This window comes from Salmo salar, chromosome 17 (genome assembly GCF_965601325.2).
Source record: "Salmo salar chromosome 17, fSalSal1, whole genome shotgun sequence".
Classification (NCBI taxonomy): Eukaryota; Metazoa; Chordata; class Actinopteri; order Salmoniformes; family Salmonidae; genus Salmo; species Salmo salar.
The window spans coordinates 17,962,193-18,034,281 of NC_138307.1; the positions used below are offsets into that span (position 1 = coordinate 17,962,193).

General features: G+C 41.6%; 1 protein-coding gene and 1 pseudogene across 2 annotated transcripts in view; both read left to right on the forward strand.

Moving 5' to 3' along the window:
- The first annotated feature begins 13,610 nt into the window (after positions 1 to 13,610).
- Positions 13,611 to 43,297, forward strand: LOC123728174 (uncharacterized; annotated as a pseudogene). The gene is made up of 11 exons (XR_014381055.1): positions 13,611 to 13,743; positions 27,712 to 27,996; positions 28,199 to 28,465; positions 29,802 to 30,088; positions 30,351 to 30,623; positions 31,052 to 31,129; positions 37,617 to 37,643; positions 37,794 to 37,850; positions 39,214 to 39,246; positions 40,099 to 40,157; positions 40,755 to 43,297. The product of XR_014381055.1 is annotated as an uncharacterized LOC123728174 (transcript).
- A 27,252-nt stretch (positions 43,298 to 70,549) lies between these two features.
- The window catches only part of si:ch211-132g1.3 (SLAM family member 7), a gene marked incomplete at its 3' end in the record, with an annotated part of 9,754 nt that continues 8,214 nt past the window's right edge, over positions 70,550 to 72,089 (forward strand). The window contains 2 exon segments of the mRNA NM_001141260.1: positions 70,550 to 70,651; positions 71,969 to 72,089. The exon segment at positions 71,969 to 72,089 is cut by the window's right edge and continues 170 nt beyond it. Coding sequence (NP_001134732.1) covers positions 70,594 to 70,651; positions 71,969 to 72,089 — 179 coding nt within the window. The 5' untranslated portion in view covers positions 70,550 to 70,593.

The following is a 72,089-nucleotide window of genomic DNA, read 5'->3' on the forward strand; positions in this document are numbered from 1 at the left end:
AATAAACATGTACTTTGTTTTCACTATGTTATATCCAAAAAATAGTTAATCTTAGTTGAGTTTACTGCATTTTGGGCAGGAAGCCTTGATAAAACCATGCGTATCCAGAATTATACTTCAGACACATCAGATGATACAGTTTCCCAGTAAGTGGAATAGAAACCTTCTGAAGTAAACAATCCCAGAGCCACTTTCCGGTAATCTTCTCATTTTGACCTGTTGCATTGATTTAGTGACAATATAAAACCTGCTGTTTAACAAATCTAGGACCTTCAAAAGTTGGTGCCGTCTTATCAGCTTAATATTCAATACTAAAACGTTTACTTCAATCTCAGACACTGTTCCACGTAATGGAAACCAATTGTCGTTTTACCTTCTTGCTTAAATCACTGGTGTTACCCAAACTATAAAATTGAGTAATAATAATTAGAAATTGTCAAAAACATTTCCCATTCAACTATTCATACCTCTGCTCCAAATATCCCACATGCATCCCTTACAGCCCGCTCGAGCCCAGCGACACTACTCTCTTTCACCCGTCAACTAAAACATTGAATTATTAGTCTATTCAAATACCACTAACATATTACCATCCACATACTGAAAACAATCATTAAATTGGAAGTTATCAATTGTGATCATGTTCACAGTTCTATCGCAATTGCCGATCAGCTGTTTTTAGAATGCATTAGATTTAGGGAACAATCCGTCAGATTAGGCTACATGTAACAAAACAAACAATGGCTGTTGTTGACAAGCATATATTCAGTTCATATCCATATTATTCATATTTGATTCAGTGATTGAAATTACGACACCGTTCTCAGTAGCCTATTCTAGCAGGCTATTAGGCAACACAAAAATTTATTCCCTCAATCGCCTTGCTATTCATGTTGAATAAATAAGTATTTCAATTTGAACTGAGCAAGGCGCTAAATCGTTCAGTTTACATCTTAAAACAAACACTAGCTGCTGTATCTAGCTAAGAAAACCATGTCAATATTTGAATTACAATCTGAAACACAGATTTGAGTCAATAACATAGACCCAATGCTATTGAAATGACGAGTAAATCCCGCAAATAAACCAATTTGGCTTTTTACGTCATTCCAAGTTACGTCGATATTCCAGCTTAATTCGCTCTAACTTTATAGAAAAAGGGTTTATTCGATAAATATGGAAACTCCCCTCTTGCTGCGAAAAAGAGAGTGAAAAATAATAATAATACGAATTTTCAGGCCTTATGGTCCCAGCACACCAAGACAGTCGTGAAGAGGGCACGACAAAACCTATTCCCACTCAGGAGACTGAAAATATTTGGCATTGGTCCTCAGATCCTCAAAAGGTTTTTCAGCTGCACCATCGAGAGCATCCTGACTGGTTGCTTCACTGCTTGGCATGGCAACTGCTCGGCCTCCGACCGCAAGGCACTACATAGGGTAGTGCGAACAGCCCAGTACATCACTGGGGCCAAGCTTCCTGCCATCCAGGACCTCTATACCAGGCGGTGTAAGAGGAAGGCCCTACAAATTGTCAAAGACTCCAGCCACCCTAGTCATAGACTATTCTCTCTGCTACTGCACAGCAAGCGGTACCGGAGAGCCAAGTCTAGGTTCAAGAGGCTTCTAAACAGCTTCTACCCCCAAGCCATAAGACTCCTGAACACCTAGTCAAATGGCTACCCAGACTATTTCCAGTGCCCCCCACCCCCTCTCACCCCCTCTTTACAACACTGCTACTCTCTGTTGTCATCTATGCATAGTCACTTTAATAACTCCACCTACATGTATATACTACCTCAACTAACCAGTGACCCTGCACATTAACTCTGTATTGGTACCCCCCTGTATATAGTCTCGCTATTGTTATTTTACTGCTGCTCTTTAATCTCTTATTCGTATTTTTTTGAAACTGCACTGTTGCTTAGGGGCTCATAAGTAAGCATTTCACTGTAGCTACCTGTTGTATTCGGCGCATGTGACAAATAAAATGGGATTTAATTGATTATGAGCAGTTTTTTTTATGTATTACCAGGATGGAGAAAATCCCATAAGCGTTTATAGTTTTATTGGTTAGAGGTAAGTCAAGTCCGATACCTTTACCAAAAGTGGATATATGCCAATCTTTTTCTGAGAATATTTCCAAGACCTTTTTAGACAGTCATACAATGCAAAACGTTATCTTCACAGAATACATATATAACGTTATAAATCTTACCTACTCACATCAACCAATCCATGTGCGTTTTCAATGACTCTCAGCTGCTACAAAGTTTCAGCTTTGCAACCATACTTCCCCAGAACCCAAAGACTTTTGGTTTGCCGGACGCTGCCCGGCGGGTCATGGAAATACTGTGCCACACGAATCCTCAACACCCTATTTAGCCTCCCAGAAACTATAGACTTGCCGCTAATTCCCATACATGTAAAATAACATCCTGTGATATTACTAGCAGTCCCAGACTATGATGGGCCGTGGAGGACAGAACCCCAAGATAATGTTATATATTGAAACTTATTATCCAAATTTCAATCAGTTTATTATGCACATTTCAGATTAACACTTATGTCCACACTCACACAGCTCTCATATCACATTTACACAGTACTATCCCCAAACACACTTAATCAATATTTTTATAACCTGCAGGAATATTTTCTTCTTTCAATAAGAGAGAACCGGGAAAAAAAGAATACATATATATATTTTTTTTATTACACGTGCATCTACTTCTCACTAGGTCATACCATGTCACTGCATATAACACCTATTCTCCATATTTCTAGGGTTCTGTCACATCCTGACCAGTAAAGGGGTCATTTTGTTATTGTAGTTTGGTCAGGATGTGGCAGGGGTGTGTTTGTTTTGTGTGTTTCGGGATTTTGTTGTATGTTCTATATTTTATATTTCTATGTTCCATTCTATGTTGTGTATTTCTTTGTGTTGGCCTGGTATGGCTCTCAATCAGGGAGCTGTCCCTGATTGAGAGCACATCGTTGTCGCATCGTTGTCGCTGATTGGGAGTCATACTTAGTTAGCCCTTTTTTCCACCTGTCTTTTGTGGGAAGTTGTTTTTGCATTGCTGTGTGTAGCCTGCAAAACTGTATAGCTGTTGTTCGGTTTCTTGTTTTTGTTTAACCTCTCTCGGGTATGTGGGACGAAATCGTCCCACCTAGTCAACAGCCAGTGGAATCGAGTGGCGCGAAATACAAAAACCTTAAAAATGCTATAACTTCAATTTCTCAAACATATGACTATTTTACACCATTTTAAAGACAAGACTCTGGTTAATCTAACCACATTGTCCGATTTCAAAAAGGCTTTATAGCGAAAGCAAAACATTAGATTATGTTAGGAGAGTACCCAGCCAGAAATAATCACACAGCCATTTTTTCAAGCTAGCATATAGGTCACAAAAACCAAAACCACAGCTAAATGCAGCACTAACCTTTGATGATCTTCATCAGATGACACTCCTAGGACATTATGTTATACAATACATGCATTTTTGGATCAATCAAGTTCATATTTATATCAAAAAACAGCTTTTTACATCAGCATGTGATGTTCAGAACTAGCATACCCACCGAAAACCTCCGGTGAGTGTTTTCTATCCAAATCTACCAATTATATGCATATTCTCGTTTCTGGAAAAGAGTGGTAACCAGTTTAAATCGGGTACGTTTTTTATCCGGCCGTGAAAATACTGCCCCCTACCCTAGAGAGGTTAAGTGTTAAATAAAACTTAAAGATGAGCACTCAACCCGCTGAGCCTTGGTCCATTCACTGCGACGGCCGTTACAGGTTCATAATAAGAGACCTTTTTCTATTTTCCAAACCTACTCCACGTCCCTCACAATTTTTTTGCCCGCTTCCTTCATAGGTAACATATGAGACCAAATTCTCTTCTCACCCTACTCCACAACCTAGTAATTAAAGGGTAAAAAAAAATTGCTGCCTGACATTTTTTACTTGCCCATTCAACATTTTCGCCTAAACTGCCCACAATGTTCAAATAGTACTATCATAGGTTTAATCCTGTGCACTTTCAAGTTTTAACTGTTGAAAGAAATCAGTCTCACCCTTAATTCTATCTGTTCAAAATGACGTATCCATTCCGCTGACGCTTCCAGCCAGGCGGGGATCCGATCTGCTCTGTCGAGTGGAGTATGGCTTCCCAGCTGCATCTAATGTAACTCCCGTGTACGGTTAACCTGGATTTCCCCTGAACAATCAGCAAAATGAAGATTATCATCCCATCATCGTTGCCAAATTGTCGTGGAATATTTCTAACGAAAGGAGAGAGACTGAGATTTCTTCAAAACAATCACACTTTATTATTAATTATTGCAATAAAGGAGCTGGTCAACAATCACCTAGAGGTGATCATATGAGAACCCGCAAGCAGATTTTCGTTTCAGCTCTTTATAGCAAAGTACATCCTCCTGAATGTTCATGACAAACAACAGATGTGTAGAATTATACAAAGGTACATTGTGCAATAAAGCAACAGACAGCAAGATTTACATTGCGCCAGGTTTCTGTCTCTAGCTCATTTACTTCTTGTTTATACAGGGTTGTCTTCTCAGTTTGACACTCCTTAACACACAGACACTAATGAAACGTGGGACACTGGGTCTTCATCAACATTTCTGAAGTCCGGTGTTCATCTGCATGTGGGAGAGAAACTGGAGGGAGGGTTCACCTGGCCCTGGCAGACAGGTCATCATTTCATGGACACTAATCATTCAATGGAATGCAGGCTGTAGGTTTAATCACTGTCACGGCTGTTTAAATGATCAGACCAAAATGCAGCGTCTGTTTCGTTCCACATATTTATTAGACTGTGAAACTTAATGCAATACCAAAATAAACTGAAGGACAAAACAACAAACCGTGATGCAGGAGGAACAAACACTACTCACAAAATATAATCACCCACAAAAAACAAGTGGGACAAACATCAACTTAAATATGACCTCCAATTAGAGACAACGACAACCGGGTGCCTCTAATTGGAGGTCATGCCAAACAAAAACCAACATAGAAATACAAAACTAGAAACTGAACATAGAAATACAAAATCGGACAAACACCCCCTGTCACGTCCTGACCTACTCTACCATAGAAAATAACAACTTACTATGGTCAGGACGTGACAATCACCAAGCCATCGTAAATCAATTGCCAGCGTTAAGCCCTAGAGGGCCAACTCAGTCACACAGACACAGATGAGAGAGTACTAATCAAAGCTATTCGATGCATAAACAGTATTAAAACAATCTTGTAATTTTCTACCATATGGCTTAGTGTCTGCGGGTTTTTGTTTTTTTCCTTTCAATGAAGACCTAGACAACCAGGTGAGGGGAGTTCTTTACTAATTAGTGACCTTAATTCATCAATCAAGTACAAGGGAGGAGTGAGGCTGCATTCCAAACACGTAAAAGACACACCCTCAGCCCTCAAATGAAGTGGACACTTCTGATGACGAGTTGACACTTGCAGGACGATGGAGGGAGGCGGTTGTGAGAGGGAGGGAGGGAGGGGGGGCGAGGGAGGGAGGGCGTGGGAGGAAGGAAGGAATGTTAAATGGATCACCCTTGCCCGGAAATACGTTACTCGTTTGTCCCACGGTTTTGTATTTAGTCATTTGCTTTATCTGCTCTACAGTCAATTATGATTGCATTTCCTGTCTTGGCTAGAAGACAATGCATCTGCAGACATCAAATTCTAGCCATCCAACGATATTGGGTAAATCCAAACTTATTATGTATAAGCGTGATGTCAGGGAAAGTTGTAAAAGCTAACCAAACAAAACCTTAATTATTTTTATGAGACGTGTTATTGCCGTCATGTGCATTAGTAGCACAATTTCTAACTTATTTACAGATTTTTTTACTTACACTTCTATGTTGACTTCTCCATATTGATGTTAGTTTTAAGTTTAGGCTGACTTTTCTTAGCAGACATACAATCATCGCAAATTGTATTATGGGCCATTTCAGGCCCGGGAGTGAACAGAATTGTACTCTCGCACAGTATCACAAACGAGGGTTGAGGGGCTTATGTTGCCACCTTCCCTTGCTTGGCTAATTGTTTGGACCGACGGCAAAGATGGCCGCGGGGATTCCCCCAAGGGCGTAAGGCAAGTGTAAGTGGAGGAGGGTGTGACTTTTGCGTGTTTGGAACGCAGCCTGAAAATTGGCAGACACTCGGCCCTCCGCGGAATGAGTTCGACACATGATCTAGACGGTTACTAGAAATTATCTAATTAGAAAGAGTCCGTCTGTTCGCTTTTGCAGATGAACCTAGCAGATCCAACAGTCCTAACGATGAGTCAAAGCCTGAGGGTAAGAAGACACAGTGGCATTCACCTGGAATTCTGTCACTTAGCATCCTTTTCATTGTCATCCAGAAGTGAACACAACAAATACTAATATGGTCTGTGTATGAGAATACTAAGCTCAACTTTTCTCTCTTCTCTCCACCTCAACTAAAGGCAGTGATGGAGTCCAGCCAGAACAAGGCAAGTCATCCAGTTCATTTAAGACCCTATAAACAGAAGTAATTTCTTTAAAGATGCACTATACAGAAATCACTCCTCCTTTTCCTGGTTGATACAATTCTAATAGTTGAATTTCAGTTTATGTGAAAAAACAAGCGGTCATTGTGTAGAGCAGTGGTTCCCAAACCTTTTACAGTCCCTTACCCCTTCAAACATTCAATCTCCAGCTGAGTACCCCCTCTAGCACCAGGCTCAGCACACTCTCAAATGTTGTTTTTTGCCATCATTGTAAGCCTGCCACACACACACTATACAACACTTTTATTAAACATAAGAATGAGTGTGAGTTTGTCCCAAACCGGCTCGTGGGAAGTGACAAAGAGCTCTTATAGGACCCGGGCACAAAAAATACTATAATAATAATCAATCATTTTTCTCTTTATTTAACAGTCTTACATATTAAACCTTATTTATTAATCAAATTGTGAATAACTCACCACAGGTTAGTGAGAAGCTGTGCTCGAAAGGATGCACATAACTACATTTACATTTACATCATTTAGCAGACGCTCTTATCCAGAGCGACTTACAAATTGGTGCATTCACCTTATGATATCCAGTGGAACAACCACTTTACAATAGTACATCTATATCTTTTTTTTTTTTGGGGGGGGGGGGGGGTAGAAGGATTACTTTATCCTAGCCCAGGTATTCCTTAAAGAGGTGGGGTTTCAGGTGTCTCCGGAAGGTGGTGATTGACTCCGCTGTCCTGGCATCGTGAGGGAGCTTGTTCCACCATTGGGGTGCCAGAGCAGTGAACAGTTTTGACTGGGCTGAGCGGGAACTGTGTTTCCGCAGAGGTAGGGAGACGAGCAGGCCAGAGGTGGATGAACGCAGTGCCCTTCTTTGGGTGTAGGGACTGATCAGAGCCTGAAGGTACGGAGGTGCCGTTCCCCTCACAGCTCCATAGGCAAGCACCATGGTCTTGTAGCAGATGCGAGCTTCAACTGGAAGCCAGTGGAGTGTGCGGAGGAGCGGGGTGACGTGCGAGAACTTGGGAAGGTTGAACACCAGACGGGCTGCGCCGTTCTGGATGAGTTGTAAGGGTTTAATGGCACAGGCAGGGAGCCCCGCCAGCAGCGAGTTGCAGTAATCCAGACGGGAGATGACAAGTGCCTGGATTAGGACATGCGCCGCTTCCTGTGTAAGGCAGGGTCGTACTCTGCGAATGTTGTAGAGCATGAACCTACAGGATCGGTTCACCGCCTTGATGTTAGCTGAGAACGACAGGGTGTTGTCCAGGGTCACGCCAAGGCTCTTAGCACTCTGGGAGGAGGACACAATGGAGTTGTCAACCGTGATGGCGAGATCATGGAACGGCAGTCCTTCCCCGGGAGGAAGAGCAGCTCCGTCTTGCCGAGGTTCAGCTTGAGGTGGTGATCCGTCATCCACACTGATATGTCTGCCAGACATGCAGAGATGCGATTCGCCACCTGGTTATCAGAAGGGGGAAAGGAGAAGATTAATTGTGTGTCGTCTGCGTAGCAATGATAGGAGAGGCCATGTGAGCATATGACAGAGCCAAGTGACTTGGTGTATAGCGAGAATAGGAGAGGGCCTAGAACTGAGCCCTGGGGGACACCAGTGGTGAGAGCACGTGGTGCGGAGACGGATTCTCACCACGCCACCTGGTAGGAGCGACCTGTCAGGTAGGACGCAATCCAAGAGTGAGCCGCGCCGGAGATGCCCAACTCGGAGAGGGTGGAGAGGAGGATCTGATGGTTCACAGTATCAAAGGCAGAAGATTGGTCTAGAAGGATGAGAGCAGAAGAGAGAGAGTTAGCTTTAGCAGTCCCGAGAGCCTCCGTGACACAGAGAAGAGCGGTCTCAGTTGAATGGCCAGTCTTGAAACCTGACTGATTTGGATCAAGAAGGTCATTCTGAGAGAGATAGCAAGAGAGCTGGCCAAGGACGGCACGCTCAAGAGTTTTGATGGTCTGTGTATGAGAATGCTAACCTAAACTTTTCTCTCTCCTCCTCAGCTAAAGTCAGTGATGTAGTCCAGCCAGAACAAGGCAAGTCATCCAGTTAATTTAAGACTGCATAAACAGAAGTAACTTCTTAAATAGAATTTGATGCAGTAGGAGAGAGGCTGTAGTTGATGTTTTCTTTCTGTGTGTGGTTCTGCAGAGATTACGGTTCTGCTAATGGTCAACCACAAAATATGGGAAGAGGATGCAGACAAAGAATGGAGGTGTGTATGAAACTTAAGCGGATAGTTTACCTGGCAGTTACAGTGAACTCCAACCATATTTGTCTTGATGATTTGATTCCTGTAACTGACTGATTCTTAAATGCTAAACGTCAATGGTCACAGCTCTTTCCTCTATTTCTTCCTTCCAGCTGGTTGGGTAACTGAGGACAAGAAAAATGGGGCTTTTATTGTCCCAAGCACAAGGTGCACCTGTGTAATGATCATGCTGTTTGATCAGTTCTTGATATGCCACACCTGTAATGTGGAATAATTATCTTGGCAAAGGAGAGGTGTTCACTAACAGGGATGTGCACAAAATTTGTCCGAAATGAGGTTTGTGTGCATTTGGAACATTTCTTGGATCTTTTATTTCAGCTCATGAAACATGGGACCAAGACTTTACATGTTGCGTTTATATTTTTGTTCAGTGTATAAATGGTAAATGAAGGGAAACAACAGGCAAACATTACACATAGTAACTTGCATGCAATCAGATGAAGTACAGTGAACTACAAAAGTATTGGGTCAGGAAACAGCAGAGGGAGCACCCCCCTATCCACATCGACGGGACCGCAGTGGAGAAGGTGGAAAGCTTCAAGTTCCTCTGCGTACACATCACTGACAAACTGAAATGGCCCACCCACACAGACAGTGTGGTGAAGAAGGTGCAACAGTGCCTCTTCAACCTCAGGAGGTTGAATAAATTTGGCTTGGCACCTAAAACCCTCACAAACTTTTACAGATGCACAATTGAGAGTATCCTGTCAGGCTTATCACCACTCGGTACGGCAACTGCACCGCCCGCCACCGCAGGGCTCTCCAGAGGGAGGTGCAGTCTGCCCAACGTATCACCCGGGGCAAACTACCTGCCCTCCAGGACACCAACAGCATCCGATGTCAGAAGACTTTTACAGATGCACAATTGAGAGTTTGCCAGCAGCATACCACCCTGCATCCCACTGCTGGCTTGCTTCTGAAGCTAAGCAGAATTGGTCCTGGTCAGTCCCTGGATGGGGTACCAGATGCTGCTGGAAGTGGTGTTGGAGGGCCAGTAGGAGGCACTCTTTCCTCTGGTCTAAAAAAAAAAAAGATCCCAATGCCCCAGGGCAGTGATTGCCCTGTGTAGGGTGCCGTCTTTCGGATGGGACGTTAAACGTGTGTCCTGACTCTCTGAGGTCATTAAAGATCCCATTGCACTTATCGTAAGAGTAGGGGTGTTAACCCCGGTGTCCTGGCTAAATTCCCAATCTGGCCCTCATACCATCACGGCCATCTAATCATCCCCGGCTTACAATTGGCTCATTCATCCCCCTCCTCTCCCCTGAAACTATTCCCCAGGTCGTTGCTGTAAATGAGAATGTGTTCTCAGTCAATTTACCTGGTAAAATAATGGTAAAATAAAAAATTAAATAAAAAGACAGCCAAAAAGTTCACCCTGCTATGATCCAGAAGACAAGGTCAGTACAGGTGCATCATAAACAGCTTCTATCTCAAGGCCATCAGACTGCTAAACAGCCATCACTAGCACATAGAGGTTGCTGCCTATATTTATAGACTTGTAACCACTGGCCACTTTAATAAATGGAACACTAGTCACTTTAACTTCTATGGGCTAGGTGGGACGCTTGCGTCCCACCTACTCAACAGCCAGTGTAATCCCGTGGCGCGTTATTCAAATACCTTAGAAATGCTATTACTTCAATTTCTCAAACATATGACTATTTTACACCATTTTAAAAACAAGACTCTCGGTAATCTAACCACACTGTCCGATTTCAAAAAGGCTTTACAACGAAAACAAAACATTAGATTATGTCAGCAGAGTACCCAGCCAGAAATAATCAGACACCCATTTTTCAAGCTAGCATATAATGTCACATAAACCCAAACCACAGCTAAATGCAGCACTAACCTTTGATGATCTTCATCAGATGACAATCCTAGGACATTATGTTATACAATACATGCATGTTTTGTTCAATCAAGTTCATATTTATATCAAAAACCAGCTTTTTACATTTGCATGTGACTAGCATGTGACTAGCATTCCCACCGAACACTGCCGGTGAATTTACTAAATTACTCACGATAAACGTTCACAAAAAACATAACAATTATTTTAAGAATTATAGATACAGAACTCCTCTATGCACTCGATATGTCCGATTTTAAAATAGCTTTTCGGTGAAAGCACATTTTGCAATATTCTCAGTAGATAGCCCGGCATCACAGGGCTAGCTATTGAGACACCCAGCAAGTTTAGCACTCACCAAAGTCAGATTTACTATAAGAAAAATGTTATTACCTTTGCTGTTCTTCGTCAGAATGCACTCCCAGGACTTCTACTTCAATAACAAATGTTGGTTTGGTCCCAAATAATCCATTGTTATATCCAAATAGTGGCGTTTTGTTCGTGCGTTCAAGACACTATCCGAAAGGGTAAATAAGGGTGACGAGCATGGCGCATTTCGTGACAAAAAAATTCTAAATATTCCATTACCGTACTTCGAAGCATGTCAACCGCTGTTTAAAATAAATTTTTATGCAATTTTTCTCGTAAAAAAGCGATAATATTCCGACCGGGAAAGCCTGTATACGTACAAAGAGAGAGAAAATAAATACATCTCGTGCCCTCGTGTGCGAGCGTGAGTCTCAGAGTACTCTGACCAGTCACTATCCAAACGCGATAATGTGTTTCAGCCAGAGGCTGCCTCGATATCATTCAGCTTTTTTCCGGGTTCTGAGAGCCTATGGGAGCCGTAGGAAGTGTCACGTTACGGCAAAGATCCTCAGTCTTCAATAAAAAGAGCCAAGATGAACAACAACTTGTCAGAGAGGGCGCTTCCTGTTTGGAATCTTCTCAGGTTTTTGCCTGCCATATGAGTTCTGTTATACTCACAGACACCATTCAAACAGTTTTAGAAACTTTAGGGTGTTTTCTATCCAAAGCCAATAATTATATGCATATTCTAGTTACTGGGCAGGAGTAGTAACCAGATTAAATCGGGTACGTTTTTATCCGGCCGTGTCAATACTGCCCCCTAGCCCTAACAGGTTAATAATGTTTACATATCTTGCATTACTCATCTCTTATGTATATACTGTATTCTATACTATTCTACTGTATCTTAGTCTATTCCGCTCTGACATTGCTCATCCATATATTTATATATTCTAATTACGTTCCTTTTCTTAGATTTGTGTGTATTGGTATATGTTGTGAAATGGTTAGATATTACTTGTTAGATATTACTGCACTGTCGGAGCTAGAAACACAAGCATTTCGCTACACCCGCAATAACATCTGCTAAACACGTGTATGTGACCAATAGAATTTGATTTAATTTTAAATCCAACATAACGTTTGCAATCGAGTGGCTCAACAGGCAAGTTGAAGTTTTACATCTCATGTCTGCTAGGTAGGCAGACATGCTAAAGACATAGCCACATTGGGTCAACATACTACATGACTGTTTTGTTGTCTGTAGCTGCAAACTAACCAGCAAAATGACTTCTAAGAAAAGGCTCACTTTTGAGCGTCTTTTTCACTGAAACGATACGCTGCGCAGTTTCATCAAGTAGGTTATTTTGTTGCACAGGCTGTTGTCTGGGTGGCGCGAAACTCTTCTTTTAAAGATGCACTTGTGTTTATTACAAGTTACTGGTCTGTTATGTGTGCTGATTACAAACAAGGATATCACAAGTGTTAGGGTTGAACTGGCTATTGGTATGCATAACCTTTATAATATACTGGGGAAGCTATGCTAAGTACATAAACTACGAGTAAATCAACTGTTGAAGACAAGAAGAACTACAACCGGCAACAGGAAGTGCGTCACGACGCTGGGATCAGCCTACACGCCGACGACAGGAGGAGCAAGTTTAAACCACGCTCATCCTCCCTCGGACAGGCCAGCATTGAGCGGGAAATATCTCTCAGTATAAAACAGAGAACAAAGGAGGTGTCGTGCTCTTCTTCTGTTTTGCCCTGCGAGGTGTCACAGAGAGACCGTATACGAACGACACATTTACCATACACGTGTTTGCATTAATTAAAGTACAGCTAAATCAGAAGTTACTATGTGCTGACTATTTTGTTCTGTTACCAGAAACGAACTGTCGCAACATTAACACAAGTCAATAAAACACAATGATACGAAACTGCTAGTAAATAATAAGCCATGTTTGCACAAGTAGGCTACGTTTTCAATATCGACCGCACCCCATAACTGGAATATATGACTGCAGAAGGCCTACAGTATTTGCAGATCCATAAAAGGATGGTACATTTTAGCTGTGTGTATGTGTGTGGGTGGCTTTAGCATAAGAAATCGGGGATTTCCAGGGTTGGGTAGGTTACATGTAATCAGTTACTCCCCATCCCTTGGGGTTTCCACTTCTGCCTCCCAATGATGACATATTATAGGCCTATTGTATTGGCAAGCAGAGATTTTAACAGCTGAAACTGTACGTGGTAACCCTCACTTATTTTGACATCAGTTTATTTTAAGGGCTGTACATAAACCACACATAACATAATTCCCACATAGGGATAACATGACACGTTTAAAAGTACATGTAAACTGACAACTGTTATTATGGTTATTGTGGTTAATATATATCATGTTCAATGTCAATGGCTATGTAGACACATTTAGAGTGTTAACCTCTAACCTGGACACAAGCCACTAGTTCACTTTCATGTATATGATGTCTGGTTTTCCAGATGAACAGCTCTACAGAAAAGTGGGAGAGTTTCTTGTTTTGACTCCGGACAAGTCCACTAGCTGTAGGTTTAGTTTATGTCCGTTGGTGGTGTACCGCTGGTCTTGGCCTGACCACCAGGGGGAGATGTGGAGCCAGGACCAGACTGGACAGCACTACAACCTCAAATCCCCAGAGTCAGACAGCTACACCTGTGAGGCCAGGAACCCAGTCAGTGAGAAGACACAGACCCACAACAGAAATGACTGTCTGACCACAGGTAAACAAGAGAGATAGGCGAGATTTAGAAGGTTTGGGTTTTGTGAAGTGAATACCATTCTGTTGGTATACTCAGTCAATGTTAAATCATGTCCAAGTATTTTAACGCTGTTGGTAAAGGAATAGGAATTCCTTTGTTCAGTTTCCACTGATCATGTGACCTTTCCTGTGTGTTTCTGTCTGTATGTGTGTGTGTCAGGTAATCCTGAGATCTACATCTACACTGGTATTGGTGCAGGTGTCTTGCTGTTGGTTGCTGGTGTGGTTGCTGTTGTGGTCTGGCTCATCAAGAAGCGTTCAAGAAGCGTTCCAAAGGTAAGCCCAGTTTTTAAAATAAGTACAGTAATACCTTGTAACAGGGTTCTTTATTATGAGTCTCCTTAAAGTTGTATTGACATGGTGTTGATTCATTGTGTTCAGTTTAGACTCATAATCAACTGAAGAAAATCTGTCACAAGTTGCAATTCCCTGTCTTTCTAAGCCCTCTAGTCGCTCCATACCTGCATACCCATTGACTTCTCTTCTTTCCTCTCCCTTGTTTTTGTAACTAAGGCTAAGCTAATTCTGTGGATCAATCAAGATCTGTCAGCTCCCTTGGTGACACCACAGCTATGTCACGTCCTGACCATAGTAAGATGTTATTTTCTATGGTAGAGTAGGTCAGGGCGTGACAGGGGGTGTTATTCTATGTTTTGTATGTCTATGTTGTAGTTTTGTATTTCTATGTTGGTTTTGTTTGGGATGATCTCCAATTAGAGGCAGCTGGTCCTCGTTGTCTCTAATTGGAGATCATACTTAAGTAGGGTTTTTTCCCACCTGGGTTTGTGGGAGGTTAATTTTGAGTTGTGTATGTGTTCATCTCTGCATCACGGTTTGTTGTTTTTTTCATTTCAGTGTATTTATATATTGCATAGTTTCACAGTATAAATAAAAATGTGGAACGACACACACGCTGCACTTTGGTCCGCTCCTCTCTACGACAACCGTGACAAGCTGATACTTTACAATTCGGCCATGACATCTCCGTTCCTCTAGATTTGCGGAGCACAGGGAATGCCAGCCATCTTGAAGAGTATCGAGAGAAGGCGGTGGCAATCAGCCAGGCAGAGATTGGGGAAGAGGAGAAAAGGGTATTACTAGATGAAGAACTTACTTGGAACACAAGTGTAAAGGACAGGGTCAATCGAATCAACCAGAACAGTGAGGCTGTGAAACTGGAGTGGGTGCGGGAGAGAAGAAGTCATTACTGGACAAGGCAGGATCCACTGATTCAGATGTTATTGTGAGTAATATCCCGTTCAAACTGAACAACCAGAATCAGGTTTGCGGTTGGGAGTCCGGAAAGAGACAGAGGGAAGAAAAAGTGCAGAATCCAAACAGAACATGAATGTTACCATAGATTCCGGCCAAATTGCTCCTTCGAAGCCACCTCGGAGCAGTCTTAACTATAATTAACCGTACCCACAGATTCTGGAGACACAGCACAGCAGAGAGCATCATGGGAGAGGACCTGTCCAAAGCATGTGTGGTTATGGCACAGAGGGAGCGGGAGATGGAGAGGGAGATGGACAGCTTATGCCCCAGAAAGTCCTCATCTTAGACACAGGGGAGGAGAGCAGAGGAAAGGAGGCAGGGACAAGAGAGGAGGGAGAACACGTTGAAAAAGAGAAGGTAGTAGAAGATGATTTAGTGACAGAGGAGGGAGAGGGACATGAAGAGACAGGTAAGAGAGGTGATGCTGATGGAGGAGAAAGAAATGGACAGGAGAGAGAGACTGAAAAGAATGAAGAAGAGCAGGTGAAAGGAGAGGGAGAAGAAATAGGGAAGAAAGGAGAAGTGACACAGAAGGGAGAGGAAGGAAAGAGCCCAACTTCTCCCAAACAAACACTCCCCCGCAATGCCCCCCCACCACTTCTCACCCCCGAAACCATCAACTATAAGACACTCATTGCTATCAGATGGGTGTAGAACAAGGAAGTGTGTTGAAAACAATGGAAACCCAGAGGAGCAGTGGTCAGGTAGACAGAGAGGGAGGAACACCTGACCTATCAGGTCTGAGGAGACCCACTAGCTCAGTGTCAGACAGTACAGACACTCCTGATAGAAGCAGTCCAGGATTGTCAGCTGGTCTCAGAGCCACAGCATGTAGGTACACTATCTACTCCAGTAAAATACAGTTCAGGTGCACCCTCTGAACCAGTAGACACCAGCTCAGATACAGCATGTACAGCAATAGAGAGTAGCTCAGATAATCTGTCTACTTCATAGGGAAGTATAGGTAAATCCTGTGCCAACAGAGACCATTACAGCTACAGCCTCTGTACCAGAAGAAACCAGTTGAAAAGCACTTGTTGAATATATAGTTTGTTTGATAAATATTTGGATTGTGTACAGGGAAGGTTTGTTTCTCTTCAGTAAACTCATCTCTCTTTTCTATCGCTTATGGGTTATTAAGTATCATATTGTTATCCTGTATGGGCTGTCATGTTTAGCCTAGGCTACTATGATGCTCAACTATGTATACTGAACCAAAATACACTGCTCATAAAAATAAAGGGAACACTTAAACAACACAATGTAACTCCAAGTCAATCACACTTCTGTGAAATCAAACTGTCCACTTAGGAAGCAACACCGATTGACAATAAATTTCACATGCTGTTGTGCAAATGGAATAGACAACAGGTGGAAATTATAGGCAATTAGCAAGACACCCCCAATAAAGGAGTGGTTCTGCAGGTGGGGACCACAGACCACTTCTCAGTTCCTATGCTTCCTGGCTGATGTTTTGGGCACTTTTGAATGCTGGCGGTGCTTTCACTCTAGTGGTAGCGTGAGACGGAGTCTACAACCCACACAAGTGGCTCAGGTAGTGCAGCTCATCCAGGATGGCACATCAATGCGAGCTGTGGCAAGAAGGTTTGCTGTGTCTGTCAGCGTAGTGTCCAGAGCATGGAGGCGCTACCAGGAGACAGGCCAGTACATCAGGAGACGTGGAGGAGGCCGTAGGAGGGCAACAACCCAGCAGCAGGACCGCTTACTCCGCCTTTGTGCAAGGAGGAGCAGGAGGAGCACTGCCAGAGCCCTGCAAAATGACCTCCAGCAGGCCACAAATGTGCATGTGTCTGCTCAAACGGTCAGAAACAGACTCCATGAGGGTGGTATGAGGGCCCGACGTCCACAGGTGGGGGTTGTGCTTACAGCCCAACACCGTGCAGGACGTTTGGCATTTGCCAGAGAACACCAAGATCGGCAAATTCGCCACTGGAGCATGCCCAGGCGTTGTAGGGAGGTCATAAAGGCATGTGGAGGCCACACACACTACTGAGCCTCATTTTGACTTGTTTTAAGGACATTATATCAAAGTTGTATCAGCCTGTAGTGTGGTTTTCCACTTTAATTTTGAGTGTGACTCCAAATCCAGACCTCCATGGGTTGATAAATTGGATTTCCATTGATTATTTTTGTGTGATTTTGTTGTCAGCACATTCAACTATGTAAAGAAAAAAGTATTTAATAAGATTATTTCATTCATTCAGATCTAGGATGTGTTATTTTAGTGTTCCCTTTATTTTTTTGAGCAGTGTATAAACGCAACATGTAAAATGTTGTTCCCATGTTTCATGAGCTGAAATAAAAAAATCCAGAAATGTTACAAAAAATATGATTTCTCTCAAATGCTGTGCACCAATTAGTTCCTGTTAGTGAGCATTTCTCCTTTGCCAAGATAATCCATCCACTTGACAGGTGTGGCATATCAAGAAGCTGATTAAACAGCATGATCATTACACAGGTGCACCTTGTGTTGGGGACAATAAAAGGTCACTCTACAACGTGCAGTTATGTCACACAACACAATACCACAGATGTCTCAAGTTTTGAGGGAGCATGCAATTGGCATGCTGACTGCAGGAAGGTCCATCAGAGCTGTTGCCAGATAATTGAGTGTTCATTTCTCTACCATAAGCCACCTCCAACGTCATTTTAGAGCAGACTACCTGCGCCCCTGCCCAGTCATGTGAAATCATTAGATTAGGGCTTAATTAAAGACCAGGAATGAGTACAACTACAGGAATGAATATTCCAGAAGTGGTTAGAAAAAATGCTTATTAAAGTTATTATAACATAAACATAATGCAATGTGTTTGTATACCATATGATCTAATTGCAGCTATTAATCATAATTTACAAGTAAAATTAAACAATTTTATTTTCCACCAAGAGGTCATGAATAGGGAGGAACTAAACCACAGTTTACTTTCACTTTCACAGAAAATACAATATCATATGTAGGCTAGACTATGAACCACACCATGTTTTAGCATATCTCATGTTATTATCTAAACAAACAAACTTATTAGCAAATATGCCCAAACTAACGCTCATCGAATTGTGCTTCTGGATTTATGTGGCGCAAAATGTGGTTTCCGGAGGTAAGTTGAACCGACCCACAGGGTCGAACGTAGCTTTCGGTCTACCTAATATTTGTAAGGCTACTTGTGTGCTTACTGTGTAGCCTACAACATTATCACATCATAATGTTTGATTATGATGAACAGTAGGTAGGATATGTAACAATGTGCCTTATGAACACAATGTGCGTTGCAACTTCAAGAACATGCGCAGCCGCCCAAGTGTTATTCACATCAATGAAAAAACATGGCAATCTGAAACAAAAAGCTTTTATAGCGACATTATTGACAATAGCCTAAACACGCTCTTCATAGTGATTTTCAACATGGAAAGTCAGAATGGTTTTAAACGAAGTCTAAGTGGGTTTCGATGAGAAATAAGGACCGCACCCTTCTTATTATTTGTAGCTACACACACAGAGCCTACTTCAGGAAGTGATCGAATATTAAGTCCTGGCCTACCAAGGCATAAACCTACAGAAGGGTCTGCGTGATCATGGCAGGGGCGGTGATATGGACGGGCCTTAGGGGGGCTACCATACCTTCTTGCCCCTCCAAATAAAATATTGAAATATTTGTCATTTATTTGACCGAGATGTGCACCGACAGAAAGAGCCATCAATCTCAGATGAAGCATCCGAGTGAGCGAAACAGCGCCCCTGTCTCAGTATGTGTAGACAATGTATCTGATGCTGTCTGGACCAAAATAGTATGGTATGTCATACTATTTCTGGCCAGACAGCATCAGATACATGGGCTACATATTGTAAGAGAGAGAGGGGCGCTGTTTTGCTCACTTGGATGCTTCATTTTCAGCAGAGAAGAAGAGGTGAAGCAAGAGGGCTCACGCTCGCCAAAATCAGTCCAGAATAAGCCCTATGGGCATAATATGCAGACATAAGCTTGTGGCCTGCCTTCCCGCCTTAAGGACAATGACTCCCATTGTTAGGGCGGAGACATGAGTATCTCATCATTATATACAGATCTCTGATTCCAGCCTCTTTTGAATTCGAAAGGAAAGTTGGCGGGTGCACGGTGCACTGTTAGGATGCTGGCTTCCCCTAAAGTAAATTGATGATTGTTTTGCCAAAATTATATAATTACTCCTATATAATTACTCCATCCTTAATAAAAACATTCAAAATACTTCACCAGAGAGCATGACTTAGCCACAGAAGATCATTAGCTTCTTTAAAAAAAATAGCTGTGAATTGTTTCAAATCAGAACTGCATAGGCCTATGCCTATTTTGGAATCTGAAAATATGGCAATATGTCTTAGCTGCTGGACTGGGCAGGCGCACTAGAGGCCTGATGCGTGGGGCTGGCTTTGGAGGCGCCAGACTAGTGACACGCACCTCAGGGCTAGTGCGGGGAGCAGGAACAGGACGTACTGGACTGGGCATGCACACTAGAGGCCTGATGCATGGGGCTGGCTTTGGAGGCGCCAGACTAGTGACACGCACCTCAGGGCTAGTGCGAGGAGCAGGAACAGGGTAAACTGGACGGAAAAGATGCACTGGTGGCCAGATGCTCTGCGCCGGCGCACTTCTCCCTGGCTGCCGGCCAACTCTCGCCCGGCAACGCTGCGGAGCCCTTATTGACCGCACCGGACTGTGCATGCGTATGGGCGACACAGTGTGTATCTCCGCATAACAAGCTGCTTGCTTGATCCGTCGCTCCCCATAATAAGCACGGGGAGTTGGCTCAGGTCTCCATCCTGACTCTGCCCAACTCCCCGTGCGCCCCCCCCCCCCCCCCCCCCCCCCCCCAAAAAAAGCTCCCTTAGTTTCCTCTCCCTGAAATGTCGTTCTGCTTCCCACGTCCATCCTTCTCTTCGGTGCTCCAATCCCCGCTGCTTGGTCCTTGTTTGGTGCTCCAATCCCCGCTGCTTGGTCCTTGTTTGGTGGGTGGTTCTGTCATAGGCGTCGTAAGGATAGGACCAAGGCGCAGCGGGTAAAGTGCTCATCTTCTTTATTTGAAGTAACGTGAACACTTAAACAAAATAAACAAAACGATGAAACAGTTCCGTAAGGCAACACAGGCTATACAGGAAAACAAACACAACTAAATATGGCCTCCAATTAGAGACAACGACAACCAGCTGCCTCTAATTGGAGGTCATTGCCAAAAACCCAACATAGAAATAGAAAACGAGATGTAAACATAGAAATAGAAAACATAGAACCTAAACCAAAAACACCGAAACACACAAAACAAACACCCCCTGCTACGCCCTGACCAAACTACAATGACAAATAACCCCTTTTACTGGTCAGGACGTGACAGTCGTCTGCAAACTTGATGATTGAGTTGGAAGCGTGCATGGCCACATCGTCATGGGTGAACAGGGAGTACAGGAGAGGGCTGAGAACGCACCCTTGTGGGGCCCCAGTGTTGAGGATCAGCGGGGTGGAGATGTTGTTTCCTACCTTCACCACCTGGGGGCGGCCCGTCAGAAAGTCCAGGACCCAGTTGCACAAGGCGGTGTCGAGACCCAGGGTCTCGAGCTTAATGATGAGTTTGGAGGGTACTATGGTGTTATGTGCTGAGTTTTCTTAGCTTACCTTAGCTTTCTTGGGAACAGGAACAATGGTGGCCATCTTGAGGAATGTGGGGACAACAGACTGGGATAGAGATTGATTAAATATGTCCGTAAACACACCAGGCAGCTGGTCTGTGCATGCTCTGAGGACGCGGCTAGGGATGCCGTCTGGGCCGGCAGCCTTGCGAGGGTTAACACGTTTAAATGTTTTACTCACATTGGCCACGGAGGAGAGCTTGCAGACTTTGGTAGCAGGCCGTGTCAGTGGCACTGTATTGTCCCCAAAGTGAGCAAAGAAGTTGTTTAATTTGTCTGGGAGCAACGGGGCTGGTTTTCTTTTTGTAATCTGTGATTGACTGTAGACCCTGCTACATACGTCTTGTGTTTGAGCCATTGAATTGCGACTCTACCTTGTCTCTATACTGACGCTTTGCTTGTTTGATTGCCTTGCGTAGGGAATAGCTGCACTGTTTGTATTCGGTCATGTTTCCAGTCGCCTTGCCATGATTAAAAGCGGTGGTTTGCGCTTTCAGTTTTGCATAAATGCTGCCATCAATCCATGGTTTCTGGTTAGGAAAGGTTTTAATAGTCACAGTGGGTACGACATCTCCGATGCACTTGCTAATAATCTTGCTCACTGAGTCAGCGTATACATCAATGTTATTGTCTGAGGATATCTGGAACATATCCCAGTCCACGTGATCAATCTTGAAGCGTGTAATCCGGTTGGTCAGACCAGCATTGTATATACCTGAGCACGGGCATTTCCTGTTTTAGTTTCTGCCTATAGGCTGGGAGCAACAAAATGTAGTCATGGTCAGATTTGCCGAAGGCAGGGCGGGGGAGGGCTTTGTATTTATCGCGGAAATTAGAGTAGCAATGATCCAGAATGCTACCGGCTCGTGTCGCGCATTCAATATGCTGATAGAATTTAGAAAGTCTTGCTCTCAGGTTAGCTTTGTTAACTTGTTATGGATAGGGGGCAGTATTTTCACGGCCGGATAAAAAAAGTACCTGATTTAATCTGGTTATTACTCCTGCCCAGAAACTAGAATATGCATATAATTATTAGCTTTGGATAGAAAACACTCCAAAGTTTCTAAAACTGTTTGAATGGTGTCTGTGAGTATAACAGAACTCAAATGGCAGGCCAAAACCTGAGAAGATTCTGTACAGGAAGTACCATGTCTGACCATTTCTTGGCCTTCTTTGCCATCTCTATCCAAAACTGAGGATCTCTGCTGTAACGTGACATTTTCTAACGCTCCCATAGGCTCTCAGAAGGCGCCAGAACGTTGAATGATGACTTTGCAGGCCATGGCTGAAAAACACTAGCGCATTTGGTAAGTGGTCGATCTGAGAACAATGAGACTGGGGCGCGCGTGCACGAGACGACTCCATGTTTACATTTTCAGTCTTTGAACGAAAACAACGACTCCCGGTCGGAATATTATCGCTATTTTACGAGAAAAATCGCATTAAAAATGATTTTAAACAGCGTTTGACATGCTTCGAAGTACGGTAATGGAATATTTTGACATTTTTTGTCACGATACGCGCTGGGCGCATCACCCTTCGTTACCCTTCGGATAGTGTCTTGAACGCACAACAAAACGCCGCTATTTGGATATAACTATGGATTATTTGGAACCAAAACAACATTGGGTGATGAAGTAGATGTCCTGGGAGTGCATTCTGACGAAGAACAGCAAAGGTAATCCAATTTTTCTTATAGTAAATCTGAGTTTGGTGAGTACCAAACTTGGTGGGTGTCAAAATAGCTAGCCATGATGGCCGGGCTATCTACTCAGAATATTGCAAAATGTGCTTTCACCAAAAAGCTATTTTAAAATCGGACACCGCGATTGTTTAAAGGAGTTCTGTATCTATAATTCCTAAAATAATTGTTATGTTTTTTGTGAACGTTTATCGTGAGTAATTTAGTAAATTCACCGGAAGTGTTCGGTGGGAATGCTAGTTCTGAACGTCACATGCTAATGTAAAAAGCTGTTTTTTGATATAAATATGAACTTGATTGAACAAAACATGCATGTATTGTATAACATAATGTCCTAGGAGTGTCATCTGATGAAGATCATCAAAGGTTTGGTTTTGTTTTTTGTGACATTATATGCTAGCTTGAAAAATGGGTGTCTGATTATTTCTGGCTGGGTACTCTGCTGACATAATCTAATGTTTTGCTTTCGCTGTAAAGCCTTTTTGAAATCGGACAGTGTGGTTAGATAAAGGAGAGTCTTGTCGAAAATGGTGTAAAATAGTCATATGTTTGAAAAATTGAAGTTTTCGGATTTTCGAGGAGTTTGTATTTCGCGCCACGCCCATCATTGGATATTGGAGCAGGTGTTCCGCTAGCGGAACGTCTAGATGTAAGAGGTTAAAATCCCAAGCCAGAATAAATGCAGCCTCAGGATGTATGGTTTCCAGTTTACATAGAGTCCAGTGAAGTTCTTTCAGGGCCGATGAGGTGTCTGCTTGGGGGGGGATATACACTGCTGTGACTATAATTGAAGAGAATTCTCTTGGAAGATAATGCAGTCGGCATTTGTAAGGATTTCTAGGTCAGGTGAACGAAAGGACTTCCTGTATGTTGTTGTGATTACACCATGAGTCGTTAATCATAAGGCATACACCCCCGCCCTTCCTCTTACCAGAGAGATGTTTTCTTTCTGTCGGCGCGATGCGTGAAGAAACCGGGTGGCTGTAACGACTCTGACAACATATCCTGAGTGAGCCATGCTTCAGAAACATGTCTCTGGACATTGGTGAGTAATATGCTCGGAAGCGGTGGATGGTGTGCTTGCCTTTTGAGTCTGACCAGTAGGCCGCTCTGTCTGCCTCTCCTGCGGCGACCGCGTTGTTTTGGGTCGCCCTCTGGGATAAGATCCCATGTCCAGGGTGGAGGTCCGAATGAAGTATCTGCTTCGGGAAAGACGTATTCCTGGTCGTAATGTTGGTAAGTTGACATCGCTTTTACATCCAATAGTTCTTCCCGGCTGTATGTAATAACACTTGAGATATGTCACCAGTAGGCCTAGTAAATGTATTAATCCCTCTTCATTTGGTTACATACATTTCTGTTAATGCATGTATTAATTACAGTCATTTACCATTATCATTGTCTGAGTGGGAACATTGTTTGCAGAATGTACAACCTGCTACACTTGTGAGAAACAAGTTTTGGTTTATTTCATAACCATTATGAGTTTTGTCAAATCTTTTCCTTCTGTCTTGATCAAGTTGAGGGAGCACGTGAGTGCCTGTGCTCACATAGAAGTAGGCCTACCTGTCCTGCTGCATGCAACTGTAGGAAAGCGCCCATTTGGCAATGTCTGATTTCTGACTGTCTTAACTCACCACATCCACCACTAAAATGCTGAAATTCTCAGTAATTTTTTCTTCACCTCACACAGTGTAAACAAAGTGTTTTTACATCCATTGCAAATGATAGTTCCTCAGTATTTGAAAAATCTTTCCAACACTCGATAATCCAAATATCATCATGATCTGATGATCCCATATATCCAGCATAAACGTTTGTTCTGAGCTTACTGGTGCAAGGGCCTGGAATAGGCTAGTTGATACAATCTTGCAAGTTTGCTAGGGACAGCCAGTTGATGATTTGATACAATGTTGCAAGTTTGCTAGGGACAGCCAGTTGATGATTTGATACAATGTTGCAAGTTTGCTAGGGACAGCCAGTTGATGATTTGATACAATGTTGCAAGTTCGCTAGGGACAGCCAGTTGATGATTTGATACAATGTTGCTAGTTCGCTAGGGACAGCCAGTTGATGATTTGATACAATGTTGCGCTTCACAAGCAATAGCTCAAGTCAAGACAGATAGAAAGGGAGGCAGACTGGCGGAGTAGAGAGATGAATGTGATTGAAAGAACCAGCATTTTCATCAGGATATTTCCTACTGTAATTGTCTGTTTAGGCCTATCTATCTTAGTTGATGATGGAAGTTATAGGCCTACTACTGCATTGGCCTATAGACTATCTCTGAGTTCTATAGCCGCCAATGGACCACAGTGTATCAATGTGTCCATATGGCAGAGGCTGGTGCTCTCGCCTTAAGCCAGGTGTACACTACACGATTTTGGCCATGATTTAGCTGTCCCAGACCCAGTTTTTGAGATTGGAGACAAAATCCACATGTCGTTGCCTACTTCCTACTTTGGGCGCCGACGCTCGTTTAATGTGAGTAGATCAAAGACGCTATCTGAAGGCTACCGATCTCGTCTTTGAGTAGTACCAGACATCCCAATATAATCAAACATGTTTGATTTTAATCGGCACAAAATCTACAGTGCTCTTGTAGTGTGAGATGTGCAACAACAAGTTTCGGAGAACGATGATCAGGAATAGCCAATGAGAGCTCGGCAGAGAAGTCAGTGAGATGATGACATTGTTTCGCATCACCCAAAATGTGTAGATCGTTACAGCTCTGAAGTTCACAAGCAATGTTGTTCAATTCAAAATGTTGGCTAGATATTTGAACTCGGTATGGCAAGCGTGAATGTCTGACTGAACGTTTATGAAGCTGCTTTGAGCCACAGCTCGTAGCTAAGTAAATCTAATCACATCATTGTTTTCAGGAGACAGCGTGGTATCGAGAATCCTCACGACCAAGTGAAGAATCTTGTAGTTTGTGACCTCTGTCTGTGCCACATCGTTTAGTGTGAGCACCACTACGTTGGCTACACCAAATAATGAATGGAAACAGTCGTTTAATGTGAGAGGCTCAGCGTTGTTAGGATTTTGAAAGTCGTGTAGTGTCCACCCAGCTTTAGTTGAATTTTAACTTTGAGATTTTTATAATTAACCATGTGCCAATGATTTTGAGAAACGAAAACGTTATTATTGATATAAAACTGTTTCACGAAAATGCGCATATAAAAATAATCAGAGCTTTCATGCAGATCGGTAGAAATTGTAAGATAAATTGTAAGCTTCCCCAAACTTCAATCTCACGAGCTGCCTATGGTCTTTACTATAACACCCATTACAAAATGTGTGAACGAGCAAGCCGCGTCAAGCTATGGATATCAAAGGCCCATTCCACTGATTCGTTCTGCACGCACGCTCCCTCAACGTTATCAGGACAGAGAAACCACACACGTGCTCATTGCTCACATGGAGCACTTCAGACAAAAGACAATGGAAAAAAATTACAACTCCTAAATGATGGTTACGAAATGAACCAAAAGTTGTTTCTCACAAGTGTAATAGGTTGTGAACTCTGCAAACAACGTTTCCAGTCCGAGAATGAGAACGGTAAATGACTGTAATGCATGCATAAACATGAATTAATGTAACTTAATTACGGGGATTAGCGGTACATTTAGGCCTACTGGTTACATACAGTTTACTCAGAAGGTATTCAGACCTCTTGACTTTTTACACATTTTGTTACGTTATCATATATGCATAGTCACTTTAACTATACATTCATGTACATACTACCTCAATTGGCCCGACCAACCAGTGCTCCCGCACATTGGCTAACCGGGCTATCTGCATTGTGTCCCGCCACCCACCTTTTACGCTACTGCAACTCTCTGTTCATCATATATGCATAGTCACTTTAACCATATCTACATGTACATACTACCTCAATCAGCCTGACTAACCGGTGTCTGTATATAGCCTTGCTACTCTTATTTTCAACTGTCTTTTTACTGTTGTTTTATTTCTTTACTTACCTATTGTTCACCTAATACCTTTTTTTGCACTATTCGGTTAGAGCCTGTAAGGAAGCATTTCACTGTAAGGTCTACACCTGTTGTATTCGGCGCATGTGACAAATAAACTTTGATATGATTTGATACAGCCTTATTCTAAAATTGTTTTTTATTTTTTATTTCCCCTCATCAATCTACATACAATATCCCATAATGACAAAGCGAAAACAGGTTTTTCGAAATCTTTGCAAATTTATTACAAATAAAAAACAGAAATACCTTATTTGCATGGGTTATTGATCAGAATAAATAATCAAAGGGGCAAAGAATTCACACAATGTAACAATGAGCGTGCAATAATTGTTCAGTGACTGCGGGTTTATTCAGGACCAATTTTGGCGAGAGTGAGCCATCTCGCTTAGCTTCTTCCTCTCTGCTGAACCTAGCAGCGAAACAGCGCCCCTTTGTCCTACTAAATGTAGCCCATGTATCTGATAGTGTCTGGCCAGAAAAACTATGACATGCCATACTCCTTTTGTCCAGACAGCATCAGATACATGGTCTACACATACGGAGACAGAGGGGCACTCTTTCACTCGCTCTTATGCTTTATCTGAGATTGATGCGTCTTTCTGTCGGTGCACGTCTCGGTCAAATAAATGATCAATATTTTATTTAGACGGGCAAGGAGGTACAATAGTGCGGGCCAGGCCCCCTAGGTCCCGCCCATAATGCCTGCCCTGCTTTATGCACAAATATTGATATAATAAGCATCATATCAAAGTAAACTTGGAGTCACACGATGACATGTTGTGTGGTCCTCCCACTATGACTCGGGAAAACATGCAGTTTATTAGGCTACAGATGAAATAAATGATGATGAACTTCATAGGGTGGTGAAAGTGCAAGGTGATGAGTTTGATGCTTCTTTCCAATAAAAATTGACGTCTTTTTCTTGTGACATGATGATCGATGCTTTGAGGCCATTTGACAAATAAAAATAATCATTGCACTTATAATTTCATAATGTAGATAGTTTACCGCCACTGTAGCTGCGAGCTGTTGGCTAGAGCGCATGTGCCAAGACCAGAGTGGGCACATTTGCTATATTACACAGCAGTCGATATAACACAGCAGTCGATATAACACAGCAGTTAATATAACACAGCAGTCTATATAACACAGCAGTCTATATATGTCACTTTCAATGCCAATAGGGTTAGGGCTACATATTTATACCCTAACCATAATGTGTTACCCTGGATGCATTGATACTCTGATACATGTATGAAATGTTTGCTTTTCCAGATATTTACCATAAAGTGGGAGGTGAGCTCCTGTTGAAACCAGACAAGTCCACAGTGCCTGACTCCATCACAAGCATCCTATGGAAGCATGGGAAGTACAAGGTGGCAGAGTGGGACATTGATTTTGGTGGTCTGGACATCTATGCTGCCTTCAAAGAGCGCACAACCCTGGACCAGACTACTGGAGAGCTGAGAATCAGTGGATTGATGAAAACAGACAGTGGAGTTTATTCTGTGGAGTTCAACAGCAAACTGCTTGACAAGACATATACACTGTCTGTTATCAGTAAGTGTTTCTTTCTGTGTGTGTGTGTGTGTGTGTGTGTGTGTGTGTGTGTGTGTGTGTGTGTGTGTGTGTGTGTGTGTGTGTGTGTGTGTGTGTGTGTGTGTGTGTGTGTGTGTGTGCTTGATAATGTAGAAACAGCAGGTTATGAATTGCCTCGCAAGCATTTTCCCTAATTATTCCTGTTTCTTTCCTCTATTTACAGACGCAGTCCGTAAACCCACAATCACTTCTTCCTGTAACCCAGACAAAACCATCTGCACTCTGACCTGTGAGGGGGACACCACTGATGCTGAACCTGTCACCTACAGCTGGAAAGTGGGAGAGGGGGCGTGGGAGGTCTTAGACAAACAGCTGATTGTCTCTAAGAGCAACACTGGCAAGTCAAACAGCGGTTACAAGTACATCTGCAAGCTGAAGAACGCTGTTAGTGGGGAAGTCAGTGAGCCAGTTGGAGAGGTGTTTGGTCCAGGTGAGTGGACACTCATAAGTGTGCTACAGTCTTATGTATTGATATGTCAGTAACACTGCTAATGTTGTAGGACATTTTGAATGCTGCACTATGTTGAAAACAGACAGTGGAGTTTGTTATGTGGAGTTCAACAGCAAACTGTTTTAGAGGACATATACATTATGTTATCACTAAGTGTTTCTGTGTGTGTGTGTACGTGTGTGTGTGAAACAGAACATTTTTTCTGTAAAGTTTCCAAATGTTAACAAAACAAAATATGCTAGACAAGGTTGGATCTTTTTGTGTCAGTAAAATGTATTATACGTCAAATGCTGTTGGATCGCTTTTATGCGCAAGTATTGTATATTGTCACAACCGTCGTATAAATAATTGGACCAAGGCGCAGCGTGAGTAGAGTTCCACATTTTTATGATAGTGAAACTTTAAAAAACCAACAACAAAGGTAAAACGATCATGAAGTACGTAGCGCACAAATGCACTAATCCAAAAACAATATCCCACATCGCAGGTGAGAAAAAGGACACACTAAGTATGATCCCCAATTAGAGGTAACGATATTCAGCTGCCTCTAATTGAGAACCATACACATACACCAACATAGAAATATAATCCCTTGAAACCCCCTAGTCACGACCTGACCGAAAACACCATAGAGAACCCCGAGGGCTCTCTATGGTCAGGGCGTGACAGATATACTAACCATCATATCGAAGTAAACTTGATCACGCGATGACATCTTGTGTGGTCCTCCCACTACGACTCGGGAAAGCATGCAGTTTATTAGGCTACAGATGAAATAGGTTATGATTTTGAAAATGCAATGGAAACCCATTTAAACTTGTATTTTTCATTCGGTACATGGGAATTTAACGGCAAAAGTTATTTTTATGTGCACTGCTTCATCACGCACAGCCTTTTATCCGCAAAAGGTCAGTTTTATGGAAACATATCTCTGGGAGGAAAATGTGCATGTTGTTTTATGCAGATTTTTGAACATTTGCATGAAGATCTGTGGCAAATTGGATGGAAATCTGGCTAGTGATATAATAGTGGACAGCCTCAGAGGCAGGGTGTACCCAAACATTTTAATCTGTGGTGTAGTCTAGATCAATTTACGCTCCGGTGGTGGTGAGGGGAAAATACTAGTCAAAGTGGTCAGACTACATAGACCAGATACACCCAGCAAGCAGAATTCTAGACATAAAAAGTAAAAGTTGATAATAATGTCTCTTTCAATGCCAATAGGGTTCGGACTACATATTTATACCCTAACCATAATGTGTTACCCTGGATACATTGATACTCTGATACATGTATGAAATGTTTGCTTTTCCAGATATTTACCATAAAGTGGGAGGTGAGCTCCTGTTGAAACCAGACAAGTCCACAGTGCCTGACTCCATCACAAGCATCCTATGGAAGCATGGGAAGTAACAAGGTGGCAGAGTGGGACAAGGATTTTGGTGGTCTGGACATCTATGTTCCCTTCATAAGACCGAACAACACTGGACCAGACTACTGGAGAGCTGAGAATCAGTGGATTGATGAAAACAGACAGTGGAGTTTATTCTGTGGAGTTCAACAGCAAACTGCTTGACAAGACATATACACTGTCTGTTATCAGTAAGTGTTTCTTTCTGTGTGTGTGTGTGTGTGTGTGTGTGTGTGTGTGTGTGTGTGTGTGTGTGTGTGTGTGTGTGTGTGTGTGTGTGTGTGTGTGTGTGTGTGTGTGTGTGTGTGTGTGTGTGTGTGTGTGTGTGTGTGTGTGTGTGTGTGTGTGTGTGTGTGTGTGTGTGTGTATGCTTGGTAATGTAGAAACAGCAGGTTATGAATTGCCTCGCAAGCATTTTCCCTAATTATTCCTGTTTCTTTCCTCTATTTACAGACTCAGTCCGCAAACCCACAATCACTTCTTCCTGTAACCCAGACAAAACCTCCTGCACTCTGACCTGTGAAGGCGACACCACTGATGCTGAACCCGTCACCTACAGCTGGAAAGTGGGAGAGGGGGCGTGGGAGGTCTTAGACGAACAGATGAATGTCTCTAAGAGCGACAGTGGCAAACCAACCAACAGTTACAAGTACATCTGCAAGCTGAAGAACGCTGTTAGTGGGGAAGGTGAAGTCAGTGAGCCAGTTGGAGAGGTGTTTTGTCCAGGTGAGTGGACACTCATAAGTGTGTTACAGTCTTATGTATTGATATGTCAATAACACTGCTAATGTTGTAGGACATTTTGAATGCTGCACTATGTTCTTTCAACATTGTCACGCCTGCTCCCGCTCTCCCTCTCTGGCGCTCGAGGGCACCAGGCTGCCTATTTTTGCGCACACCTGTCCCCTTCGTTACGCGCACCTCATTGGACACACCTGAACTCCATCATTATTTGATTGCCTCCCCATTATCTGTCTGTTTCCTCTGTGTTCCCCGTGTCTGCATTGATGTTCATTTGTCCCCTGTCCAGACGCTGTTCCTGTCCTGTTTCATGTCCGTCATTTATGAAATGTTCTCCCTGTACCTGCTTCCTGTCTCCAGCGTCGATCCTTACAAACATATCAATACAAAAATGTATAGATTTTTGTTTTCAGAGCCTTCTACAGTTGGTGGTGTTGTTGGTGGTGTTGTCCGTGGTTTACTTGTCACAACGCTTGCTATCACCATAATAGGTAAGGACAGCACATCTATAGTAACAGAGTACATCACATAAACTGGTTAAAGGTGTACATGTACATATTTCTGAATCACAGATTGACATAACAGCAGCAACAACAGTGAGCTATACCCCCCTGAAGGGGATACCTGTTCTACCTGTATTTACAGTACTGTTCAGGCTACTGCTACAGACAATACAAGGGGTTAGATGCACCACCTGTTGTAGGGCACTGTCTTCGTAACGTGTCACAAGGAGGCACCTGTCACGTCCTGACCAGTAAAGGGGTTATTTGTTATTATAGTTTGGTCAGGACGTGGCAGGGGGTATTTGTTTTATATGGTTCAGGGTGTTTGTGTATGTAGAGGGGTGTTTGATTTATGTATTCCGGGGTTTTGGTCATTGTTCTATGTTTGTTATTTCTATGTCTGTTCTAGGGTGTTTAGATCTGTGTTTAGGTAATTGGGATTGGGGCCTTCATTTGGAGGCAGCTGTCTATCGTTGTCTCTGATTGAAGGTCCTATAATTAGGAATGTGTTTGTCATGGGATTTGTGGGAGATTGTTCTTTGCATAGCTGTGTGTTGCCTGCAAGACTGTTTGTCATCCGTTCATTGTTTTCGTGTTTTATTTTGTCAAATTAACATGAGCATTCACGTACTCGCTGCGCCTTGGTCCATTCACTACGACGACCGTGACATCACCAAATTGGATCGCGCCCAGTATGGATTAGTCTAATCTGAATTAATCAGCAAAAAGGATGGTAATTACTTTGTGGTAACCTAAAAATATGTTTAGTTTACAATGGATATTAGATGTGAAATTGCTGGCTAGGTTATTTTACCTTTGTCATAGGCTACACCCATCCTGTTTTTTTTTCAATCGAGTGGCTCAACATGCAAGTTTACTTCCACTTTTACAGATAGCTCATGTCTGCATGTAGGCTGAAGACATAGACACAGTCAACATACTACACAACTGTTTGTTACAAAGTAACAAACAAAAAATATTTTAAAGAAAAGGCTCACAGTGCCTCTGAAGACGATATGCATGATGAAACTACTGAAAGCCATTCATTTTCAATGGCAGAGAAGCGAAGTGTGCGGGGTACAGTTGGGTGATGCTAGCATGGGCGAGGGTCGTGAACAGGGTGGGACCAAAGTCAGGGAAAGCTGAACTTTATGCAAATACTTCCCGCCATCGCAACGCGCTTGAAGTGCATCTCAACACAAGTCAATAAAACATAATGTTAGGAAACTGCTAATAATAAGTCATGGGTAGAATCTGAATTGTTTACTCTTAGCTTGCTCTGTCCTCGATTCCTTCTCAAATCAAATTTTATTTGTCACATACACATGGTTAGCAGATGTTATTGTGAATGTAGCGAAATGCTTGTGCTTCTAGTTCCGACAGTGCAGTAATATCTAATAAGTAATCTAACAATTCCATGACAACTACCTAGTACACACAAATCTAAGTAAAGGGATGGAATAGAATGTATATCCATATAAATTTATGGATGAGCAATGACCGAGCGGCATAGGCAAGATGCCATAGATGGTATAAAATACAGTATATACATATGGGATAGGTAATGCAAGATGGATATGTAAACATTATTAAAGTGACTGATGATCCATTTATTAAAGTGACCAATGATTTCAAGTCTGTGTTTAGGCAGCAACCTCTCTGTGTTAGTGATGGCTGTTTAACAGTCTGATGGCCTTGAGATAGAAGCTGTTTTTCAGTCTATCGGTCCCCGCTTTGATGCACCTGTACTGACCTCACCTTCTGGATGGTAGTGGGGTGAACAGGAAGTGGCTCAGGTGGTTGTTGTCCTTGATGATATTTTTGGCCTTCTGTGACATTGGGTGCTGTGGGTGTCCTGGAGGGCAGGTAGTTTGCCCCCGGTGATGCGTTGTGCAGACCGCACCAACCTCTGGAGAGCCTTGCGGTTGTGGGCGGTGCAGTTTCCGCACCAGGCGGTGATGCAGCCCAACAGGATGCTCTCGATTGTGCATCTGTAAAAGTGTGTGAGGGTTTTAGGTGACAAGCCAAATTTCTTCAGCCTTCTTCACCACACTGTATGTGTGGGTGGACCATTTCAGTTTGTCCGTGATGTGTATGCCGAGGAACTTAAAACTTTCCACCTTCTCCACTGCTGTCCCTTCGATGTGGATAGGGGGGTGCTCCCTCTGCTGTTTTCTGAAGTCCACGATCATCTCCTTTGTTTTGTTGACTTTGAGTGACAGGTTGTTTTCCTGACACCATACTCGGAGTGCCCTCACCTCCGCCCTATAGGCTGTCTCGTCGTTGTTGGTGATCAAGCCTACTACTGTTGTGTCGTCTGCAAACTTGATGATTGAGTTGGAGGCATGCGTGGCTACACAGTCATGTGTGAACAGGGAGTACAGGAGAGGGCTGAGAACACGCCTATATGGAGCCCCAGTGTTGAGGATCAGCGAAGTGGAGATATTGTTTCCTAACTTCACCACCTGGGGGTGACCGTCAGGAAGTCCAGGACCCAATTGCACAGGGTGGTGTTGAGACCTAGGGCCTTAAGCTTATTGATGAACTTGGAGCGTACTATGGTGTTGAATGCTGAGCTGTAGTCAATGAACAGCATTCTTACATAGGTATTCCTCTTGTCCAGATGGGATAGGGCAGTGTGCAGTGCGATGGCGATTACATCATCTGTGGACCTATTGGGGCGGTATGCAAATTAAAGTTGGTCTAGCGTAGCAGGTAAGGTGGAGGTGATATAATCCTTGACTAGTCTCTCAAAGCACTTAATGATCACAGAAGTGAGTGCAACGTGGCAATAGTCATTTAGTTCAATTACCTTTGCCTTCTTGGGTACAGGGACAATAGGGCCATCTTGCAGCATGTGGGGACAGCAGACTGGGATAGGGAAAGATTGAATATGTTCATAAACACACCAGCCAGCTGGTCTGCGCATGCTCTGAGGACGCAGCTAGGGATGCCGTCTGGGCCGGCAGTCTTGCAAGGGTTAACACATAAATGTCTTACTCACGTCGGCCACGGAGAAGGAGAGCCCGCAGTCCTTGGTAGCGGGCCGCGTCGGTGGCACTGTATTATCCTTAAAGCGGGCAAAGAACGTGTTCAGTTTGTCTGGAAGCGAGACGTCGGTGTCCGTGTAGACCCTGACACATACGTCTCGTGTCTGAGCCATTCAATTGCGACTCCACTTTGTCCCTATACCAACGTTTCGCTTATTTGCTTGCCTTGCGGTGGGAATAACTACACTGTTTGTATTCAGCCATATTCCCAGTCGTCTTTCCATGGTTAAATGCGATGTTTTGCGCTTTCAGTTTAGCACGAATGCCGCCATCAATTCTCAAAACCCATTGGAGAAGGTCAGAGGGGAGGGGCCTCTGGCTTTGTCATCCAATGGGTTTTAAAAGTAGGAGAGAGAGGACGCAAGGAGTATGCCATTAAGATTCTCCCCTTGTCACACAAGTATGCTACGTTTTCGATATCAAATCGACCATCCACTATAACTGTAATATGTGACTGTGCCTAAGGCCTATCTGCAGGTCCATAAAAGGATGGTTCATTGTGTGTGTGTGTGTGTGTGTGTGTGTGGCTTTACCATAAGAGGTAGTGGGTTTCCAGGGTTGGGTAGGTTACATATAATCAGTACCTCCCCAACACTGGGGGCATCCATTTGGTATAGCAGGGTATGGCAGTTGCTCAATAACAATAATTTAAAGTAGGCAAAAAAGTAGACTAAAATCATTCCAATCCCGATTTAAAATGCAACGGCTGTTTAGAGTATTGGATGGCATGGCTCAGAGAGCAGCTGCCAGCATGGTGCCTTTTCTTTCACTTTTAGAAAGCAGAGAACAGAGAGTATCAGTTTGTTTTGCCGGTCAGCAGTTTAGGCCATATGCCGATTGCTTTGAATTTGATGTTAGCATTTGAACTCGTCCTTGTAAGCCTTTTTGTAATCTGATAGCCAGGGAATTGGGAGGTGGGAGTCCTCTTTTTTGGTGACCATTGGAAACCAAAAGCTATTTTATTTATATCAAAATATAGGTTGTGATAGCTGTAGCCTAATTGTTATTTTCATTTATTCAGCCCAGTAGGCTACTGCCATTTTGGTTTGTATTGTTATAAAATAAAAACAACTGACCCCTTGACTTTTTCCAAATTTTGTTGCGTTAAAGCCTTACTCTAAAATTGATTAAATAGAGTTTTTCCCACATCAATCTACACACAATTCCCCATATTGACAAAGCAATTTTTGTTTTGCAAATGTATTAAACTGAAAAAGCATATTAACATAAGTATTCAGACCCTTCACTCAGTACTTTGTTGGCAGCGATTACAGCCTCAAGTCTTATTGGGTATGACACTACAAGCTTGGCGCACCTGTATTTGGGGAGTTTCTCCCATTCTTCTCTGAAGATCCTCTCAAGCTTTGTCAGGCTGGACGGGGAGTGTCACTGCACAGCTATTTTCAGGTCTCTCCAGAGATGTTCGATCGAGTTCAAGTACGGGCTCTGGCTGGGCCATTAAAGGACATTGAGACTTGCCCGAAGCCACGCCTGTGTTGTCTTGGCTGCGTGCTTAGGGCCGTTGTCCTGTTGGAAGGTGAACCTTTGCCCAAGTCTGAGGTCCTGAGTGCTCTGGAGCAGGTTTTCATCAAGGATCTCTCTGTACTTTCCTCCGTTCATCTTTCCCTCAATCCTGACTAGTCTACCAGTCCCGGCTGCTGAAAAACATCCCCACAGCATGATGCTGCCACCACCATGCGTCACCATAGGGATGGTGCCAGGTTTCTTCCAGAGGCAACGCTTGGAATTCAGGCCAAGAGTTCAATCTTGGTTTCACCAGACCAGAGAATCTTGTTTCTCGTGGTCTGAGAGTCCTTTAGGTGCCTTTTGGCAAATTCCAAGCAGGCTGTCACATGCCTTTTACAGAGAAGTGGCTTCTGTCTGACCACTCTACCATAAAGGCCTGATTGGTGGAGTGCTGCAGAGATGGTTGTCCTTCTGGAAGGTTCTCCCATCGCCACAGAGGAACTCTGGAGCTCTGTCAGTGTGACAATCGGGTTCTTGGTCTCCCCCGATTGCTCAGTTTGGCCCGGGCGGCCAGCTCTAGGAAGAGTCTTGGGGGTTTCAAACTTCTTCCATTTAAGAATGCTGGAGGCTACTGTGTTCTTGGGGACCTTAAATGCTGCAGAAATGTTTTGGTCCCCATCCCCAGATCTGTGTCTTGACACACTCCTGTCTCGGAGCCCTACGGACAATTCCTTCAACCTCATGGCTTGGTTTTTGCTCTGACATGCACTGCCAACTTTGGACCATATATAGACAATCAATTGAATGTACCACAGGTGGACTCCAATCAAGTTGTAGAAACTTTTCAAGGATGATCAATGGAAACAGGATGCACCTGAGCTGAAATTCGAGTCTCATAGCAAAGGGTACTTTGAATACTTAAGTAATTAAGGTATTTCTGGTTCAATTTTTTTTTCATAAATGTGCAAACATTTCTAAAAACCTGTTTTCACTTCGTCATTATGGGGTATTGTGTGTAGATTGATGATGATTTTTTCCCCCCATCCATTTAAGAATAAGGCTGTAACGTAACAAAATGAGGAAAAAGTCAAGGGGTCTGAATACTTTCTGAATGCACTGTATGTGTACATTTATTTTGCAACACCAGTGGATTGGTCAGCATGTTAGCTCCCTTTAAAAAAGCATGTGTATATTTAGTGATTTTTGTCATTCTTTGAGGTTGTTTGTCTTCATTCGTTCTTGTTGATTGTAGGCCTGGGTAAGTCCTTTCGATGTATGCCTTTTATTTCAATGCATGTGTAGGATTTATCTAGCATAGTTTGCATTCGACGTCAGCTGTTTAATGCACCGGTTACTTTCACATTGATTTGAAGTCGGCCTTGTTGTCACGTCCTGACCAGTAAAGGGGTTATTTGTTATTATAGTTTGGTCAGGACGTGGCAGGGGGTATTTGTTTAGAGTGTTTCGGGGTTTGTTGGGCTATGTGTTTAGGTAGAGGGGTGTTTGTTTAGAGTGTTCTGGGGTTTTTGGTTATGTTCTATGTTAGTATATTTCTATGTTCTGGTCTAGTCTTTTTAGTTCTATGTTTAGGGTTATTGGATGGACCTTCAATTGGAGGCAGCTGTTCCTCGTTGCCTCTGATTGAAGGTTTTGTTTCGTTTCATCAAGTGTTGTAATAAAAGTTAAGATGAGCACGCAACCCGCTGCGCCTTGGTCCAGTATATACAACGACCGTTACACTTGTGAAGGTACTGTATGCATGCTCTCAGAAATTATGTATTTTTATTGCAGCTTGAGCATGTAAATGTGGGTGAAGTCCTACTCAATAGCTGACAGAATGGTTAATGCACAGACTTGTACTTTAAGAGGGGTTATTTCTCACTCTGTTAAACCAACACATAAAATACACAACCATGGATCAACTTGGAAAATAAAATATTTATTTTGTTACTCCTCAGGAATGTTGGTGTGGAAGAAAAAGAAAGGTAGGATGATTACCTGTCTCTTCCTGTCTCAATTCTTCATACTCACTGCTTCACAATAAAATCATTTACATTTGGATTCCTGTGGAAACAAAGAACCATTTGAATGAACATTTTAATATGTCTTACGTTTTTGTCTTTTTTTCATCTCAGAACATCCAGACGACACCATGAGGGAAATTTTGAGCAAGGTTTTTTGTGGAATGTGTGGTAAGTGTTACCCTAACTCGACTCTTTTCAACCCGCTAACTACTCCCCAAAGTAGTACAAACACAACATCATTAATTCCTTCAATATTTCTTCCATATTTTCAACCTTCCATGCTTCCACACAGGACAGTAGTGTTGTTTTTGTCCCAACCCAGAAATCCAGAAACGTGATTTAATCGAATTAGGGCCCTTATTTAGTAATAGGTATCTCCTAGTGTGTGTGTGTGTGAGAGAGAGTGCGAGTGCACAGCAGTAATCCCATCATCCAGAATATTTCCAAGGTTTCTCATCATGACCTTATGCACACATAAAGGGCAAATGCATCCTAAATTCAAAGAACCTCTTCTACTCTGTTTACTGAAACAATGTTGATGGATGGTCTAGACTTTACAGGGGATGCCGTCAACAATCAGAATTCTGTTGCCCCGGGTACTGTTTATCACACTGTAGGGGATGTTCAGGTCGCCAACCGTGGGCCTTCAGGGGTTCTCTCTGGGTTTGGAATGGATACCATATGCACCATAGGGCAGATGTCTTCTATAGATTACTCCATGAATCAGAATAATAACAATCAGCCCACTAACACAGGTAGTAACACTAACACACCTTTTACATGGTACTTCTATGGGGCCATTTTGACAATGCAGATATGTGGAGATGTTGTCAGAAATGTGTTTCTCATATTATTTGTGGTGATATTTATTTGAAGAGCATGTTTTAGTGACATCTACATACAGTATGAGAAGGTGATTACTAATGTGAGTTTAAAGTTAGCAGTGTGTGGGCTAGCATATATAAAATGTATATGATGCAGTTGGAATCTGCAAGGAAAATGTGCTTTAAATTAAGTTCCGTGATGAGTTTTTGAAATAATTTGTTTGGTTTTGGTTTCTCTTTACATCTATGCATTTGTGCACTGTCAAAATGTCACCCATAGAGGTAACACTGTGGATAAAGATTGTCACTGTCTCCCCTTGCTAGTTTGTACTGTTGAAAAGCCAATTATTTCACAATCTTCTGCTCCATTTGATCTGCTACATGGTTGTCAATTAGAACCTTTTGAGTTCTGAGAACTGTTTCCATGTTGTTTTGTTTGATATGATTGTTACCGGTTTAGAGAGAGTCAACCCTGGTCCTGGAGGGCCGCAGGCACTTCATGTTTTTTATTTAACTGACCTAGAAGATCAGGTGTTATTAGGCAATCACTGAACTGATCAATTAGCTCAGTTAATTAGCACTCCAGGAACAGGGTTACCTACCCCTGATCTACTGTATGTTACAAATCAAATGGTAACTACATCATCATTAAATATTGTCACAACAAAGATGTTTGAGAATGCTAAACTGATCTATTCTCTCTTCAGCTAAATCCAGTGATGGAAACAACCAAACCACAGGCAAGTCATCCAGTTAATTTAAGACTGTATAAAGCAAAAGTAACTTAAGTAGCATTTGATGCAGTAGGAGACAGGCTGTAGTTGAGGTTTTCCTTCTGGGTGTTTCTGCAGGGGGTTGCGCTAGTGTCCATCAAAACAGGGGACGATGACACAGACAAATTGCAGGGGTGTATGAGACATAAGCAGATAGTTTACCCCGTAACAGATCTGGAATCAGTGCTCTGGCAGTTACAGTACACTCAAACCATATTTGTCCTGATGATTCCTGTAACTGACTGATTCTTAAAAGCTAAATATATTATACTGTGCATTACATGTATAGATGGTTCATCTAGAACTGGGCTGTCAAACTCAGTCCATGAAGGGTTTAGTGTCTGCAGGTTTTTGGTTTTTCCTTTCAATGAAGACCTAGACAACCAGGTGAGGGGAATTCTTTAGTAATTAGTGACCTTAATCACTTGAGTACAAGGGAGGAGTGAAAACCCCAGACACTCGGCCCTCTGTGGAATTAGTTTGACACGTGATTTAGAGGGTTACTAGAAATGATCTGATTAGCAGCTGAAGCCAGTGGATCCAACAGTCTTAAAGATGAGTCAATGCCCGAGGTAAGACACAGTGGCATTCACCTGGAATTCCGCTATGATGTTGATTACCTTGAGGATTGTTAGAGCAAGTTTGTGGTCCAGAATAGAATAACTGGGAGATTCCTGTACTGTTTGATTGTTGTAGCTTGCGAGGCTGTGAATGGAGAGCAGGGATGTGTGTGCGCTTGCGTGCGTGCCTGTGCGTGTGTGTGTGTGTGTGTGTGTGTATGATTAAGTCCAACTCTTCTGTCGTGTGTTTTCTTGCCAGAAGCCAGTCCATTCACGGAGTAGAAAGACACCCAGTAAAGAATCCAGTGTTTTAGGATAGTAAGTATGAGTCTGAGAAAGACACCAACCACAACATTTAAGAAAACATTTGGAAGTGCTCACATTGTTATTACGTTGTTATTATGTTAGTGATGATCAACATGTGGTATTTTAATTTGGATGCAATGAAAGACAAACATTGAAGAATTGAGATTGGTGTTAACGTTCTTACAGCCAGACTTAGTAAGTGTCAGTTTCCTCATTTTGTTTAAATTGTATATTTTGTTGCGTCGACAAAACAAACCCAGGCATGTCATAACATGCTCTAGAGTCTAGGCTACCTGAGAGAAATCTGACTTGCAATTTTGTAAACAAAGCTGCTGTATTTATATCTCAAATGTATTAATCACTTTGAAGTGACCCAAATGGCAACTTAAGCTTACATCCATTTCCAGATATATTAAACAATAAAATAATGTGATATTTTATTTGGGACTTACTTAGTCTGGCTTTAAAGGAAGGAAGAGATCCTTTTGCATTTAAAACATAAGACCAATAGTTTTTCCAGACCATGTGACCTGACCAGGAAAAACTCCTGGCCCTCGTCATTAGTAATGTTTTGTCTCATGAGCTCTTTCCTCTATTGCTTCCTTCCAGCTGGTGGTCTTCCTGGTGGGTTAACTGAGGACCAGAAACATGGGGTTTGAAGGCTCTCAGTACATGCCTCCATATGTTACATTGAGACAAACGACCAAGAAGAGAGAAACCTGTTGAAAATGTTGTTTTTTTTTAAAGTAAAATGAAGGATAACAACAAGCAAATATTGCACATAGTAACTTGCATGCAATCAGATGAAGTACACTGGGCTACAAAGTATTGGCACAATGACATCTTTTGTTGTTTTGGCTCTGTACTCCAGCACTGTTCCCCGGGCACCAAAGACTTGGATGTCGATTAAGGCAGCCCCCTGCACCTCTCTGATTCAGATGGGTTGGGTTAAATGCGGGAGACACATTTCAGTTGAAGGCATTCAGTGACTAGTTATCACCCTTTCCCTTTTGGATTTGTAATGATACAATGACTATAAAGGTTATAGTGCAGACTGTCAGCTTTAACCCAATATGGATGAGAATACCCTCAAATTAAAGCTGACAGTCTGCAATTTAACCTCAGAGTCATTGTATCATTTCAAATCCAAAGTGCTGAAGTACAGAGCCAAAACAACCAAAAAAGTGTCACTGTCCCAATACTTTTGGCGCTCACTGTATAATGTGATGAACTGTGTGCTTTATGAACTTACAGTACTTCAGAAATATGAGGGCAATATTTGTATCTCCGAACATTTTGATGTTGGACAAAAATGAGATTCTTATACTTTGAGGTAAATAGCTTAGGATTTTTACCCTTTCTCAGTATTCATGACTCGTCTTTACAAATCGCCATCAATAATGTACAGGTTGTTTGAAGCCATAGTATCAATCACTTTGTTGTTGTATGATACCTTTTTAATTATATTCTCCAGAGCGCTTTATGCCAACACACTGCACTTTGTTTTAAAATCGCAGTTTATGAATGTCTTATATAATTCTTCACTTGATTTGTGTCAAGGAATTTGTTCAGGTAGTTTTTTTCTCAGTAATTTATGGCAACCCCCACACAAGGCAAATGATAGTGTAGGGAGAAAGTGTTGGTTGAGAGGAACCAGGCCTGAGAGGTAGAGCTCATCCTCATCTGCCTTGTAAAGAGAGAGAGCACTGCTGTACTGAGATGTTTTATTACTGAGAGAGAGCTCTGCAGTACTGAGATGTTTTATTACTAAGAGAGAGCTCTGCAGTACTGAGATGTTGTATTACTAAGAGAGAGCTCTGCGGTACTGAGATGTTTTATTACTGAGAGAGCTCTGCAGTACTGAGATGTTTTATTACTGAGAGAGCTCTGCAGTACTGAGATGTTGTATTACTAAGAGAGAGCTCTGCAGTACTGAGATGTTGTATTACTGAGAGAGAGCTCTGCAGTACTGAGATGTTTTATTACTTAGAGAGAGCTCTGCAGTACTGAGATGTTTTATTACTAAGAGAGAGCTCTGCAGTACTGAGATGTTTTATTACTAAGAGAGAGCTCTGCAGTACTGAGATGTTTTATTACTAAGAGAGAGCTCTGCAGTACTGAGATGTTTTATTACTAAGAGAGAGCTCTGCAGTACTGAGATGTTTTATTACTAAGAGAGAGCTCTGCAGTACTGAGATGTTTTATTACTAAGAGAGAGCTCTGCAGTACTGAGATGTTTTATTACTAAGAGAGAGCTCTGCAGTACTGAGATGTTTTATTACTAAGAGAGAGCTCTGCAGTACTGAGATGTTTTATTACTAAGAGAGAGCTCTGCAGTACTGAGATGTTTTATTACTGAGAGAGCTCTGCAGTACTGAGATGTTTTATTACTAAGAGAGAGCTCTGCAGTACTGAGATGTTTTATTACTGAGAGAGAGCTCTGCAGTACTGAGATGTTGTATTACTGAGAGAGAGCTCTGCAGTACTGAGATGTTGTATTACTAAGAGAGATCTCTGCAGTACTGAGATGTTTTATTACTGAGAGAGCTCTGCAGTACTGAGATGTTTTATTACTGAGAGAGAGCTCTGCAGTACTGAGATGTTTTATTACTGAGAGAGAGCTCTGCAGTACTGAGATGTTTTATTACTAACACAATTTGTAGTTGTTTTAATACCTTCCTATTTTTATTTGACAAACATAGTGGTTGTCTTCTTTCAATTCCTTCAAATAACCTTCTGGTATATCTGTTTTCACAATATACATTGTCACCTGGATTGTAATAATTTTTCCCATATCTGTACATTGTCACGGCCCCTCCTCTGCAGTGCAGGGGCAGTTCCTCCTGCAGGCAGAGGAGGGTCATTAGTGATTGGAGCTGGCGTGATTGGAGCCACCTGGGCTCAGGGTATTTAAACTGCTTCGCTAACCACTCTTCTCTCTCTCTCCCTGCTCCTCCAGGTATGATCCTGTTTTGTTTGTTCCTTTGTAGGGTTACTTAGTTTCCACTCAGTCATGTTCACACACACAGATTCATGCATCCATGCACCTTACATACACCCTACATTATGACATTTCCACACCTCATTCCTTTTTCTTTGTTTAAAGTTAATAGATTTTGGTTTACAATAAAGAACCTTTTGATTGGCCTATACCTGTTGTTCATGTCCCCTCGTTTTTGCCACAGGCTATGAGCCGGCCTGTGACAACATCAATCTGTGATGGACCATAGTAAGGGGTAGCAGCAGTGTACACTAGTTGCCACCAGATTGGGAAGAACTTTTGTTGGGAAAACCACTAACCTGGTATATCCCAGGTTTTAGTTCTGTTCTGGTATGTCTCGGGTAATTATGTTACAGAAGAAGATATTATGAATTAAGACCAGCCACTTTGCTTTATTTTGGGACTTGACTGTTCTAAAATGGAGTCATGGCGCATGCAAAAATGTACAATCCTTGTATAACTGTTTAAACTCCAGACCTCACACTAGTGGTGTGTTGATGACTGAATGATTGTTGTCCATGTACACACATCTGAACACCAATTCTGTTTCAGAACTTGGTCTTAAGAATGTATTTTTTTCCTAACTTGATTGGTGAGGAAGGTCTGTATAGGGCTGAGCCATCACCAACGCATATCCCTATCTGAACCCCTAAGATCTGTGAATACTGAGTTAGGGAAAGGTACTTAGAGATCAGTCTCGTTGCATGTACTGGAAGTACTTCTCGCCAAACGGATCACACCACAGGACTGATGATTCCTAAATCAAGTGTCAACTCCTTTCTGAGACATGCTGCTGTGACAAACAAATGCACTTGAAAGTGCAGTGTGTTAAATATATTTTATCTGCAACAATTGAATTCCAGCCTGCATATACTGCCAATACTTTGAATTTGAGTTGTGTGATATTTATTTTTTCAATAAAAGAGGAGTTGAGTTCAATATTGTATTATGACCTGACAGTGATTTAAAAAACAATTCAAACCTGATTGGTGAAAGCAATATACTGTATACATGATCTGTAAGTGTGCGCGCATGTTTGTTCCAGATCTTGCAGTGTATGTCGGTCTGTGTGCCCCTATATTAAATAGCAGATTATGCAGTGCCTCACAAGCATTTTTCCTGCTTTGTCTCTGTCTTTCTCTCCTGGATTTACAGAGGCAGTCCTTAAACCCACAATCACTTCTTCCTGTAACTCCAACAAAACCTTCTGCATTCTGACCTGTGAAGACGACACCACTGATGCTGAACCCGTCACATACAGCTGGAAAGTGGGAGAGGGGTCGTAGGAGGTTTTAGACAAACAGCTGATTGTCTCTAAGAGTGACACTGGCAAATCAACCAACAGTTACAAGTACATCTGCAAGCTGAAAAACTCTGTTAGTGGGGAAGTCAGCGAGCCAGTTGGAGAGGTGTTTGGCTCAGGTGAGTGGTAATGATAGGCCAGAGTGGTAGGTATCCTAGCGGTTAAGAGCATTGGGCCAGTCACCGAAAGGTCGCTTGTTCGACTCCCTGAGCCGACTAGGTCAAAAAATCTGTCTATACCCTAGAGCAAGGCACTTAACCCTAATTGCTCTGGATAGGAGTGTCTGCTAAAAGATTACAATATAAATAGGCCTGATCATCAATACTGTTTATTAATGTTATTACATATGACATTTATAAAAATAAAAATCTGCCTTCATGTCAGAGCTGGTACTGCCATTTTAATTGCTGCCGGTGACCCTACCCTACTTAGTTTGACCACTTGTATTGGCGTTCATAGACATTTGACCAGTAAGGACAATACATTCTGTCATGACTGCCCTGGGGGTGGTTAGGTCTCTCTTTCACACACACACACACACACACACACACATTTATGACGATCGAAAATACTGAAACTCATTTCCCCACTCTGCCAAAATGAAAATTGAGAATCCTTTTGTTAACACACAGTTGGACATCAGAAGTTTGAATAATTGAACAGTATTTTTATTATATATTTTTTAATGTAACCTTTATTTAACAAGGCGAGTCAGTTAAGAACAAATTCTTATTTACAATGACGGCCTACCGGGGAACAGTGGGTTAACTGCCTTGTTCAGGGGCAGAACGTCAGATTTTTACCTTGTCAGCTCAGGGATTCATTCCAGCAACCTTTCGGTTACTGGCCCAACGCACTAACCACTAGGCCAACTGCCGCCCTAGTTGGAGTGGTCCGTGGACACTTAAGGAACAGTCATGTCAAGTTTGTTTCATTTGGTGTCCTCCTGAAGGACAGGAGACACACATTACTGTTTCTTTGTATATATACACTTCAATGATGGGGTTTGCGTCTGCATGTTGTATAAAATAAATGATTGAGTATAGGAATACCTTTGGAAAGATGTGATGTTAGTCTTCTAAATGAGAATTGTTTTTCATAGTAACTTATGATCAGTCAGTGGCCACGCCCCTGTGAGCACAAACATTTACATCGGCGTAATGGAATGCCCCCTTTTCTACTAAAAGTATAAAACCCACTTCTGACAAAATGTATAAAGACCAAAACACGCTGGGTGATGCTGGTGTGTGAAGTGGTTCAAAACTACAACTCTAGCAAAGGACAATACCAGAGAATGTGGAGATCATCCACACGCTGAAATGGTGAAGAAATCTACAAACTGAAGACCATTATTCAGGCTGCAGCTGTTTAAATACTTTAGTCTGGTAAACGCGTCCGATCTAAGAACATTTCCGAATGGTACTCTGACGTATCCATTATAACAACCTACAACTACGACAGACTTTGATCTCTGGTGGACAAACCAGAGGCTTTCTGTCGACTGACTATTATCCAACAGACGGACCGGCGAGCAGAGGGACAACAAAGGTATACACTCGTAAATATGTAAATTGCTATTTTTCTAATGAACAGCTGTTCATGTTCAAAGTATTAGCATTTACATGAGTGTAGTTATGAACTGTATTACAGTGGGTCCACTGAGTTTCCCGCTCTTGAACTGCCCCCACCCCTTTCCTTTGTCTACCAAGCTGTCATATTTTTATTTGTATCATGTTAGTAGCCAATGTATGACCTATTGTGTGTTTAGCTAAACAGCGAGTAAAAGAGTCAGAGTGAGGTGTTATATCATTTGTGTCTGGAAGTAGCTAGCGCGCGTTAGTCAGTTAACTTGGGTGCTTGACTGCAGTTGAACGCTCGGATCAACCCTACTCCTCAACCAGAGCATCCAGTGACAGTGTGAGCTCTGAACGCTCCGATAGGCGAAATGCTCTAAATTTACAAACGCACAATCTGACAACGCTCTGGATTTACGAACCACCATAGCGCACACTGGCATTCCATATTGAATTTACTTAACACACACGAAATCGATCAAATTTATCGAATCACATTACACAAGGACCTTAAGGGACATACATAGAATAATAAGTGTAACAGCTTTTTTTGTTAGTAGAGTATTTAATAATCTTAAAATAGAGTTCAATTTCTTTTTGTAAGGTAAGCAAATGTGGTGTTTTGTTTGTAAATTTACATTTGTGAATATGAAATTTGGCCAAAAGAATAATGAAATTAATTACATAAAAATGTTTCAGCTTATTTCTATATGGTTCATAAGGATAGCGTAGCTAACAAATTGTCAGCCAACGTCTGAAAAGTTATGAAGCCACGCCCATTTCTGAAGAATTGCATTATGGGCACTAAATGCACGGAATATGTAGCTTCTTTTTTATTATTTTTTAAATTTAAACAGTAACATGCAAAACATAAACTTAACAACCAGAGGGATTCCACAAAGAAATGAGAAAAAAACTAAAATCCACATTATATCAATTCAATACAGACATGTAGCGAATACATTTTTTTACATTTTGTTTTGTATACGTTTTAATGACTCTAAATAGTTTTCCAAATCAGATTAAAAATATATGGGGCTTTTTCTTCATACATTTTGATTTGTGTATGAAAAATTGTCCTAATAAAATAAAGAGATTCGTGACATACTCACGTTCAATTGTGGAATCAGTGTTGTGTCCACTGCATGTATACTTCGTATTTTGGCGAATTTAGTATGACATCCGGGAACTTTTGGCATACCAACTATATACTCAAACACGTCACAAATAGTATGGTTAGAAGGAGTATTCGAACACAGCTAAAATGTCAACCTAGCCTTTAAACCGGGTGCAACCTGGATACAGACGGTCCATGAATCGGAGTCGTCACTAGTTACCACAGCTAGAAAGTCATAAACCCCGTCCATTTCTAACATCTATTTTCTTAAAATTATGATTTTAACCCTAACCACACTGCTACCATATCCCTAACCTTTAAGGAAAAAATAATACTTTTTGTTTTCATGAATTATTACGATATAGAAATGTTGATTTTTGTGGCTGTGGTAGATACCTTTGAAAATAATGTGCGGGACTTACACGCAGTATCCAATTCTCCATAGTGGCTTCACAGTGGCATGAACTAGCCACATACCTGTTAGCTAACATGGCTCATTTTAACTTAGTTTGTAAAGATACTTTAATTCATTATCAACAATAACAATATGTATATGCTGACGCTCATCAGTACATGCTTATGTCTGTGGCTGGCGCGCACTGTGGTCTCCGGAACAGGTAAGGTAAGATAGGCTATTCGGTAAACCTAGGCCTGCTTCTGCCGCGCCTTGTTATTCATAGTAAAACCCATGCCTATCTGTTAGCTAGTTGTCAATTCTTGTAATTGTATAGAATAGTATAATGGACAGTACTATGGAATAATGTGTGCATTATGAACACAACGCAGGCCCGGCTCCAGGATGAAATGCCTGAGGGTGCATTTTAATTATATGGGGGGCACAACTAGCATTGCTTAGAGCCCTAACACCACAAGGTAGATTGGTCCTACTATTGTTCAAATGTACAAAAATGTCTGAAATGTAGCCATACACAAACAACTGTCGTTTTATATTATAACACAATAAATATATTGGCCCCGGCCCCTCTAGGACATACAGCTGAATTTCGAATACACTTGTATCGGCCGTACATTTGCGCCTACCAATTTTGTCGAATTTGTGACACTGCACTGAATAAATAACCTAGGGCAAATGGCAACTTCTCCAGGTGCGCAATATTTCCTGTGGGAGTTTCAGAAAAGCAAACGAAATAAAAATAAGTGTATATTCTCAATTCATAGCTGATCTGGCAGTAAGATTAAAAGCGCATTCCGAGAGCAACACACGCTATAGCAAGACCGCTGCAGGGAGGGGGCGAAAAGGTAGACTGTGTCGTTTTCAGTGTTGACGTCACTTTTACAGTATCACACATCGACTAATGCAAATGAATGATAAGAGTGAACGTTTGCCGACTTCTTTTAGGAGATCTACACTGTGACATACAAAATACATTTTTTTTTTAAATGCAGCCATACACAACTGTCATTTTGCCACAAGAAAGCACGGGATGTTGTAGAGAAGCCACTTGATGACTGGTAGCCCAAGAGGCGCTCATTAAAACAGCTGGCGTCAAGGCGTCATCTCAGCGCAAAACCAATAGGCTACATTGGTCATATATATAGGCCTACCATTAAATAATGCAAAGCTGTACAGTGTATTCAGAAATTATTCAGACCACTAGATTCACATTTTGTTACATTTTAGAAAAAGGCTGGAACCTCTTGAGGACCCCTTCGAGATACAGTCCCGCTAACGGGATTGGTTGGACAACAACCAGTGAGATAGGGCGTGATATTCAAAACAAAATAATCTAAAAATTAAAATTCAAGTATTATACGGCATTTTAAAGATACTCTACTCGTTAATCCAATCACATTGTCCGATTTCAAAAAGGCTTTACGGTGAAAGCAAAACATTAGATTATTTTAGCATAGCACCTCAGCAAAAAAAAAAGCAATTTTCCAAGCACGATAGTCATCACAAAACCAGATATACAGCTAAAATTAAGAACTAACCTTTGACAATCTTCATCAGATGACACTCCTAGGACATCATGTTAGACAATACATGCATTTTTTGTTTGATCAAGTTTTCTATTTATATCCAAAAACCCAATTTTTACATTGGCGCGTGACGTTCAGAAAATGTTTTCTCCCCATAACTACCGGTGAATAGGCACATTTAATTTACAGAGGAACTCATAAATGTTGATAAAAATGTATAACAGTGATTTAAAGAATTAGAGATAATCTACTCCTTTATGCAACCACTTTGTCAGATTTCAAAATAACGTTACGGAAAGAGCACATTGTTCAATATTCTGAATACAGAACTTAGCCTTCAATGCTAAGCTATACAGTTAGCCTACAACCACGGCGTCGACAAATCTCTAACAATATGTTCGAAATATTTACTTACCTTCGCTGATCTTCAGCGGAATGCACTCGGATGGGCACCCACTTCCACAAGAAATGTTCATTTGTTCTGCAAAGTCCATCATTTATGTCCAAATACGTCCGTTTTGTTGACCCATCCAGAACACTTTACAATGCCATGTGGCGTGGACGCAAATCCATAGACGAAATGTTCAAAGTTCCATTACCGTTTGTAGAAACACGTCCAAACGATGTTTACAATTAATCCTTTAGGGTATTTTTTAACGTAAAATTGCGATAATTTTACAACCGGGCAATAGGTATTCATCCCAGAAGAAAAATAAAAAAACGACGAAGTCACGTGCACGCGCATCATAAGACACCTCTCCTCAGACAGGAACTTAAATGTTAGCTTTTTTACATGGCACATATTGCACTTTTACTTTCTTCTCCAATGCTTTGTTTTTGCATTATTTAAACCAAATTGAACATGTTTCATTATTTATTTGAGACTGAATTGATGTATTATATTAAGTTAAAATAAGTGTTCATTGTTCATTCAGTATTGTTGTAATTGTCATTATTACATATATATATATATATATATACTGCTCAAAAAAATAAAGGGAACACTTAAACAACACAATGTAACTCCAAGTCAATCACACTTCTGTGAAATCAAACTGTCCACTTAGGAAGCAACACTGATTGACAATAAATGTCACATGTTGTTATGCAAATGGAATAGACGACAGGTGGAAATTATAGGCAATTAGCAAGACACCCCCAATAAAGGAGTGGTTCGGCAGGTGGTGACCACAGACCACTTCTCAGTTCCTATGCTTCCTGGCTGATGTTTTGGTCACTATTGAATGCTGGCAGTGCGTTCACTCTAGTGGTAGCATGAGGCGGAGTCTACAACCCACACAAGTGGCTCAGGTAGTGCAGCTCATCCAGGATGGCACATCAATGCGAGCTGTGGCAAGAAGGTTTGCTGTGTCTGTCAGCGTAGTGTCCAGAGCATGGAGGCGCTACCAGGAGACAGGCCAGTACATCAGGAGATGTGGAGGAGGCCGTAGGAGGGCAACAACCCAGCAGCAGGACCGCTACCTCCGCCTTTGTGCAAGGAGGAGCAGGAGGAGCACTGCCAGAGCCCTGCAAAATGACCTCCAGCAGGCCACAAATGTGCATGTGTCTGCTCAAACGGTCAGAAACAGACTCCATGAGGGTGGTATGAGGGCCCGACGTCCACAGGTGGGGGTTGTGCTTACAGCCCAACACCGTGCAGGACGTTTGGCATTTGCCAGAGAACACCAAGATTGGCAAATTCGTCACTGGCGCCCTGTGCTCTTCACAGATGAAAGCAGGTTCACACTGAGCACGTGACAGACGTGACAGAGTCTGGAGATGCCGTGGAGAACGTTCTGCTGCCTGCAACATCCTCCAGCATGACCGGTTTGGTGGTGGGTCAGTCATAGTGTGGGGTGGCATTTCTTTGGGGGGCCGCACAGCCCTCCATGTGCTCGCCAGAGGTAGCCTGACTACCATTAGGTACCGAGATGAGATCTTCAGACCCCTTGTGAGACCATATGCTGGTGCGGTTGGCCCTGGGTTCCTCCTAATGCAAGACAATGCTAGACCTTATGTGGCTGGAGTGTGTCAGCAGTTCCTGCAAGAGGAAGGCATTGATGCTATGGACTGGCCCGCCCGTTCCCCTGACCTGAATCCAATTGCGCACATCTGGGACATCATGTCTCGCTCCATCCACTAACGCCACGTTGCACCACAGACTGTCCAGGAGTTGGCGGATGCTTTAGTCCAGGTCTGAGAGGAGATCCCTCAGGAGACCATCCGCCACCTCATCAGGAGCATGCCCAGGCGTTGTAGGGAGGTCATACAGTCACATGGAGGCCACACACACTACTGAGCCTCATTTTGACTTGTTTTAAGGACATTACATCAAAGTTGGATCAGCCTGTAGTGTGGTTTTCCACTTTCATTTTGAGTGTGACTCCAAATCCAGACCTCCATGGGTTGATAAATTGGATTTCCATTGATTATTTTTGTGTGATTTTGTTGTCAGCACATTCAACTATGTAAAGAAAAAAGTATTTAATAAGATTATTTCATTCATTCAGATCTAGGATGTGTTATTTTAGTGTTCCCTTTATTTTTTTGAGCAGTATATATATATATTTGTTTTTTACTGCTAGATTGATGCCTTCTTTACTGTGAGTGAATGTGGTATCCAGAAAGTTATCTAAGAGTGTTTGGATATTTTGGTTACAGGTTGCTTTCTGGTATTCTTCTGTGCTGTTTTGGGCCCATCTGTATGAATTTCTGATGTTGTACAGCTTACTGGGCTGTGAATGTGTGGTTGTTTCCATGTCTGTTCTTTTGAGGAACAATGTAATTTGGCCATGATCAGACAGAGGTGTTAGTGGCTTGACAGTGAATGAGCTGAGAGAGAGAAAGGGCCAATGTCTGTAATCATATAGTCTACTGTGCTGTGGCCAAGAGGTGAGCAATAGGTGAATCTCCCCAAAGAGTCCCCCCGTAACCTGCCATTGACAAAGTACAGACCCAGGCTTCGACAGAGCTGCAACAGATCCCTTTCGTTTTTGTTGATGGTGCTGTCACTGTTGTTTCTATGGGGGAGATTAAGGCAGTTAGAAACCGTATGGCCTGTAATAAAGCTGTCCCCTCGTGTGGTCGTTAGATCAGGTAGTGTTCCTGTGGGCGCATTTGTGTCCCCACAGATGAGCACATTTCCCTGGGCCTGGAAATGGCACGTTTCTTCCTCAAGGGTGGGGGATCAAGGGGGAAGATCTCCTCTGAGTAATATAGGGATTCTGAGGGGGGAGATATATATAGCGCAAAGGAACACATTTTTCTGTCAGTACAAGTCATTTTTTCAGTTTTAACCAAATGTGATATTTACCAATTTTTAGGGGATCAATTAGATTTTGTAGTTCAGATTTGTACCAAATGATCAATCCTCCCGTCTCTGCCTTTTGACAGAGCTGTGTTTCTGTGACAGCACAATTACCTCTCTCTACCCTGTGGGACAGTGAGTGACAATGTCTGCCTTACACCATGTCTCCTGCAGAATGATGATGTCAACAGCCTTAAGATTTTTGTTGAACTCCAGTGCTAAACTCTTCAGTCCAAAGGTTGATGAGTTTAGGCCCTGAATGTTCCACATGCTAACTGATAGTGATTTCAAGTTGCAAAAAGAAAGAATAGTAGTCAGAAATACAGTAACTACTAACTATTAAGTTAATAGTGAGAAACAGGATAACAGCAAACATTCTGATATATATATATATTATATATATTCCTATTCATTGAATAAGTACACTTTTAGTACAATAGGTGTGTGTGTGTGTATGTTTAGTGCAGATGTATTGGAGGAGCTGTTTAATCACTCAATCCTACAGGGTTCTCCTGTCCTCTGCGTAGCTGAGCTGGTCCTGCTGTTGGGCCCTGTGGAGGGGGGCCAGGTCTGGGCCGTGGGTCTTCTTTTCTGGTCTGGTAGATGTGGTGGTCTGGTGCGGGGGTAGTAGGGTAGGCCCGGTCCAGTCTGGCTAAACCGATGGAAGTGGTTATGCTCTGGTGGTGGGTGGGGCCTGTGGGGTGCGCTGGGTCTGGTGGGGCGTTAAGGGGGCCTGGGGCTCCTTGGTGGTGCAGTGGTCTGGTAGGGGTCTCTGGGTGGTCCTCTGTCCAGTGCGTTATAGGGTATTTGTCTACCAAGTGCCACATCCTTTAGAGACTTGGCAAACATCCCTACTGTCTGGTTCCTCAGGTGGGAGTGGTCGTGCAGATGCTCTGGGGTGATTGTTGGGTGGTGAGCAACGTGCACGTTCGGGAGTAGGCCACACCCTCTGTCAGCGTTGACTTTCTGAATGGCACGGGGATGAAAGTCTTTGTGGGGCAGCAGAGTGGAGATGGTGAGTTGGGGGAACCACTCAGAGGCCTTTTCTGCTACTCTATTGACCAGGCTGCCTACTCTCTCCTGCTCCTCTCACAGGTTGTTGGTGCCGGTGTGAATAAGGCTGCACCTTCTCTCTAGGAGTCTCTACAGTCTGTTCTCTGTGCTGCAGCACCCTCTTGATGACAGACTCCTTTGCCAGATCAAACTCCTTTGCCACCCCCTCCTGCCGCCTCCTCTAGAGGACGACCGATGATTTTTCAACGCCGATACCGATTTATTGGAGGACCAAAAAAAGCCAATACCGATTAATCGGCCAATTTTTATATATATATTTGTAATAATGACAATTACAACAATACTGAATGAACAATGAACACTTATTTTAACTTAATACATCAATTTAGTCTCAAATAAATAATGAAACATGTTATATTTTAATTAGGGCCGATTTCAAGTTTTCATAGCAATCGGTAAATCGGTATTTTTGCTCATCGATTTGCCGATATATTTTTTTTGTATTATTATATTTTTTTACACCTTTATTTAACTAGGCAAGTCAGATTAAGAACACATTCTTATTTTCAATGACGGCCTAGGAACGGGGGTTAACTGCCTTGTTCAGGGGGGATTCGTTTTTTCAACCTTGGTTACTAGTCCAACACTCTAACCACCTGCGTTACATTGCACTCCACGAGGAGCCTGCATGGCAGGCTGACTACCTGTTACGCGAGGGCAGCAAGAAGCCAAGGTAAGTTGCTAGCTAGCATTAAACTTACCTTATAAAAAACGATCAATCTTAACATAATTACTAGTTAACTACACATGGTTAATGATATTACTAGGTTATCTAACGTGTCCTGCGTTGCATATAATCGATGCAGTGCCTGTTAATTTATCATTGAATCACAGCCTACTTTGACAAACAGGTGTTGATTTAACAAGCGCATTTGCGAAAAAAGAACTGTCGTTGCACCAATGTACCTAACCAAAACATCAATGCCTTTCTTTAAAATCAATAAACAAGTATATCATTTTTAAACCTGCATATTTAGTTAATATTGCCTGCTAACATGAAATTGCACGCAGAGTCAGGGTATATGCAACAGTTTGGGCTGCCTGGCTCGTTGCGAACTAATTTGCCAGAATTGTACGTAAATATGACATACCATTGAAGGTTGTGTAATGTAACAGGAATATTTAGGTTTAGGGATGCCACCCGTTAGGTAAAATACGGAACGGTTCAGTGTTTCACTGAAAGAATAAAACGTTTTGTTTTCGAGATGATAGTTTCCGGATTCGACCATATTAATGACCTAAGGCTCATATTTCTGTGTGTTATTATGTTATGATTAAGTCAATGATTTGATAGAGCAGTCTGACTGAGCGGTGGTAGGCACCAGCAGGCTCGTAAGCATTCATTCAAACAGCACTTTCGTGCATTTTGCCAGCAGCTCTTCGCTGTGCTTCAAGCTGTTTATGACTTCAAGCCGGGCGGGTATAATATGTGGAACGTTCCAACAGGAATCTATTCCAAAAACTTCGTAAATAACAAGGTTGCCAAAAAACAACGCATACAAACTTGTATAGCGGCAGAATAAGATACCGGGTAGGGAGTGGTCTATTTCATTGCGTTTTTCACTCATCACGTTTATTCCGAAAAATGTCTGTCCTCACTCTGGTTGCCTATGGACAAACATTAAGAATAAGCTACGTGGTGAGTTGATGCCTATTCGGCAGCTAGTTAGCTAGGTTTGTATGCGTTGCTACTTTGTATGCGTTGTTGGTTGGCAACCTTTTACTTTACGTTTTTTGGAACAGATTCCTGTTGGAACGTTCCACAAATTATACCCACCCCTTCAAGCCTATCAACTCCCAAGATTAGGCTGGTGTAACCGATGTGAAATGGCTAGCTAGTTAGCGGGGTGCGCGCTAATAGCGTTTCAAACGTCACTCGCTCTGAGACTTGGAGTAGGTGTTTCCCCTTGCTCTGCATGGGTAACGCTGCTTCGAGGGTGGCTGTTGTCGATGTGTTCCTGGTTTGAGCCCAGGTAGGAGCGAGGAGAGGGACAGAAGCTATACTGTTACACTGGCAATACTAAAGTGCCTATGAGAACATCCAATAGTCAAAGGTATATGAAATACAAATCGTATACAGAGAAATAGTCCTATAATTCCTATAATAACTACAACCTAAAACTTCTTACCTGGGAATATTGAAGACTCATGTTAAAAGGAACCACCAGCTTTCATATGTTCCCATGTTCTGAGCAAGGCACTTAAACATTAGCTTTCTTACATGGCACATATTGCACTTTGACTTTCTTCTCCAACACTTTGTTTTGCATTATATAAACCAAATTGAACATGTTTCATTATTTATTTGAGGCTAAATTGATTTTATTGATGTATTATATTAAGTTAAAATAAGTGTTCATTCAGTATTGTTGTAATTGTCATTATTACAAATAAATAAAAGAAAAATAGAAATCGGCCGATTAATCGGTATCAGCTTTTTTGGTCCTCCAATAATCGGTATCGGTATCGGCGTTGAAAAATCATAGTTGGTCGACCTCTACTTCTGATTTGATTTCTGCTGGAAATTGACAGTGTGAGTTAATAGACCAATCTTTTCCTCCTGTGTTGATCTTCAGTTGAACAAATTGATTACCTATACATTTTTTGCTAATTTAATCGTGTTCTCACGCTTAACAACCAAAAAGTTATAACAAGTCAGGAGCTGTTCTTCTGCATTCTCTCAGATTTTTTTTTCTTTCTGAAAGTGTCATAAGGGAGAGAGAACAGAACGTAAAAATAGAGTATTGTGGTTGATATGTACTTTTAAAACAGTATTACCATTTCTAAAAATCCCAAAAGATTGTGCTTTCGTGATCCGTATTAAGTTTTACAGAGTTTAAAACGGCAAAGCTGACAAATTGCACTCAGTGCTTTGAGCAGCGCTCTCCATAGACAGACTGGGGAGAGCAGAGTGCCGACCCCCCTACTAAAGCCAAGGATAGAGGAGTACAAGTTTGATTGGATTGGGCCATTTTTTCACGGTAACGGTGCAGTAATTTGTCAAAATTACAAACCCGCTTTTGATTGGACCCTTTTCTGCGCTAAAAGTGCGGGGATTGGTCAAAATTGCGAGCTCTTGCATAATATGCACTGATTGGTTGATTTTGCATTGAATTATGCAATCGCGGAATCCTGGACATTCTGAAGCAAGGCAATGGTGAAAAAGATATGGTGTGAGCGTGGGGGGACTGCTTATTGGTGGAGTGCTGCAGAGATGGTTGTCCTTCTGGAAGGTTCTCCCAACTCCACAGAGGAACTCTGGAGCTCTGCCAGAGTGACCATCGGGTTCTTGGTCACCTCCCTGATCAAGGCTCTTCTCCCCTGATTGCGCAGTTTGGCCGGGCGGCCAGCTCCAGAAAGAGTCTTGGTGGTTCCAAAATTCTTCCATTTAAGAATGATGGAGGCCACTGTGTTCTTGTGGACCAACAATGCTGCAGACATTTCCCCCGATCTGTGCCTCGACACAATCCTCTCTCAGAGCTCTACGGACAATTCCTTCGACCTCATGGCTTGGTTTTTGCTCCGACATGCACTGTCAACTGTGGGACCTTATGTAGACAGGTGTGTGCCTTTCCAAATCATGTCCAATCAATTGAATTGACCACAGGTGGACTCCAAGTTTTAGAAACGTCTCAAGGATGATCAATGGAAACAGGATGCACTTGAGCTCAGTTTTGAGTCTCATAGCAAAGGGTCTGAATACTTATGTAAATAAGGTATTTATGTTTTGCATTTGCAAAACCGCTGTGTCATTATGGGGTATTGTGTGTAGATTAAGGGAAAATATGTATGTAATCCATTTTAGAATAAGGCTGTAACGTGGAAAAAGTAGAGGGGTCTGAATACTTTCTGAATGCGCTTTATCTGTTGTGTATCTAGCCAACGTTAGCGTATCTAGCCAGGGCTCCTTGTTTTTAGCTTGCTACATAAATAGATACGCTAGCCTATTAGCCACGTTATGACTGACTTGTGATTTTTGACGTTGCTAGTTTGATTGTATTGTCATTCACAACCTTAATTACATTGTTCCGTTTCTGTCCAAAATATTGAGCCATTGAAACTGAAACTTTGCATCCTGAATGGAGGCAGGTAACATTGTACCAGACCAGCTGTGATTTACAACCTGATAGCAATATTTTTAAACTACCAAGAAATGTATTGATGAATTATATGAATCATGCATCAAACTGCTTCATTCTATTGCTAGAGGACTCCTGATATCTCCAGGAGTGATAAGTATATATTGTTTGTCTTTATCTGTTGTGGTCTAGTACTACTAGCTAGGGCCATCTACTTTAAGGGCTGCCTGTTTTCCCAGTAGCCTACTTGGTGTGTGAACTGCTGACTGCTCCTCATTTGCAGATAGTTGTTGACACATCAACCAGGATCAACGGGCAGGGCAATTTGTGACTTGTTTTGGTAATCAGTGGCTGTATTGGAGGGGGAGTGGTTTCACCTCTCCTAGGCAATCAGCAATTAGTACAGGGAGGTGTGCTCTCCACCTTTATGGTCTGTTTACATATATCCTGAACAAAAATATAAACAAGAATTTCAAAGATTTTACTGAGTTACAGTTCATAGAAGGAAATCATTCAATTTTAATAAATTAATTAGATCCTACTCTATGAAGAAGCCGGATGTGGAGGTCCTGGTTTGGTGTAGTTACACGTGGTCTGCGGTTGTGAGGCCAGTTGGACTTACTGCCAAATGCTCTAAAACGGGATGAATTCAGCATCCCAAATGCACGCTCCCTCACAACTTGAGAGATCTGTGGCATTGTGATGTGTGACAAAACAGTACATTTTAGAGTGGCCTTTTATTGTCCCCAGCACAAGGTGCACCTGTGTAATGATCAAGCTGTTTAATCAGCTTCCTGATATGCCACACCTGTCAGGTGGATGGATTATCTTGGCAAAGGAGAAATGCTCACAAAATTTGAGAGAAATAAGCTTTTTGCGCGTAGTGAACATTTTGGGGATCTTTTATTTCAGCTCACGAAACATGGGGCGAACACTTTACTTGTTGCATTTATATTTTTGTTCAGTATATTTTAGAAGCTATTTATACATACAATTTGTATAAAATCTGTATGGGTGTGAGGCAACATCCCTCCCTGCAGACTATTTTTGAACAGACTGTTACCAGACAAGCGCATCAAATTATTTCAGGTCCGTCCCATGTATTCCACTCTGGGTATCAGCACCTCCCTCAGGCAGACGCTATAGTATCTCTATGTGTAAGCTGAACAGGTATAAGCACTCCATCATTCCCATGTCCAGCAAATACCTAAACCGCAATAAGTAAAGCTGAGCTGTGTTAGTACGCCGCTGACAGAATAAGGGATTATGCAAAGTATTATGTATGTGAATGTAAGAGAAGTGTATGATAAGGGTAATGTATGTATTATGTTGAGTGTGTAATGTACAGTGTATATTTTGTATACAGCAGTACTGAGTGTCTAGGACAATTTTCCCTTTGGGATATTAAAGTTCATCCTCTTCCTATAAGCAGTATCTATAATTATATGTCAATATTTTAGGTTGACTATAATTTCATTACACAATTTCTGATATGTCACATGCCTTACTTTTATTTTCCTGCATCAGTAACATCAGGAAATGCGTCATCTATGCCTCTACTGCCATTCATTCCAAATAGACTGGTTTTGGATTTCTCCCTGAACAAGATGTTTGCCGTTTTTGCCCCATTCTGGAACGTTGAGGGACTATGACATAGCCCCTCTAGTGGTTTAATAGGATCTATATTGATATAATAGTGGACAGCCTCCGAGGCAGGGTGTACCCAAAGATTTCCATCTGTAGTGTAGTCTAGATACATTTCTACTCCAGTGGTGGTGGTGAGGGGGACATACTAGTCAAAGTGGGCTGTCTACATAGACCAGATACACCCAGCAAGCAGAATTCTAGATGTAAAAAGTAAAGATGAATAATAATGTCCCTTTCAATGCCAATAGGGTTAGGACTACATATTTATACCCTAACCATAATGTGTTACCCTGGATACATTGATACTCTGATACATGTATGAAATGTCTGCTTTTCCAGAAGACCTTAACCTTAAAGTGGGAGGTGAGCTCCTGTTGAAAACAGCCAAGTCTACAGTGACTGACCCCATCACAAGCATCCTATGGAAGCATGGGAATAACAAGGTGGCAGAGTGGGACATTGATTTTGTTGGTCTGGACATCTATGGTGCCTTCAAAGAGCGCACAACCCTGGACCAGACTACTGGAGAGCTGAGAATCAGTGGATTGATGAAAACAGACAGTGGAGTTTATTCTGTGGAGTTCAACAGCAAACTGCTTGACAAGACATATAAACTATCTGTTATCAGTAAGTGTTTGTGTGTGTGTGTGTGTGTGTGTGTGTGTGTGTGTACATGTGTGGTCGTGTAGAAACAGCAGGTTGTGTAGTGTCTCACACCCATTTTCCCAAATTATTCCTGTTTCTTTCCTCTATTTACAGACTCAGCCCCCAAACCCACAATCACTTCTTCCTGTAACGCCAACCAAACCATCTGCACTCTGACCTGTGAGGGGGACACCACTGATGCTGAACCCGTCACCTACAGCTGGAAAGTGGGAGAGGGGGCGTGGGAGCTCTTAGACAAACAGCTGAATGTCTCTAAAAGCGACACTGGCAAATCAACCAATGGTTACAAGTATGTTTGCAAGATGAAGAACTCTGCTGGAGAAGGGGAAGTCAGTGAGCCAGTTGGAGAGGTGTTTGGTCCAGGTGAGTGGACACTCATAAGTGTGCTACAGTCTTATGTATTGATATGTTAGTAACGCTGCTGGTGTTGTAGGACATTTTGATTGCTGCACTATGTTGAATTCATGATCAACAAATCAATACAGAATGCGTTTTTCATTTCAGAGCCTTCTGAAGTCGGTGGTGGAGGGATTGTTGTTGGTGTTGTTGTTGGTGTTATTGTTGGTGTTATCATTGTAGCGCTTGTTGCCGTCATAATAGGAACAGCACATCTCTAGTAACAGAGCACTGTACATGTACATAGTTCTGAAGCACAGATTGACATAACAGCAGCAACAACAGTGAGCTATACCCCCTGAAGGGGATACCTGTTCTACCTGTATTTACAGTAGTGTTCAGATTGTCAGTCAAGAAATTAGTACTTGAGTAAAAGTCTAAAAGTATCTGGTTTTAAATGTACTTAAGTACAGTGGTGGAAAAAGTACTTAATTGTCATACTTGAGTAAAAGTTCAAAGTTAAAGTAAATGCTAAACATCAAATTCCTTATATGAAGCAAACCACAAAGCACAGTTTTCTTGTTTATTTTTTATTTACGGACAGACACTGAGACATTTACAAATGCAGTATTTGTGTTTAGTGAGTCCACAAGATTAGAGGCAGTAGGAATGACAAGGCATTATATTGATATGTGCATGGATTGGACCATATTGTTGTCCTGCCTGAGCATTCAAAATGTAATGAGTACTTTTTGGTGTTAGGGAATATGTATGGAGTAAAAAGTACATGATTTTCTTTTGGAATGTAGTGAATTAAAAGTTGTCAAAAATATAAATAGTAAAGTACAGATCCCCCCCCAAAAAAAAAAAAATATTAAAAAAAGTTTGAAGAATGAAGAAGAAAATAAATAGAAGAAAGTGTGTGTGTGTGTCTGTGAGAGAGTGTGAGTGCACAGCAGTAATCTCATCATAACTTTATGCAAACTTAAAGGGAAAATACATCCTAAATTCTAAACCAATGTTGAGGACTGTAGGGGAGAAGATAAGGAGCATTAACTGTTATTATAAGCAATTTGTACATAACTTTTCACAATGCTAATTGTTTATAATAATAATAATAATAATAATAATAATAATAATAATAATAATAGGCCTTTAATTTGTTACATTCACTGCTAAAATGGACTAAAGTTGGCCACCAGGCAATTTTATGTGAAAAAAATAATCAGCGACTTCGCGAATGGTGGTCCTCAAGCTTTTGACGATGGTTCCCAGATCGGAAAAGGTTGGGAACTGCTGTTCTAGAGATTACTCCATTCATCAGAATAATAACAATCAGCCCACTAACCAGTGTAATTTCGTCAACAATGACGAAAAATACTTGTCAACTACCTATTTTTCCTGACTAAAACTAAGCCGATAACGAGACACGATGTCCTGGGGGAAAAACGAGAACTATTACAAATTACTTTCATTTCAGTCTACGAAAATGTGACGACAAGAATTCCCCATGAGACTAATGGACATTCAATTTGACATGAAGCTAATTTTCATATGTTTTGTCCAATCATAAGCGTGCATGCAGAATGTCATACAATCCTCTCATTGGCAGAATTTACATCTTTCAGTTGCGCGATCTGATTGAGCTGATCTGCGCGCCTCTCCTACACAGCTCCCAGGTGGTAGCCTAAATATAAATGATTTTATAGAAAATAATGCACTGACTATTATGTGACTGAAATGGCTGTGTCTAAGGGAGTGGAAGCTATTATGTGCATGATGGAAGTTAAGTTAGAGGTTTGTATGAACTATTTAACTATATTCATTTACAATGACTAAAATAGGACTAGAATCGTCCAGTCGCCTGATAATAACTCAAATTCAGGATGAAATTACTAATATGGGGCTAAGATTAAAATGTATTTTAGTCGTCATGACTAAAAAGGATGACAAAATGAACACTGCCACTAACATAGGTAGTAACACTAACACACATTTTACATGGTACTTCTATGGGGCCATTTTGACAATGCAGATACAGTTGAAGTCGGAAGTTTACATACATCTTAGCCAAATACATTTTAACTCAGTTTTTCAAAACTCCTGACATTTAATCCTTGTAAAATTCCCTGTCTTAGGTCAGTTAGGATCACCACTTTTAAGAATGTGAAATGTCAGAATAATAATAATAGAGAGAATGATTTATTTCAGCTTTTATTTCTTTCATCACATTCCCAGTGGGTCAGAAGTTTACATACACTCAATTAGTATTTGGAAGCATTGCCTTTAAATTGTTTAACTTGGTTCAAACGTTTCGGGTAGCCTTCCACAAGCTTCCCACAATAAATTGGGTGAATTTTAGCCCATTCCTGCTGACAGAGCTGGTGTAACTGAGTCAGGTTGAGACCCATTTGCGACCAAGCTTTAACTTCCTGACTGATGTCTTGAGATGTTGCTTCAATATATCCACATAATTTTCCTTCCTTATGATGCCATTTATTTTGTGAAGTGCACCAGTCCCTCCTGCAGCAAAGCACCCCCACAACATGATGCTGCCACCCCCGTGCTTCACGGTTTGGATGGTGTTCTTCGGCTTGCAAGCCTCCCCCTTTACCTCCAAACATAACGATGGTCATTATGACCAAACAGTTTTATTTTTGTTTCAACAGACCAGAGGACATTTCTCCATGTGCAGTTGCAAACCGTAGTCTGGCTTTTTTTATGGTTGGTTTTGGAGCAGTGGCTTCTTCCCTGCTGAGCGGCCTTTCAGGTTATGTTGATATAGGACTCGTTTTACTGTGAATATAGATACTTTTGTGCCTGTTTCCTCAAGCATCTTCACAAGGTCCTTTGCTGTTGTTTTGGGAATTATTTGCACTTTTCGCACCAAAGTACCTTAATCTCTAGGAGTCAGAATGCATTTCCTTCCTGAGCAGAATGACGGCTGCTTGGTCCCATGGTGTTTATACTTGCGTTCTATTGTTTGTACAGATGAACATGGTACCTTCAGGCGTTTGGAAATTGCTCCCAAGGATGAACCAGACTTGTGGAGGTCTAGAATTTTTTTTCTGAGGTCTTGGCTGATTTATTTTGATTTCCCATGATGTCAAGCAAAGAGACACTGAGTTTGAAGGTAGGCCTTGAAATACATCCACAGGTACACCTCCAATTGACTCAAATTATGTAAATTAGCCTATCAGAAGCTTCTAAAGCCATTACATCATTTTCTGGAATTTACCAAGCTGTTTAAAGGCACACAGTGAATTATAAGTGAAATAATCTGTCTGTAAACAATTGTTGGAAATATTACTTGTGTCATGCACAAAGTAGATGTCCTAACCGACTTGCCAAAACCATAGTTTGTTAACAAAGAATTTGTGGAGTGGTTGAAAAATGATTTTTAATGACTTCAACCTAAGTGTATGTAAACTTCCGACTTCAACTGTATGTGGAGATGTTGCCATGTCACGACTCCCACCGAAGGTGGCGCCACCTCCTGCTTGGGTGGCGCTCGGCGGTCGTCGTCACCGGCCTACTAGCTGCCACTGATTCCTTTTTTGTTTTCCCCCTTTCTGTTATTGTTTGCACCTGTCCATAGTTGGCTTGATTAGCGGGGCTATATGAGCTAGCTGGCCCGCCTGCTCTTTGTGCGGGATTGTTTCCTCTGTGTGTTGCTTGGGTAAGCGCTGTCTGTATTTTGCGCTAGTGCATCGTGTTGCGCTCACTGTATTTTGTCCCCTGTGTTTGGGGCACTTTCATTTTGTGTGCGCTAAGTTCGCATGTTGGGTTGGCAGGTGTTTTGCTTTTCGAGCATTAAAAGCTATAACCCTTCTCGCTGCTTCCTGTGTCTGTTTCCTCCTCCACTACGCCCGAGCCTTACATGCCAGAAATGTGTTTCTCATATTATTTGTGGTGATATTTATTTGAAGAACATGTTTTAGTGACATCTACATACAGTTTGAGGTTATTACTAATGTGAGTTTAAAGTTAGCAGTGTGTGGACTAGTATATATAAAATATGTATTATGCAGTTAGAATCTGCAAGGAAAATGTGCCGTGATGAGTAACCCCCCTCTTGCTACACATGCCACCAGTGCTGAAAACAATCCTAGGGGAAACACTGCTGTAACGGACTGATTCTTATAAGTTAAATATAATATACTGTGTGTTATAAATATAGGAGTGTTTGTTTCAAAGTATCTGATTAGAGAAAGTGTGTCCTTCTGTTCTCATTAGCAGCTGAAGTCAGCAGATCCATCAGTCCTAAAGATGAGTCAAAGCCTGAGGGTAAGAAGACACAGTGGCATTCACCTGGAATTCTGTCATCTACTATGTTGTTGATTACCTTGAGGATTGTTAGAGCAAGTTTGTGGTCCAGAAAAGACTAACTAGGAAATCCCTGTACTGTTTGATTGTTGTAGCTTATGAGGGTGGGAATGGAGAGCAGGGATGTGTGTGTGCGCTTGCTTGCATGCCTGTGTGTTTGTATGATTAAGTCCAACTCTTCTGTCGTGTGTTTTCTTGCCAGTAGCCACCTGTCGTGTCTTTGGCATCCTTAAAACTGAAGACTTATATATCAAATAACTCAAATTATTATTATTATGCAATTAAACTGATTAATCATGTAACTGTAATTAACTAGGAAGTTGGGGCACCAGGGAAAATATTCAGATTACAAAGTTATAATTTTCCTAATATAACTTTCAGATATTTTAATATCTGATCAATTAGTCTTCGAATTAATGAATTATTATTTACCTCACGTTAGTCTCATTCCAAACGTCGTAAATTGTTGGTTATCTGCATGAATCCAGTCTTCACTATGAGTCATCATACATCAATTGTCTTAAAATCATTTATTTACTAACTAGGTAATTCACAGAAATGCATAACAAACAGTAGATATGGTTACAATGAAATGATAGGAGAATATGGGCTAAACCGGTATGGCGGCTTGTTAGACAAAAGGGTAGTGGGGGGGTCAGCTGAGAAGGCACTACAGAGTTGATAATTATAACAATTGAAATGCTAATCCTTTGCACATGAGCGCTCACTCATTCGGGAATAACTGCAATCAATATATATATTTATGCTCAGTGTGTCGTCGGGATCTCTGTTGAAAAGTTTGTTTCTGTTGGAGAGTTTGTCCGCTCTCTCTCTCGTGGTTAGAATGGATAGTTCAGAATGACATTCATTCATGTCGTTATAGAATAGATGTTTCGGCGGTTGTCGGTCTTCGCGTTCAATGATACCAAATTCCTCGCAGCAGGCTAATAATTAATATCAAAGACTTGTTCTTATTCTGTCGGTATCGATAGTCTAAGAGTTTAACCACGTGGTATGGTTAAAAGTTCAGCAAGAGAAATGCATGGTCTACAATCTTTAGCCATCTCGTAATTGAGGTAAGCTTGGTCTCCTCTCAAACCTTGGCCCTCTCGTTATAGAGGTAAGCTGGTCTGGTCATAGAAAACCCATGTGGGGGTTTTATTCGGAAGAGCAGAAAAGGGCCTGTTCCATGACGCCAGACCATAACTGTGCTCATGGGGCGGTCCTCTGATTTAGTTAAACTCCAAAGGGAATTGGAGTTTCCTTCATTAAACAGTCCAAAATCACATTACACAATTTCACAAACAGTTCCATCCTCACTCATTCATTTTATACAACAATTAGATGTAAGCCTCATAACTGAGGCTATTATATAAACAGTGTTATGGTAATGTGGCCATATTGTCTCTCATGAGTTTCACAAAATTGTACCAAACGGACCAGTTCGTAGCTGGATTCTTCACCAATCTTTTATACATTCTCCAGAACATAAATACTGCTCGGCCCTCCAGTTCTGTGAGGTGGAAGAAATTCCTTTGTTCTCTCTATGAAAACTCACTCTCTCTATACTGTCTGTCCATGAGGCAGGATCTTCTCTAGGAATTTACAACCTCTTCTGACCACAGCAGCCTGGGTGTGGGAGACAGAGGTAGGGGGATGGTGCATAGAAAAGGGCTGGTGCAGAGGGAGGGGGAAATAGTGCTCGCTGTACCCAAAAAGGGCAACGTCATGACACACCCCATTCATGGAGTAGAAAGACCACCAGTAAAGAATCTAGTGTTTTAGGATAGTAAGTATGAGTCTGAGAAAGACACCAACCACAACATTTATAAAGAAAACTAGCCAACAGCCAATGGCATCGCACGGCGCGAAATACAAAACCAACTAAAATACCACAATTCAATTTTCTCAAACAATCAACTATTTTACACCATTTTAAAGATAAGACTCTCGTTAACCTCTCTCGGGTATGTGGGACGTCCCACCTAGTCAACAGCCAGTGGAATCGAGTGGCGCGATATTCAAAAACTTTAAAAATGCTATAACTTCAATTTCTCAAACATATGACTATTTTACACCATTTTAAAGACAAGACTCTCGTTAATCTAACCACATTGTCCAATTTCAAAAAGGCTTTACAACGAAAGCAAAACATTAGATTATGTTAGGAGAGTACATAGACACAAATAATCACACAGCCATTTTCCAAGCAAGCATATATGTCACAAAAACCAAAACCACAGCTAAATGCAGCACTAACCTTTGATGATCTTCATCAGATGACACTCCTAGGACATTATGTTATACAATACATGCATGTTTTGTTCAATCAAGTTCATATTTATATCAAAAACCAGCTTTTTACATTAGCATGTGACGTTCAGAACTAGCATACCCACCGAAAACTTCCGGTGAATTTACTAAATTACTCACGATAAACGTAGACAAAAAACATAACAATTATTTTAAGAATTATAGATACAGAACTCCTTTATGCAATCGCGGTGTCAGATTTTAAAATAGCTTTTCGGTGAAAGCACATTTTGCAATATTCTGAGTAGATAGCCCGGCCATCATGGCTAGCTAATTTGACACCCACCAAGTTTGGCCCTCACCAAACACAGATTTACCATAAGAAAAATTGGACTACCTTAGCTGTTCTTCGTCAGAATGCACTCCCAGGACTTCTACTTCAACAACAAATGTTGTTTTGGTTCCAAATAATCCATAGTTATATCCAAATAGCTCCGTTTTGTTTGTGCGTTCAAGTCACTATCCGAAGGGTGACGCGCCGGCGCATTTCGTGACAAAAAATTTCAAAATATTCCATTACCGTACTTCGAAGCATGTCAAACGCTGTTTAAAATACATTTTTATGCTATTTTTCTCGTAAAATAGCGATAATATTCCAACCGGGAGATGTTGTATTCGTTCAAACACTGAAAGAAAAAAATGGAGTCGTCTCGTGCACGCGCGCTCCAGTGTCATTGTTCTCAGAAGGACCACTCACAAAAACTCCTGCTGTTTTTCCCAGAGACCGGAGAGCTCTCATTCCACTTCTGGCGCCTTCTGAGAGCCAATGAAAGCCTTAGAAAATGTCATGTTACAGCAGAGATGCTGTATTTTTGATAGAGATGCCCTAGAAAGAGAACAAATTGTCAGACAGGGCACTTCCTGTATAGAATCTTCTCAGGTTTTGGCCTGCCATATGAGTTCTGTTATACTCACAGACACCATTCAAACAGTTTTAGAAACTTTAGAGTGTTCTCTATCCAAATCTACTAATTATATGCATATTCTAGTTTCTGGGCAGAAGTAGTAACCAAATTAAATCGGGTACGTTTTTTATCCGGCCGTGAAAATACTGCCCCCTATCCCAAAGAAGTTAAAGGAAAGGAAGAACACCTGTTGTTGCATTTATAACATAAGACCAAGAGATTTTCCAGACCATGTGACCTGACCAGGAAAAACTCTTGGCCCTAGTCATTAGTAATGTTGTGTCTCATGAGCTCTTTCCTCTATTGCTTCCTTCCAGCTGGTGGTCTTCCTGGTGGGTTAACTGAGGACCAGAAACATGGGGTTTGAAGGCTCTCAGTACATGCCTCCATATCTGTTACATGGAGACAAACAACCAAGAAGAGAGAAACACGTTTGAACTATTGGAGATGTTTTCTGAATTTAAAATGAAGGAAAACAGGCAAACATTGCAGATAGTAACTTGCACTCAATCAGATGAAGTACAGAGCTACAAAAGTATTGGGAAGCAAAGGTATTGGTACAAATTCACTTATGTGTATTAAAGGAGTCAAAGTTTTTAGTATTTGGATCATATTCCTAGTGCGCAAAGATTACATAAAGCTTGTGACTCTACAAACTTGTTTTGGTTGTTTCAGATTATTTTGGGCCTGATAGAAATGAATGGTAAATAATAATGTACCTCATTGTAGTATCATTTTAAATCATAAGTGCTGGAGTACAGAGCCAAAACAATCAAAACACATGTCACAGTTCCAATACTTTTGGAGCTCACTGTATAATGTGATGAGTTGTGTGCTTTATGAATTTACAGTACTTCAGAAATATGAGGGGAATATTTGTATCTCAGAACATTTGATGATGGACAAAAACGAGATTATCTTATACTTTGATGTAAATAGCTTAGGATTTTTACCCTTTCTCAGTATTCATGACTCGTCTTTACAAATCGAAATCAATTTGCGCATATTGTTTTTGTTTGAAGCCATAGTATCAATCACTTTGTGGTTGTATGATACCTTTTCTGGTATTTTCTCCAGAGCACTTTATGCCAACCCACTGCACGTTCTGTTTTTAATTGCAGCTTGTGAATGTCTTTCCTTTCATAATTGAATAATTGTTCAAGCCTTCACTTGACCTAAGTCAAGGAATTTGCACAGGTTGTTATTGTTTTAGTTATTGTTTTTAGTCATTTATGCCAACCCCCCCCCGACCCCCCCCCCCCCCCCCCCCCCCCAACTCCTTCCTTCCAAGACATGCTGCTGTGCAAAATAAATGCACTTCAAAGCTCACATCTATCTGCAACTATTGAATTCCAGCCTGCATATACTGCCAATTTGAGGTGTTTTGATTTTTTTTTGTAATTCTATAAAGGATTTGAGTTCTATATCGGATTCTATTATGACCTCCATTCAAAAGGCACATCTGAGCTATCTTTGTAGCAGGTGCATGGTAACAACTGAATAACATGAGAGAAAAAGAAGAAACCCGCACACTGCTCTTGATAGTATCGCTGCATTTAATAAGCTTAACGTATCGGCCTCAAGGTCTTCGTCAGAGCTTTTATGAGTGTTTTTAATTTGCACCCTTATGTAGATAGACATTGCTCCACCCACATCCTTTCAATGCATCGAATGAGGTTGGAGTCGAGGGAAAATAAACGTGATACCAAATTTAACAATGTGCATTTCATAAGTATTCTAATAAAGTGTGTATATAAAACGTATTAAACACTTATGTAAAATCACAATGAGGAAATCAACGTATCAAGTAAGTTTTCATAAATCCTTGTGAACATACAGTGCAAGACAAAACGCCAGAGTAGGTTGAAGTGGTGGCATTAGTTCATGTTCATATTTACGTACCATGCATTGGAATTTCATCATTAAGACCTTTTAGGAATAATGACTGGCGGGTGAAAATCCAAAAACATATTTGCTCAGAGTGTGTTTTACTGTATATCCCCTCCCCTGTCTGATATCTTGACTTTCTCTATGCCACAAAATCTAAAGGTAGAAATGTCATGCTTCAGGTCATTAAAATGTACTGTGACTGGATAATCCCTGTCGTTTCTCCTGATTGAACTTTTATGTTCACTAATTCTCTGTTTGAGAGAATGAGAGGTTTTACCTACATAACACAGCCCACATGGACATTTATTCATGTACATAACATGGCTGGAGGAGCATGTAATAATGTAATTTATTTGGAACCGTTTTCCTGTGTGTGGGTGGCAGAAATATTCACACTTCATCATATTGTTGCAAAACAAATGCACTTGAATCTATCTGCCAATCCTTTGTGAATTTGAGATTTTTTTCAATAAAGGAGTTTATGAGTTCGATATTGGATTGCATTTTATTATGACGACCTCTGAAAGTGATAAAGTCGAAATATTTTTTCTAACCTGATTGGTGAAAGCAATATACAATGCCATGCCATTTCCATCCCGTAGGAGGCGCCAGATAGTAACACACTACTCGGCAGAGAAACTTCGAGAGAAGGGTGGATATTCTATCTAAGGGCTACATTGTAACAATTAAGAAATGTATGTAGCCCGTAAACTAGGTTACATTTTAACAATCTAAATTGTAACTATTTAAAATATATATAGTTGGCAATTGTAGCCATTAGCCAACAAATGCTTAGCCACACGACAGTGCAATTTAATTATCAAGAAGTTCTCTAGTAGGAGGTTGACTTTCACCTCATAGGCTACGAAAAGGGGGCTTTCTCAGAAAGACAAACAAGTAATGTAACCCAGGCTACTGCAATAGCAGTGTTAACAGATCTGACGAATTATCAACGAGACTCAAAAGAAAATGTCGATCACACTTCTGACTGTGTTTCTGGCGGAAGCAATAATCTGCAAAGTTTCAGGTAGGTTTTGTTGCGCATGGATTATCCATGGTTTTCGGTAGTCGATATGGGTGGGAGCCCATTCGCAAATTCTAGTTAGTAATTTAGGCTGTTGTGTGCGTTTTAGAAACAAGGTCAAGAATGACAAACCACAGCAAAACAACGTATGTTCTACACAAGCCTAAAAAATGGAAACCGTCTGAGTGAACTGAAGCTTTCACGTTGTGTAGTAGTCTACCTACCACCAGCATAATCGCATGAAAGTGGTAAAAAAACGACCGCACCTTTTTAGGCCTATCGATAAGAAAAACGACCGCACCTTTTACTGTAGGCTTCATCCACTGGACACAGACGTCAATTCAACGTCTATTCCACGTTGGTTCAGTGGAAACACCGTTGATTCAACCAGTTTGTGCCCAGTGGGATAGACTTAGTGTGAGCGGGTTGCATAGAGGCCTAACCAAAGTAGTTAAGTAAAAATACTTCAAAGTACTACTTAAGTAGTTTTTTTGGTATCTTTACTTTACTATTTATGTTTGACAACTTTTACTTTTACTTAACTACATTCCTAAAGAAAATATTGTACTTTTTACTCCATACATTTTCCCTGACACCAAAAATTAGTCATTACATTTTGAATGCTTAGCAGGACAGGAAAATGGTCCAATTCACACACTTCTCAACAGAACATCCCTGGTCATCCCTACTGCCTCTGATCTGGAGGACTCACTAAACACAAATGCTTCATTTGTAAATGATGTGAGTGTTGGAGTGTGACCCTGGCTATCCATGCATTTAAAAACAAGAAAATGGTGCTGTCTGGTTTGCTTAATATAAGGAATTTGAAATTATTTTTACTTTAACTTTTGATACTTAAGTATATTTTAGCAATTACATTTACTTTTGATACTTAAGTATATTTCAAACCAATTACTTTTCGACTTTTACTCAAGTAGTATTTTACTGGGTGACTTTCACTTTTGCTTGTCATTTTCTGTTAATGTGTCTTTACTTTAACTCAAGTATGACACATTCAGATATCTCTAGCTTAAACGGATTTTGATAAATGTTATTATGTTACTTAGATTGATCCACCGGTGTGTCAGTCGACTAGGGGTTTATTCATGAGGTATAACTTCTTTCTCATTTATAAATATGTGACAGAAACAGAACAATATGGTTGGAATGTGTTCATGCAATGGGATGAGAAGGCAACACTAATCTGCAGGCCTTGTGTATACATGTATAGATAGATATAGGCTATCAGACTCCTAACCTGGATAGGCTACACCTCCTTGGTATTCTGTTACAAGTATGACATATTGTCTGGTTTTCCAGGTGAACAGCTCGACAGAAAAGTGGGAGGTGAGCTCCTGTTGACGCCGGACAAGTCCACAGTGCCTGACTCCATCACAGGCATCCTATGGAAGCATGGGAAGAACAAGGTGGCAGAGTGGGA